Genomic DNA, 72,089 nt, shown 5'->3' with positions numbered 1-72,089 from the left:
TTAGCAAAAATGGGTTTTGGTGATAAATAGAGGGGTTGGATCTGTCAATGTAAGTCTACGGTTTCTTATATACTTTTAGTAAATGGCTTATTCAGAAGGGTCATCCATCTCTCAAGAGGTCTCCACCAAGGAGACCCCTTATCCCCTTTCCTGTTTTTGTTGGTAGCTGAAGCTTTGTCATCCACCTTTACTGTGAAACAAGAACAAAAGAGGACCTTTGGAATTAAAATGAACCATATGTGCCCAGTAGCCTCTCATCTATTGTTTGCATATGATTGTTACATATTCTTTAAGGCTTCTATTATGAGAGTAACCGGATTCTAGACATCCTTGAGCAATTAGAAGTTGAATCTAGACAAAAAGTTCATTTAGAGAAGTTTGAGGTGTACTTCAACCCTAATACTCTAAGGAAATTTCAGAGAATAATCTCTCAAATCCTTAGAGTGAGAAGAGTTGGGAAGCCTAGTGTGTACTTAGGCTTATACTTGTAGAAGTGGAAAAGTCCAAATTAGAAGCCTTTCAGTACATTTGAGACAGAATAAAAAATAAAATTCAAGGTTGGAAGGAACAATACCTCACACCAACTAGGAAGGAAGTTCTCTTCAAATCAGTTAGTTATGCCCTTCTAGCATATTCCATGTCGTGTTTCCTTCTCCCCAAATCTATCTCTAATGTTGTTTCTAGGAAGTAAAGGAGATTCTGGTGGAGCTCTGGGATCAATGATAAGAAAATTAATTGGGTTAAATGGTTCAATCTACGCAGAAGAAAACGGGAGGGAGGTTTGGGTTTCAAAGATTTTAAATGCTTCAACTTGGCCTTGTTGGCAAAAAAATATTGGATGGTCATACAACAACCAAATACCTTATGGTCAGAATCCTTAAAGGTAGATATTTCCCTTGCTATAGTATTATTCATGCAAAGAAGGGAAACTTAACCTCTTGGGGATGGAAAAGCTTATAGGTTGGGAAAGAATTACTAAAAAGAGGTTGTCTTTATGTAATAGGAAATGGGGAGCAAGTCAACATTTGGGCTGATCTCTCGTTAAAAGGGAGACAAGGCAGTTTGATTGGATATAATAAATCCTTTGATTGTCCCTTGCAGACAATAGCTGATCTCCTTGATATCGAAAACCATAGATGGAGAGACGAGACTCAAAGGCAATGGTTCCCAGATGCCCTTTTCCCCATGGAAGACAAGATTGCTTAGGTCCATACCGAATCTGGTATTATGTCAACCAAATTAGCTTACTACTTTGCAAAAAGTCTAGATGATCAAACAACCATGGCCCAAATGCCCCAAAAGTCTGGAAAATGGTGTGGAAGCTTCCCATTATGCCCAAGATAAAGTTCTTCCTATGAGAATTTTAAACAATAGTGTGGCAGTAAGAGCCATTCTGATCAATAGGGGTATAAACATTTCGGCCTCGTGTCCAATTTGTGAGAGCAGTGATGAATCTCTTACCCATTTACTACTCTAGTGCCCTTTAGCTCGAGCAACCTGGTCTAACAGCCCATTGGGCCTATATATGGACAATGATGTAAACCTCACAGTCTCTCAAGTTTTCCTTAATCTAGTGAGTGACAACAATCTGTTAATGGCTAAAAAATTTAGGCTATGCTCATTCTTTGCTTATTGTATGGCTTGGCTTTTGTGGATAGTAATGTTTTGTATGAAGGTACCATACTCACTTTTCTCAAATATTGTCAAGAGTCAACAGGCTTTTGCTAGAAATGGAGGAAGCAAGAATGGAGGTAACAACCTCCCCAATCTACCACACTAAAGCTGATAATAGTCATCTAAGAGTGACCCATGCAAGTTTTGCCAAAGTTTTAGTGGATGGAGCACTCTCAAAATCTTCATATGATGGTTATGGTTGCATCATTTATAAGGAGGATGAAAATTTTTTTGGCAGCCTCCTCCAAATCTGATTCGCCTCGGTCTCCCCTATTCTCTTAAGCCCATGCAACCCTTGAAGGCCTGAAACTGGCGGCGACCCTCCAACTATCTCAAGTGATTATAGAGTCTGACAGTACCCGATTGGTGAATATGATAGAGAATAACGAACCAATCCCAATTGAGGTTTGGACTGTAGTTCATTATATAAAAGAGTTTTTGAGGAAGTTTACATCTGCTTTTTGGTCTCGTGTCTCTTGGAGTAAAGTAGCATATGCCCATTTTCTTACTAGTCAAGCATGTAGGAATGGCCTGTGGTTTTATTTCCTGATGATCATTAGGCTATTTGTAATAGATGGGATTTGTATTGTGACTCTTCAAGGGTTTCCCCTTATCCTCTAATGTAATAACTTTGTTTTTACCAAAAAAAAAAAGGCATTGAAGCGGGAAAATGCCAACCAACAACAAAATGCTTATGTTGGAAGGGAAATATTCAGTTTTTGAAAAGAAATTTAAACCACATTTGAGATCACGTGCAATTGGATATTAACGATTTATTGACAGAAGGGAGGTCTTTGTGTGATGACATCACCTAATAGGGGAAGTCTTAGTTCATTTTGAAAAGATAGGGATGGTATTACAACCCATATTATCCCACCAATTGAGTGGTGGCCAGTTGATATATTGTCTAAGTAGTCTTAGCAGATGTGCATATTTGAATCCTCTATTACCACTTACCTCTGTAAGTTATTAATGTGTTATGTTTAATACCAAAAAAAAAAAAAAGTACAGCCATATTACTGTAATCATCTTTAATTCCTCGTATTATGTGAATTTGCAAATACCCCTATGCTTTCAACCATAGAGAGAGGATTCATGGTTATTACATGTGACCCTACATATACATAGTATATTTTTGGGTCATTTACTAAAACACCCCCTATAGTTTTATGGATTTAGTAAAAACTACCCTATAGTTTGTGTTTTACTAAAGCATCCCCTACAGTTTGCAATCAGTTTAATTAATTGACATTCCATTAGATAAAAGTGGAAAATGACAATTTTAACACTAATTGACCTTCCATTTTTGCCCCTAGTAAAACACAGACAACCACTCTATTTTTCTCTATTTAATCAATTTTGTTTTCTATACAAAAACATGTTAGGGGTACTTTAGGAATAAACAACAATGGATCCATACCCTTGAACATTTTTCACTCAATTTAAGGGTACTTTTGGACTAAACAATCATGGGTACATGCCCTTAAACATTTTCCACTTAATTTAGGTGGTCATGTTACTATTTTCATATGGAAAAACAAATAGTTCTTAATGAAAGGTCGGTTAAGTAAATTGGTGCAAATCATAAGGGAGGTTTTAGTAAAATGCAAACTATAGGGTAAGTTTTAAATCAGTCTATGAAACTATAGGGCATGTATTAGTAAATTACCTTATATTTTGAGTTTCTCGGGCAATGGTATTAAGGGGGCGTTCTTTTTTTTATTCTCATTGACCAAGAAGCCAATGTTCTTTTTTCAGATTTATGTGGGGATTAGAGAAAGTTTATTTTTCTGGGCATCACTTACCTATCTTCTAGGCGGATAAATAACTTTCCCACCTGGGGAAGTTGTCGACACTTGAATGGGACAAAAATGCCCCTTTTAATAATTGAAGTTCATGGATAAAATGGTCATTGCCTTATTTACATGGGAAATAAAATAACATGGATAAATGCATTTACCTAAATAAATCTTTCCAAGACTTGCATGCATTTATCCGGATAAATAATTTACCAAAAAAAAAACTGGGCATAAAAGAAAAGGGAGCTAAGCCTATCTATATTGTAGTGTGAACTCAAATGCGTGTTGTCTTGCATTTTTTTCTTTGCCACCACGCGGGACGCGGCTTTAAACTGAAGAAAGAAGAATTCCATGGCTGCAGAGCTTGGCTATACATAATAAATCCAACGTGTTTTGGGCAATGGTATTAAACTAAAAAAAGAGCTAAACCCTCCATCTTAGTGTGAATTTAATGCCTTGCTTTTTATTCTTTTCCTTTGCCACGCGGCTTTGAACCAAAGAAAGAAGAACTCCTGTCCGTAGCTAAATTGCTACACGCTAACAACCATTCCTTACTTCTCCCTCTCGCTGTTGAGACTCTGTCCTTTCCTCTATATCACCCTTATCTTTGACTTGATAATTTGATAACGAGATAACGATGGTAGAAAAAAGTAGGAATAGTACCACTAGTGGGGTATAGTAAGGAAAGAGAGAGAGAACACGCACTGTGGAAACAAAATTGGAAATAAAAAGGAATGAGAATAAATTTGGCTATTTAAATTCAATATCTGGGCTTCAATCTGTCAACAACGTCCTAGGCTCCTAGCTCCTTTATACTCAATTGTTCATAAACCTTAAATGTAACAGAATCGATGCTGAAAGGGGCCAACTGGCTGGAGGGGGTATCCTCGTTGTGTAGCTTAAGGGTGGATTCGAACTTAGCTTGGCTTGCCAAAAAAAATTGTATTTTACAATGTTTTTAATTCACCATTGATTCGGCCGTTCAAACCGTTTGAATTATTACATGGCCATAATTTCAGGTTTGGTTTAGTCAAGACCCGTTAGATGGTTAAAAACAGTTGATTTGGTCAAGAAATTTTGACTCGGCCCATTTAACTGCTGATCTATTTGACCCGGTCATTGGATCGTGGCCTCGTGGGTTGTCTATTCAATGTATGCAAACTTTCAGAGGCCATAACTTTGCACTCTGATGTCTGATTGGAGTGATTTTTTTTTTATTATTATGGCTAACTTTTTGAGATCTATGCATTCCAAGGAACCGTAGGTGCTTTTCCCTGCTATTTTTGCAAAAAAATTTATATATATATAAATTAAATTTAAAACTGAATTAAAAAGCATAAATTAAATATAAAAATACATATAACATATCTAAAACATATTTATATATTATTTGTTGATAAAATATATAATTATACACACACATATATATATATATATATATATATATATGTGTGTGTGTGTGTGTGTATGTATATATGATTACATGGCATGGTCTGAACCGTTTGACCCCAGCCGATTGAACTAGTGACCTGCGAATTAGAAGCAAAAATGGTTCAGCCTCTGAACCGGTTTTTAAAACATTGGTATTTCAATTTGACATAGCATTTCTGACTCGAATTCAGCTTGGCTAAAAAATTTATATGTTTTGCTTGGCTTGAACTCAATCTCAAATCCATCAATAATATATATATAGGCTCACGCTTAGCTTGAATCTCGAATTGGTTCAAATTAAATCAAACTTTTTTTGAATTGAATTCAAACATCTTGAGAAAAAATCAATTTCATGTCCACCCCACCCCTAGTGTAGCCCTATTGAACAAAATTTGAAAAAAAAAAGAAAGAAAAAAATTAAAAGAAAAAACACAACATCGAGCCTTTGACCCCGGTATTGTAGGGTGTCGCATAGGAAGAGCCTTGATTTTGGAAAAGAGTGTTATATCTGTGAGCTTGGGATGACATGGTTACAATTTGGAGAGCTGCTAACTTTAACTTGATATAAGAAGATGAAAAAAAAAAGCATATTTATATGGATTTAATTTAATTTATTACCATCTTATTCATCTCTGCCTTTGCTTTAAAGACTTTTAAATAGAATTTTGTGCTTGCTATAGAAGAAACATACTTCTCAGATAATAAATTAAACTGATTGTATCTATGGGACTAGAGCTGTAAATTGGATTCGGATCAAGTACAGCCACTTCCGATTTCAATCCAATTAAAATCTGATTCCAATGCAAAATCCTATCGGATCTAGGGTGGACCTAATCCGAGTCCGTTTCATATTTCTTTATAAAAAAAAAACTAAAAATATGGACTACTTTCTGTTTTTCACTTCTATATCTAATGATTATATAAATATGTAATATTGAATTTATTATAATAAACTTTGTTACATCAGGTGGGATGCGGATTGGGTCTCAGACATTTTTTTTAAGCAAAAAGCGTTGCATTAAATTGGTGGTTCACAGATAGGTGCAACTTTGTCAAAATTTCAATAGGCAACAGGAAGTTGGAGTCCGAAACAGTATAAACTGTTAACTCGGATCAACCGATTTGCACTCTTAGGGCCAGTGTCGCAGAGGGGATCAACGCTTTTTTGGATAAATTATAAAGACCTCCCATGTATTATAGGGTCTGTGATAAACTCCCCTGTACTTTAATTTGCAACGAAAGTCCCCTTAAATTTTTACATTGCGATAAATACCTCTTTGACCGTTAAGTTAGATAACAAAAACCATTAAATTACTAAAATACCCTACTAAAGACAAAAATACACCCATGTTTTGACTTTTGTCATAACTGGCGGTGGCTTCTTTGTCTTTTTACCAGGGTTTTGCCTGATTTATAAAAAAGAAAAGGGATATTCCGTAATCATAAACATAGAAATGAATGTGATAGGAATATAAGAGTATCCACAATAGGTTACAAAATAAGGGTAGACTTAGATGGTTTGGACACAGAACAACATTTATTGTATAGGTGAAGTCCGTGAAGAGTAATTTTTGGGGATTTAGAAGATCTAGGAGTAGGCTAAAGCTTGAAAGGAACATGGGTTGAGGAACTGAGAAAGGAGCTGAAGACACAAAACCTAAGAGAGGATATGGCCTTTGGTAAGGTGGAATGATGAAATGGAATCTGTACTATTAGGTTTTGTTATTCAGGCCAAATAATTTGAGAATTCTGGCTGTTGGAAGTTTCTTGGTCATCTTTGGTAGGTATCACCCAAAATGTATCCATATGATTGTCCATGTTCCCCCACTCTTTATTAGAAAATTTAACTAAACATTGTGTCTGAAGAGGAAGACTGAAGTGCCTTGAAGACCGAAAATCATTATCGAGGAATGCTGGAAGTCTAGTGAACTGTTGGACTGCAGAATGACATACCATCATGTTTTCCATGAAGCCAACCAAGCAGCAAACTGAGCAGCACAGGAAGCTCTCTCCTCTCTGGATGCTCCTCCTTCTTTAGTGCTGATCTGCCTTTCTCTTTAGCCTTTATTTGGTAGTTTTATGTTTGGGGTTGAGCTACCCCACCATCTTGTGTAGCTCCTTTTTTTTTACCAAAATAAATTAAATAAATAGATTATTTGCCATGTGGAAAAAGGTCATTTGTCTCATGCTTATTTAAAAAAAAAATCAGTAAATTTGTGAACTATTTTTGGGGAAAGATGCAATACTTGGTGGGTTGGACTGGAAAATAAACAAGAAGCTAGTCTAGAAAGTCCCTCATTAATTGGGCACTATGAAACTTTCTGCCAACCCTCCATGAGGCAGAAATCAGAAATTACCCATTGTTGTGCCTCTATAAGATGCTTACAAATAAAGTGCAACTTGGACCAGGTTAGGTTGGGTTGAGGTCAACCCTAGCCCAATCCAAAGTGTGAAATCCCCTATACTCTCACCTTAACCCAACTTGACCTTCAACTCCATAAGATAAACCTTAAACCAACCCAATCTATTATTCTTCAATCAATCCTTAGTCCAACCCAAAGGTAGACATCAGGTTGGGTTTAGTCAGTCTGGACTCAGGTTGGCTCAGGTTTCTTCACCTCTTTTTGGTTTTAAAAAGAAGTTTCTACCATTCAATTCTTTGAAACTTGCTATAGTTTATCTAAATAGATAACATTACTGCACCACAGATCATAGTCTTTAAAGGGGAAATTTTGGTACATATATTACATACATAATATCTATATCTGCATCTATAACTTTGGGTCTGGTCAAGGTGCTTGAGGCCTCCAACAGATTTTAACTCCAGGTTGCCATTTTTCAACCCTGACACAATGTTCAGCCCAACCTGACTTTTTCTAAGTTGGTTCAGGCTAACCTGGCCTAAGTTTCATTCCCTATGTACAAATATGGATATAGATATGGGAGATGGGGATACAACCCCCTGTTCCTTGAAATCCAAGAGATGGATATGGATACATGCATCTTGATGTGTTGATGCAATTGCTTTCGTAAGTTTTTTGTTAAGTTAGTTTAGGGCATTATTGCAAGGAATAAGATTGGGAAGTTCTCTTAACTACTGTAATGTGTTGGTAAAAGGTGATTCATAGGTAGTTGCAGGGTGTTTAAAAAAAACAAGGGCCTTAGCAGTATAGATACATCATGAGACAAGTAATGCACTTGGCTATAAGGTTGAGAATAAGTTTTTCTTGGATTCAATGATAAGAAAATAGGCTAGCTGAGTAGCTGATGTACTAGCTAAACGAGGAGCACAAAGGGAAGAGCTATATTGGGGGAACATTTCCCTGGGATCTGTTTGTTGAATGTAAAAGAATGTAAAAAGTGGGAAAAATGATCTAGGAAGAAGGGACTGACCTAAGTTTCTAAGAGGTTCGAGGCATTTACCTCTTGTACAACATTCTTCTCCATAATTTATATAGCATTAAACTATTAACAGGTACCAGAAAGATCATTTCTCAAGGGGTGTGATTTGGGCGCAACTCAACTTTGACAAAGTTAGAACAATCCTAGTCATTAGTCAAGTTGTACATGTTTGAAAGATGAAAGTATTCCCATGTATTATTGTTTATCTATTCAATGGGATGTGCCTATTTTATGAAAAATGGGGCAGGCCCAAATCAATCCTCTTCCTCTAATTAAATCTTTTAAAATTTAATTAAGCTTCTAATGTTTACAATTTCGATAGTATTTGATCTCAACCTAAAATTCAGAAAAATAAAGAAGAGAAGAGAAGTTTGAGAGCCAAAAGAAAACCATCTTGCGGCCCTTCTTTTTTATTATTTATAGTGGGGACTAGACAAAATAATAAAAGGAATAAAAAGGCATATACTCCTGCAACATAAATAAAAGAATAAACAGTAAAAGATTAACAGAAACTAACAGCTAGCTAACAACATTCACCCTCAAGTTGGGCTATGTATGTCAATCATGCCCAACTTGTCACATAATTCATTGTGCCACAAACTGTCACAGCACGAGACAAAGCAAGAAAAGAGGAAGAAAAAGGAGGGAGAAAAGTAGAGAGAGGTCTTGTACAGAAGAAAGCAAAAGGAGAGAGAAAGGGGTCTTGAGGAAGACGATACAAACCGGCATCTTCTCCCCCATCGACCTGAACTGATATTCACTGTTTTAGAAATTGTAAAGTTACAAAGATGCCCCTGTTAAGTGATTCTTAACAGGGGAAATATAAGAATACCCCTCATGGGAATATATTTCAACACTCTCCCTCAAGCTGGATCATATATGTTATAAAGCTCTAGCTTGTTACAAATATAATCCATTCTAGTACGACACAAGCTCTTGGTAAGAAAATCTGCTAGTTGATTTTCCGACTTGACATAAGGAGTAACAATCTCACCATTTGTCACATTTTCTCTTACAAAGTGACACTCAACTTCTATATGCTTGGTCCTCTCATGAAATCCCGAATTGGAAGCAATATGAATAGCAGCTTGATTATCACAAAACAACTTGATAGGCTCCCCTACAGGAATGCCTACCTCTTGGAGTAGATGTTTCAGCCACATCAACTCACAAGTGATAGGGCCATTGCTCTGTACTCAACCTCAACACTACTCCTGTTGAATCTACCATACCATGCCCGTGGTGGCTACTTTAGCCCATAAATGGCCTTGTGCAACTTACAAACCTTTCCAGCCTCCCCCTGAGCAGCATACCTTGGAGGTTGCTCCATGTACACCTCCTCCTAAAGGTCACCATTAAGAAAGGCATTCTTGACATCAAGTTGGTACAAGGGCCAGTCAAAGTGGACAACAAGAGAAATAATAACTCGTAAAGATGACAACTTAGCTATTGGGGAGAAAGTCTCAGAGTAATCAACACCATGAATCTAGGTATAGCCTTTGGCTACCAAGTGGGCTTTAAGCCTCTCAATACTTCCATCTTGTTTTTGTTTGATTATATACACCCACCGACATCCAATTGCTTGTTGGGGTAAGAGGGTAAGGTCCCATGTGTGGTTAGACTGGAGAGCGTGAAATCAATCATCCATTGCTTCCCTCCAATCAGTTGAGTTAAGGGCTTCCGGAACAAACCTAGGAATAGAGATAGAACACAAATTTTTGGTGGGCAACAAATAAGTGAGCAAGAGAGCAATAACGAGAAGCAGGGTGGTCAGTACAAGCATGCTTACCCTTAAGTAATGCAATGGGAAGATCAAGTTCTGATGGAGGATGATTTGCTATCGGTTCAGACGATGGTGGAAGATCGGAAGTTAGAGTCTTAGCTGGCATAGAATCTAATGCAAGCTCCCGAGCACGTCTAATGTACACTTTATGAATTGATGATCGAATAGACTCTTTGAGAGTGGGAAGGGGAATAAACACATCACTAGAGGCATATGGAAGAGGAATAGAGGGAGAGGATTCCTGTCCAGAAAAATAAGGAAGACTCTCAAAGAAGGTGACATTAGGAGCAACAAATGACTTATGGAGGATAGGATCATTAACATTTGTACCCCTTTTGGGTGTGAGATTAGCCAAGGAAGACGCACTGGATTGCCTAGGACTCAAGTTTATCATGTCCAGGGCCCAACCTATGGACAAAACAAACACATTTGAAAACATGAGGAGGGAGAGAAAAGGGAGATCATGTAGGGAACATGATAGAAAACGGAGAATCACCAACAAGGACAGATGTAGGCATACTATTAATCAAGAAACATGAAGTGAGAACAACATCACTCCAATAGGTTTTAGGAATAGCCATTTGGAGTAATAATGCATGAGTTGTCTCAATAATGTGTCGATTCATTCGTTCTACTACACCATTTTGTTATGGAGTGTGGGAACAAGATGATTGATGTATAATATCATGAGTGTCAAAATAAGCTTGAAATGAAATATGAATGTACTCTTTTGCATTATCAAAACGAAACACTTTAATACAAACACCAAACTGATTGCGGATTTCAACATGAAAGGAAAGAAAAATAGAGAACAATTTTAAACGTTCTTTTATTAAATATATCCATGTCATTTGTGAATAATCATCAATAAAGTTTACAAAATATTGAAATCCTTTGTATGGTGACATATGACCAGGAGTCCAAACATCTCAGTGAACAAGATCAAAAGGACATGGCTCTATTATCTTCCCTGGAACAAAAGTAACTTTGTGATGCTTGTTGAGTTGACATGATTCAAAACCAATTGAGACGTTGACGGCAAACTAGGAACTAACTTCTTCAAAATATGAAGTAAAGGATGACCCAAACGGCAATACCATTGGTGAGTAGTAAAGGATGAGTGAAGAGCTCATGACAAACCATTGACAACTAGGTAGTGTAGTCTTCCAACTTTACGACCTCCACCAATCATCTTTCTCATTGTAAGATCCTAGAAAACACAATAGGAAGGAAATGAAGTGACTAAACAGTTTAATTACTTCATGAGTTTACTTACAAACAAGAGACTAAAATGAAACTTTGGAATGCAAAAGGCAGAGTTGAGACTAATATCAGATCCAAGGGAAATATTACCAAGACCATTAATAAGAGAAGTGACATCATTAAGGTAATCGTTTGGATAGTGGAAGGAGTAGACAAGGACTCAAAAAGATCTAAAGATCCAGTCATATGATCTGAAGCTCCAGAATCAATCACCCATGGTGAATGGCTAGAACTGGAAACTAAACAAGTTGTGCTTGACTTAAGAGTGGTAGTGGACTTGGAAGGCACAAAAAAAGCTTAACGAAGTCTCTCATATTCCTCACGAGTGATGGAGACCAACCCATTACTCTTACCAACTCCTATGGCAGACAACTCATTAGTAAAGTCATTAATTTCAGAATCATCCTCAACTATGACATGATTGGCCCATGAAGATGGTGGACCATGCAACTCATAACAGAAGGCTACAATGTGTCCCTCACGACCACAATGTGTGTACTTTCTAATTGTACCATGACCACCCCTAAAACCACGGCTGGCACCTTTAATTGCATTTCTTCCCCTAACATCTCTACCACTACCACCTCTAGCCGCTACTAAAGATTACCTCTCTAAAGTAGTAAAATGATCATTATGGGGTTGACATATCCTCTGAATACGAGAAAACACCTCTGGTAGGGAGGGGAGATCACTACTTCCCAGGATTTGAGCCCTCACATGTTCAAATTCAGACTTCAATCCTGACAAGAATATGAACATCTAAATGCTCCCGTTGAGCTTGTTGTATCTTCAAATCAGGGGAAAGAGGTTGGTAAACATTCAACTCATTCGGTAGACTTTTTAAGGTAGCCTAATATTCTTTAACACTTTTATCACCTTGTTGAAAAGAGAAATAATCCTGGTAAGGTTGGTAAATCCTTGTTACATTGTCCTGCCTTGAATACAACTGTTAGGCATGCTCCTAGATTTCCTTAGCGCTGTCCAAAAACATAAGATTAACACTAATATTGTTTTTCATATGGTTCCATAAGGCAGCCATATTTTCTTGTACCTAGTCACTTCACCCTTCAAACTCACTCTTGGGTTGATCTTCCTTAACATATTTCAACTTCCATAGATTTAGCCCTTGGTACATAATTAGTACCAGTTGTAAATCTAGGGTTTGTAGAAGAGGAGAGGTGTGTGTGTTCACTGTTCACACCCTTAAATGTGCTCTTTATATTTTGAAAGAAAAATTATAAGAAAGCCCATACTTGGGTGCCCAAATACAAAATGATGAGGAAAGACTAAAACACCATTGTCTAAACATTCTTGACACTCCCCCTCATGTTGAACATATATATGTAAATCATGTTCAACTTGACAAGGTTCTTACTTTGGATAGTGAACAACTTTAGTGAGACAATCAACTAGTTGGTCTTTCGACCTTACGAAAGGAAGGAAAACCTCTCCGCTAGCAATTTTCTCTAATAAAGTGTTTATCCACCTCAATATGCTTTATACGATCATGTTGAACAGGATTATGAACAATATTTATGGCTGCTTGATTGTCACAATATAATCTCATTGGGGTATCTGCTTGGATGCCCATTTCAGTCAATAAGGTTTTCAACCAAAGTAGTTCAGACACTCCATGAGCCATTGCCCTATACTCTGCCTCGGAACTAAAACAAGAAACTACAGATTGTTTCTTCTCCATGAAACCACATTGCCTCCAACTAAGGCACAATAACCAGATGTAGATCTTCTATCATTAATGGACCCTACCTAGTCAACATCTATATAAACTTCAATCTTTAGATGGCCATGATTGGAATAGAACATCCCTTTACCAGGGCATCCTTTTAGGTAGGCTAAAGTTCTATTAACTAATTGCATATGAGATGTCCTGGGTTCATGCATATATTGGCTAACTACTCCAACAACATAGGACATGTTAGGTCTAGTCAAATAGAGATACAGGAGACAACCCACTAATCTCTGATATATCCTTTTATCTGAAAGAACTTCTCCTTCAGTAGCACTCAACTTGTGGTTGGGATCAATTGGAGTTTTTGTAGGCTTACACTCTAATTTCCCAACTTCATAAAGCAAGTCAATGGCATACTTCCTTTGTGATAGAAAAATTCCCTTCTTGGATCTTGCAACTTCAATGCCAAGAAAGTATCAGAGATCACCAAGATCCTTAATCTCAAATTCGGAAGCAAGGAAAGACTTTAACTAAGCGATACCCATGATATCATTGCCTGTCACAACAATGTTATTAACATATATTATCAACATTGTTACCCTACCATCACCTCTTCTTATAAATAGGGTGTGGTTTGCCTGAGATTGAAAAAATCCAATATTTAAGGTAGCGTTTTTGAACCTCTCAAACTAGGCTCTAGGGGACTGCTTGAGCCCATATAAGAACTTATTCAAGTGGCAAACTTTTCCTTCACTGTTAGGAAAGCTTACCCCAAGTGGTAAGTCCATATACACTTCTTTTTGTAAGTCTCCATTAAGGAAGGCATTCTTTACATCCATTTGATATAAAGGCAAAGAGTAATAGGTAGCAAAAGATATGATCACATGAATAGAGTTCATTTTAGCAACTAGAGCAAAGGTTTCTAGATAATCAATTCCATAAGCTTGAGTATATCCTTTGGCTACAAGTCGAGCTTTGTACCTCTCAATTGAGCCATCTGCCTTGTACTTGATAGTGTAAACCCACTTACACCCAATGAGAATCTTATACTTAGGACAAGGAACAATCTCCCAAGTTTGGTTCTTTATTAGGGCCCCCATCGCTTGGTTCATAGCTTCCTTCTAGTGATGGGATTGCATTGCCTCTATAACACTGCGAGGGGTGGAAACAAAAGAGATAACAATGGAGTCCCTTAGTAAGAACATCTTGGTTACCAAAGAAAAAAAAAGGTTAAGAACATCCAAAAGTTAATCCTTGATGTTGACAATAAGGAGTGCACACATCACCTCTCTCAAGCTTCTCTCTTATAAAATGCTTCTCTCTACTTATGGAGGACAGAGTTAGATGCAATATTTATGGCTGCCTTATTGTTGCATTAGAGTGACATAGGGCTATTAACACTCTCTCCCAACAGATTTTTTATCCAAAGCACTTCAGCAACCCCATGTGCCATGGCTATATTCGGCTCAAACATTAGACTTTGCTACTACATTTTGCTTCTTACTCCTCCATGTTATTAGATTTCCATCCACAAAGGTACAATACCCACCGGTGGGCTTCCTATCATTCATTGGACCTTCCCAATCAGCATTTGTATACATCTCCACCCTTAAGTGATCATGCTTCTTAAAAAATCCTGTTTTAGACTATTTCTCCAAGTATCTGAGAACCCTCTTAGCAGCTTCCATGTATGGCACTTTTGGTGAATGCATATATTGACTCAAAACTCCTACAACATAGGCAATATCAGAGCGGGTCATTGACAAGTACAACAATCTCCCTACTAACAGTATAAAAGTTTAGAAGATCTGTTTTGATATAAAACTTATGTAAGAAAGAGAAAAGAAAGAGAAGAGAAGGTTTATGTAGAGAAGAAAAGAGGAGAGAAATTGAAGAGGATTGGAAAAGCCAAAAATTAGGTCTGACCACCCCTTTCATTAACTTATATACGCACAAATAAAAACTGAATACAAAGACAACCATGCCCTTAGTAAGTCGACTACTTGTAAAATCTAAATAAACACTCTTAACTTAAACATAAACTAATGGGCATCGGGCTCAATAACTCCCTAACTATGCTATGTAAATAAAAACAAGTGATACCAGCCCAAAACTCAACACTCCCCCCTCAAGTTGGGAATAGATGTCACACATTCCCAACTTGTGTGGATCATGCTCAAGCTTGTTTCATCAACACCTTTTGTAAGAACATTAGCAAGCTGCAAGTTAGATGCAACATATGGTAAACACACTTCTTTGCATGTCACCCTTTCCCTTATAAAGTGTCTATCCACTTCTATGTGCTCCATCCTATCATGTTGAACTAGGTTGTGGGCAATGTTAATTGTTGCTTGATTGTCGCAGTATAGTATCATAGGTTCTCCAGCCTCAACTTCAATCTCCCCTAACAAGGAATGGACCCAAAGGAGCTCTGAAACACCATGTGCCATGGCTCTGTATTCAGCTTCTGCACTTGACCTTGCCACAATTATTGGTTTCTTACTCTTCCATGAAACTAGATTACCTCCAATAAGAGTGCAAACTCTTAATGTAGATCTCCTGTCATCTAGGCACTCTTCCCAATCAGCATCTGTGTAAGCCTCTAACTTCAACCATCCATGGTCAGCAAACAATATGCCTCTACCTTGGTGTCCCTTCAAATAGGAAAGTATCTTGTCAATGGCCTCCGAATGTTGAACTCGTGGGGTATGCATGTATTGATTCACCACACTCATCGCATAAGAGATGTCTAATTGTGCCATACATAAGTATAGCAACTGACCCACTAATCTCTGATACATTCCAACATTCTTCACTAGCTCGCTTTCTAAAGCATTTATCCGGTGGTTCTAATCAATAGGTGTATAAGCTGCCATTGCCCCATGTTTTCTTGTCTCCTACAGTAGATCCAAAACATACTTCCTCTGTGAGATGAAGATCCCATGCTTGGACCTTGCCACTTCAATGCCTAGAAAGTACTTTAGCTCTCCAATATCCTTAATCTCAAACACTTTGTGCAAGTTCTTCTTCAAGATATCAATCTCACTTAGATCATTTCCTGTGACTACAATGTCATCCAAGTACACTATCAAAATTGACACTAGTGACCCCCCTCATTTTCACAAAAAGAGTATGATTAGATTGAGTTTGAGTATAGCCAAATACGACCAATGCACTTCTAAACTTGTCAAACCAAGCTTTGGGTGATTGTTTCAAACCATATAGAGACTTCTTCAATCTACATACCTTTCCTTCATCCACATCATTGTAAAAACCAGCTGAAAGATCCATGTACACCTCCTCTTGCAAGTCCCCATTAAGAAAAGCATTATTCACATCAAGTTGGAAGAGTGGCCAAGAGTATGTAGCTACTAGTGATAGAAGAATCCGAATTGAGCTCATCTTTGTCACTATTGCAAAAGTCTCCAAGTAATATATGCCATAAGTCTGAGTGTACCCTTTTGCAACCAGCCTTGCCTTGTACCTTTTATACTTCCATCAGCCTTGTACTTCACTATATAATCCCATCTACATCCAACTGTCTCCTTGCCATTAGGTAAATCCACAATCTCCCATATCCGATTTTTATTCAATGCTTTCATTTCCTCCTGCATAACTGCCTTTCACTCAGGTTTGGAAAGAGCCTCACTAACACTCCCGGGTATAGAGACAGAGTCAAGGGATGAAAGGAAAGCCCAGTAAGAAGGAGATAATCCACTGTAAGAAACATAGTGTGAGATGCAATGAATAGTACACTTCCTCTTCCCTTTTCGGATTGCGATGGGGAAATCTAGGTCATCTGCAATGGTGTTAGGAGCAGGGGTAGTAGTATCAATAGGAACTAAACCATCATAGGAAACAAGAGGCATACCTGGGTCTGTGTCAGTCGAACCTGGAAGCTTCGATAAGTCGATAGGGAGTGATGTGGGTTCCTCTATTGTGGAATCAACCTCCTTGTGTTGTCGTAGGCGTTGTTGTGTAAAACAGTGAGAGGTGGAGGTGGAAAAGTGGGTGGAGTAGGTGGGTTAGACACTGGAGTGGACAAAGGAGCTGGAACAGGAAGTGGTATAGATTGCTCACTTCCTTCCCCAAAACATCCCCTTGAAAAGAATCCCCCCGGAAAAAAGAAAGGTGTGGACTCAAAAAATGTGACACCCATGGTAACATACCAACTTCCGGAGACTGAATCATAACAACAATACTCTTCTGGTTTCCTACATAACCAAGGAAGACACACTTCTTCGCCTTAGGGTCCAGCTTTAAGCAGTGAGGACCAAGAACATGGACAAAGCATACACATCCAAAAACCCTTAGATGAATATGGAACATCTCTCCCTCAGAAAAAAGAAGGCTAAACAGAGTGCTACATCCAAGAACATGAGAAGGCACCTGATTAATCAAAAAAACTACTATAAGAACTATGTCACCCAAAAACGAACTGGAATTGTAGAGCTCAACATCGTGCTTCTTGCTACTTCCACAATATGTTTGTTCTTCCTTTCTACTACACCATTTTGTTGTGGAGTGTATGTATAACAACTCTGATGGACTACATGCTCTAATAGGTATGATGTCAGGTTTCTTTCAAAGTATTTCCTGGCATTATCTAATCTAAATACTTTCACTTGTACCCCAAACTGCATCAACATCATTTGATGGAACTGTTGAACCAAAGACGATACCTCATCAAGGGATCTCATCAAATATACCCAAGAGCGTTGAGAATAATCATCCACATACAGAAAATACCGATAGCCACCCATAAAGGAAATATGGTATGGCCACCACACATTATTATGAACAATATAAGAAACAAAGGAACATCTTTTATTGCTTACTTTAAAAGAATGTCTACAATGCTTTCCAAGTTGGCAACCCTCACACTCCAAGCTGAACAAACTGACAGACAAACAATTTTGGAAACAAAAGTCACAAAGAACCAAAAGACAAATTTCCTAACTAATTATGCCAAGGCATAATTTGACCCACTGACTCTGACTCAATGTTCTTATTGGTATGATCACTCTAATGACTGGGAAGTACATCAAGAAGATAAATTCTATTCACCTCATGACCATTCTCAATTGTCCTCTTTGATTTTAGATCTTGCAAAACACAATGACTAGGAGAAAAAATCACTGAACAGTTCAAATTCTTTGTCAAGCTACTAACAGATAAAAGACTAATGCTCAGTCTAGGGACATGAAGGACAAAAGGTAGGGTAATGGTATCAGTTATCTTGACAGAGTGATGAGGAGGTGGTATGAGGAGAAGATGGTGGAATGTTGGCCATATGTTCTAAGGCTCCTGAGTCTATAATCCAGGGAGGTCCCCCCTTTCCTATAGTGGATGCATAATTTGCGGTGGCATGTGAACTAGTTGTATGTCCAAACGAAGTAGAATGGCTACCTCCTGATCCACCTACACCTTGTTGTCCACCTAATAATGAGCTGGAACTGGTTGTATCCCTCTAATTCAGAAACTGCCCATATCTCCCCAATTCGGCCCTCACTACAGCTGCTGCAACAGACTAGAGAATTTGTAGTAGGTGGTCTTGATAAAGTCACTGTCATATTCACATTTCCCTTCTTGTTTCTGAGTCGGCTCGGTATAAGGTGTGGGTAAAGCTTCCAACAACTATATCTAGTATGTTTAGGTTTCTTACAGTAGTCACATATTAGATCCTTCTTGTCCTCCTTCCTCGGTTCATTTCCACCCTTATCACCACTTAGCTTAGGCTTCATTGTGCTAACAATAGCTGATTGCTCAAGGCTTGGGTTCCTCATCATTACATTCCTCCTACTCTCCTGTCTAGACACAAAGGCAAATGCCTAAGTGAGAGAGAGAGTTACATTGTCTCGGGAGAGAATATGCTACCATGTAATGTCATATTCAGGGTTAAGTACTGCTAGAAACTCAAAAACCCTATTCTTCTCTACCAACTTCTGATAAGTTGTTGCATTTTTGCTACTTTCCCAAACCACAGTCTCCAAATGACCTATATCCTGCCATAAGGTTTTAAGGGCTGAAAAATAAATGGCAATAAACTTATCTCCCTGCATAGTAGCAATCACCTAGTTTCTCAACTAGTAGGCTCTAGCTACATTCTCATTCTGTGAATAAGTTTTTGCTACTCCATCCCAAATCTCCTTAGTTGTGTTAGCCTATAAAAAGTTCTTACTTATATGAAGTAACATGGAATTGTACAGCCAAGTCATCACTATGTAGTTCTCCTGTACCCACCAGGAGTAGTTAGTCTCAGGTTTCTTTTCTTCATTGGTGACATACCCCAATTTCCCACGAGCTCTAATGGTAATCTTTGTAGATTGTGACCATTCTAAGTAGTTTGTATCATCCAGATTGACTGTAGTGATGGTCTCAGCCCTGAAGAGATCATCAGCACCTCCTCTCCCTGGTCCCATTTCACCTACAAATTTGTTTTCACCTCCACAACCCTCCGTAACACCTAGAACAGATTAGGGAATCAATTTGAGATGAAAAGAAAGAGATTTATCTCCTTTAGAAACCTCAAACACCTTCCTAGTACCCTAGAAGCCCCTCCCTCTAAAGACACCGCCACTCCCTCCAGAGGCCTTCAAAAAGGCTGGGACTTGAACCACCCTCTTCAGAAAACCTCAAGAAATCCTAAAAAACCAAAGCACCACTTCCTATGTCAAAATTGAAGAGTCCTACTAATTCAAGACTCTTCCCCTTTCTTCAGTTCTTCTTGATTTTGGTGCTAAACCCTAGACCAACTACAAGGTATTGCAAATCCACCAAAAAAAATCAAAAAACTGGGCTTACCTGAAGTCCTCAATCAGCTCTTTACCTTATCATGCAGTCGGTTGATCTCGGGCTACATAATGGAACAGCTCAAACAATCTCTAAATTAGCTTTGATACCAAGTAGAAAAGTTTAGAAGATCTGTTTTGATATAAAACCTGTGTAAGAAAGAGAAAAGAAGGTTTATGCAGAGAAGAGGAGAGAAATTGAAGAGAATGGGAGAAGCCAAAAATTAGGTCTAGCCACCCTTTCATTAGCTTATATACTCACAAATAAAAATTGAATACAAAGACAAGTATGCCCTTAGTAAGTTGGCTACTTGTAAAATCTAAATAGACACTGTTAACTTAAAACATAAACTAATGTGCCTTGGGCCCAATAACTCCCTAACTGTGTTATGTAAATAAAAACAAGTGATATCAGTCCAAAACTCAACACTAACCTTTGGAGCTATCTCACATCCTTTAATGGTTCACCATCATAGTTACCCAATCTATGATTGACATTGATGGTGGGTATAGGCTGGCTTGTCACCCAACTTATCTATATCTTGTAAGAGGTGTAGGATGCATTTCCTTGGTGAAACAAAGGCCCTTTTGATTGTGAACAACCTCAATTCCAAGGAAATACTGTAAGGGTCCTAGATCCTTCACTTCAAATTGGGTAGCCAAAAGTTCAACTTTTGTATCTTTGAACTCTAGTTTCTTGTGACTATGATGTCTTCCACATATGCTATTGTTTCTACTGTTGCTACAGTAGTCTGAACTAGTAAGGAGAAGAAGAAAGAGAAGGAGAAGAAGAAGAAGAAGATGAAAGAACTGTCGAACCTCATAGCTAAACCCTATCAGTCGACCTCTTAATAGTGATTAGGCTCTAATTAAATGTACAAGGACTAAACTGCCCCTACTTAAGTATGGGACAGAGAACCTCTAATAAGACTGCCACATAAGCTCATAACCTAACCAAGGTGAGTTGACTAATCTACCCTTATTCGGCTAACTCTAACACTCCCCCTCAAGCTGGAGAATATATGTCATATAATCCCAGCTTGTTACATATATAGTTCATCCTCCCTGAGCTTAAGGCTTTTGTAAACAAATCTGCCCACTGATCACCTGAGCCTACATGTTCTGTGCTTATCTCTCCAGTAAGAACCTTCTCCCTCACAAAGTCGCAATCAATCTCTATGTGCTTTGTTCTCTCATGAAAAACAGGGTTGGATGAGATATGGAACGCAACTTGATTGTCATAGTACAACTTCATAGGTTTATCCATGTGGAACCCGATTTCTTGTAGGAGATTCCTCAACCACACTAATTCACATGTAGTGTGTGCCATGGCTCTGTACTCGGCTTCAACACTACTTCTAGTCACAACCGTCTACTTTTTACTCTTCCACGTCACAAGATTTCCTCCAAGAAATGTGCAGTAACCTGTAGTAGATCTTTTATCAGACACAGAGCCCGTCCAATCTGCATCCATGTACCCAACTACTTCAAGTTTTCCTCCTGATTTATACATTAGCCCACGGCCCGGAGCTCCCTTCAGATATCTTACAATTCTAAGAACTGCATCCCAGTGAGATATACAAGGGTTCTGCATAAATTGGCTCACCACACTGACTGCAAAGGAGATGTCTGGTCTTGTGATAGTCAAATAGTTTAGCTTCCCCACTAGTCGTCTATACCTTCCAGGATCATCAAATATTTTCCCTATATCACTGCTCAACTTAACATTTGGTTCCATAGGAGTCTCAGCTAGTTTTGCACCTAACAATCATGTTTCGTCCAATAGATCGAGAACATATTTTCTTTGGCACAGGTTTACACCTTGTCTTGATCTAGCAACTTCTATACCCAAGAAATACTTCAATGTCCCAAGGTCTTTTGTTTGAAAATGATTTTGCAGAAAGACCTTTAGTTTGTCGATCCCCAATTTGTCACTGCTAGTTATGACAATATCATCCACATAGACCACTAATAAAATCTTCCAGCTTCTGAGTCATAGTTGAACATCGAGTGATCAACCTGGCATTGTTTCATTCCAAAATTCTTCACATGTAGTGTGTGCCATGGCTCTGTACTCGGCTTCAACACTACTTCTAGTCACAACTGTCTGCTTTTTACTCTTCCACGTCACAAGATTTCCTCCAAGAAATGTGTAGTAACCTGTGGTAGATCTTCTATCAGACACAGAGCCTGCTCAATCTGCATCCGTGTACCCTACTACTTCAAGTTTTCCTCTTGGTTTATACATTAGCCCACGACCCGGAGCTCCCTTCGGATATCTTACAATTCTAAGAACTGCATCCCAGTGAGATATACGAGGGTTCTGCATAAATTGGCTCACCACACTGACTACAAGGGAGATGTCTGGTCTCGTGATAGTCAAATAGTTCAGCTTCCCCATTAGTCGTCTATACCTTCCAGGATCATCAAATATTTCCCCTATATCACTGCTCAACTTAACATTTGGTTCCATAGGAGTCTCAGCTGGTTTTGCACCTAGCAGTCCTGTTTCGTCCAATAAATCGAGAACATGTTTTCTTTGGCACAAGTTTACACCTAGTCTTGATCTAGCAACTTCTATACCCAAGAAATACTTCAATGTCCCAAGGTCTTTTGTTTGAAAATGATTTTGCAGAAAGACCTTTAGTTTGTCAATCCCCAATTTGTCACTGCCAGTTATGACAATATTATCCACATATACCACTAATAAAATCTTTCAGCTTCTGAGTCATAGCTGAACACTGAGTGATCAACCTGGTTTTCATTCCAAAATTCTTCACTACTTCACTAAACTTCCTGAACCAAGCATGAGGCGATTGTTTCAACTCATAAATTTCCTTTTTCAGTCTGCACACCTTACCAGCCTCCCCTTGAGCAACAAACCCAAGTGGTTGCTCCATATATACCTCCTCTATAAGGTCACCATGAAGGAAGGGATTTTTTATGTCAAGTTGAAATAGGGGCCAATCATACATAATTCCTAGGGAAATTAACACACGGACAGAGCTAATCTTAGCCACTAGAGAGAAGGTCTCCATATAGTCCACCCCATACAACTGTGAATAACCTTTAGCAACAAGTCTGACTTTCAGACGCTCCACACTACCATCTGGCAAGTATTTAACAGTATACACCCATTTACAACCCACAACATGCTTACCAGGAGGAAGAGTAGTGAGCTCCCACGTGTGAGTATGCTAAAGAGCAGAGAGTTCCTCCTCCATTGACTGCCTCCACCCAGGTGAACTAAGAGCCTCTTGGACATTGTTAGGTATGGAAATATATGACAATAGTGAAACAAGCTGGAGATGTGAGGTGGAAAGGCGAGATACTGAAACAAAAATGGAAATGGGATGGAGAGTAGAACTATGTTTGCCTTTCCGTAAGGCAATGGGTAGATCAAGTCCTGAGGGTTCAGCAACAGGAGCAACGACAGGATCCGCGGACAAGGTAGAACTTGGAGGAGGGGCCGGTGTCATTCGACGTGTATACACTTGCCAAATTGGTGGTCGTTCAGTAGGGATCTGCACTGGATGAGGTGACGAGTCAACTCCAACAGGAACACCCGGAACGGGATCACTGACCGGAAGAGGAAGAGGAAGTAAAGGTGGAGATGAAGATGCTTCAGTTCCTGAGAAGAAGGGAGCAGACTCAAAAAATGTGACATCAGGACAGACATAGCACTTCCGAGTAATGGGATTGTAACACTTGTACCCTTAACATCTGGAGTGGGAGGATGATAGACATTGAGTTCATTTCTGAGGTTCTTCATATTGGCATAGTACTCTTCTAGGGTTTTATTTCCTTGTTGTAGACCAAAGTACTCCTGATAGAGTTGATATACCTTTGTAGTATTATCTTGCCCAGAATACAACTTCCTGGCATGTTCCCATATGTCCTTAGTTGTATCTAAGAATATGAAGTTGGCACTTATTTTGGGTTCCATACTGTTCCATGGCCATGTCATGATTTGAGCATCCTCCTGTTCCCAATCATCAAACCCTGGAGAGTCAGCCGATGGTTTATCTTCTTTCACATGCTTCACTTTTCTGTTTGTCTTGAGAAAAGCTTCCACCAAGTTGGCCCATGGAACATAGTTCTCACCATTCAGTTAGAGGAAACCACCACACTAGGTTTATAATCACTATGGCCATCTCCCATTGCTGCCATGATACTCTTTCAATGCCGCCTCTAATCTGACTTCCCAATCACCAACTAAGTGCTGCTGTCAAGAGTTTGATTTTCCAGAACCTACAGCAGTCCCTAAACACAATGATAGATACACACGCCTTTGTTCTTATCCACACCACTACTGATTTCACAAAAAAACACAGACTACACCGACATTAATTCAGCACTTACTAACCACATGCAAGCTCTCTTACAACTACTCAACAGAGTTTGTGCATCACAAGCACCACCACACAGACATAGCTGTTACACACAATACAAACCTGCTTTAACGCTTTTAAGAGGGCACCACAAGACCAACAAGAACTCAACTAGTACCATTGCATTACAACTTGCACCATTCGGCCACCTACAGTAGCCCTTACACCATTCGGCCACCAGCAGCAGCCTTTACACCATTTGGTCACTGTAAACACAGCCTGTTCTTGGAATTTTTCCAAGAACCAGGGGAACAACCAACCTAGTTCTCTAGGTTCTGATCAGTCCTCTCAAGTTCTTGAAGATTTTCAACCCAGAAATACCAACAGCACAAAGAGAAGAGATAACCAACCTTCGTTTGAGAGCTTCAGCCAACCATTCACTACTGAAATTGTTTTCTTAGGAAAGGAGGTTCTGTGCATCAGAAAAAAAAGAAGAGCTGAGATGTTTCAGGCCTGGGACGAACCACTTTTCTCCATTGACAGCCCAGAGAAGAAAAGGAGAGAACTGAAGCATGAACTGAAGTTGTCACGAACTGAAACAGGTCATGAACCTTGCTTTGATACCATGTTTCTACTGTTGCTACAGTAGTCCGAACCAGTAAGGAGAAGAAGAAAGAGGAGAAGATGAAAGAACTGTTGGACCTGATAGCTAAACCCTATTAGTCGACCTCTTAATAGTGATTAGGCTCTAATTAAATGTACAAGGACTAAACTGCCCCTACTTAAGTATGGGACAGAGAACCTCTAATAAGACTGCCACATAAGCTCATAACTGAACCAAGGTGAGCTGACTAATCTACCCTTATTCGGCTAACTCTAACAACTATCAACATTGCCACCTTATCCTAACACTTTTTAACAAGGAGGGTGTAATCAAATTGGCACTACTTGAACCCTACTTGTTGAACTGCCTTATGAAACCTGCTAAATCAGGCTTTGGGAGACTACTTCAACCCATACAAGGACTTCTTTAACTTACACACCTTGTCTTCCTTCCCTTTAGCACAAAAACCTGATGGTTGAACCATGTACACTTCCTCCTCCAGATCACCATTCAAGAATGCATTTTTTATATCAAGTTAGAGTAACACTTAGTCCAAGTTAGCAGCCAATGAAAGAATGACTGAATGGAGTTCATCTTTGATACTAGGGCAAAAGTCTTAGCATAATCAATACCGTATACCTAAGTGTACCCTTTTTCCACCATCCTTGCCTTATACTTTTTTACTGTTCCTTCTTTTCTACTAGATCCTTCCCTTTCGAAGGGTCCACCAACTCCTAAGTATTATTTTTATGGATGGCATTGATCACCTCCTTTATAGCATCTATCAATTTAGGAAATTTTAAAGCCTCTAAAACATTTTTGGATATAGGGATATTGTCAACAGTAGACAAAAAAGAGTGATAAGAGGGAGAAAGATGCTTATAAGATATATAGTGGGTAATGGGGTGTTTCATGGTGCATGACTTGACACCCTTCTTGTGAGCAATAGGAATATCAAGGTCATCCACACAATCAACAAAAAGAGGAATGAACGAGTCAACTGGCACAAGAGTACTTGGTTGAGATAAACTTACCTCCTGCAAGTTTGATGGTGTCGGTTGCATGTGTCTAGAAATTTCACATCCTTAGAACATTGTTGATCTTTACAAAGTTTACGTAAGAAGACATGGAAAGGTTTCGGGTCCAAATTGGTAGGAAGATGGACCTAACGAACTTGCTTCTCCTCCACACCACTCTCCTCCTAAGGAGAAACATGGTAGAAAGGTTTAGACTCAGAAAAAGACATTCATAGAAACAAAGTACTTGCGGGTGACTTAATCAAATCAATGAAAACCTTTCTGAGTAGATGGAGGTTATGGTACCAGTCTGCATAATTGGGTCATTTCAGTTTGTTGTTGTCTAACAATTTAGTGAACTGTCTGTGTGCCATTTCTGATAGAAGGAAAGAATTAATTAGTCCACGGCCTTATTATTGTTTCATGTTATCTTTCATAGAATGGACTTTTATCTATGTTCCATATCCATTTATTCATCTATGAGATTTCCCTCCTATCTCAATGACGAAGGCACAGTTCATGTCCCTGAAAATGTGGGAAATCACATAGGTGCATGGGGCCAACTGTTTCAATTGCATAACCCCACTACTTTCTGTGAATGATCACATATCCACCCATTCAATGAGCTTTTCCTTTGGCCTCCATCAAACAAGGTTCATTGTCATTTTAGGTTAAACCTTTCTGTTTGGTAATCATATCGTGAGCCCTAAGGTACCGTGGAAGAATCTTCCATTTTAAGATAGGCCCCTCCCACTTAGTCTATGACGCCCCTATCATCTCATGAAGCAATCCCCCCAACTATCTTAGCGAAATGGATAGCCAATTTTCATGGTGCATCTCCACCCACCAATTCAGCCCGTTTTCATGCTAATGACGGGAGGCCTTTAGAGAAATCATCTTATGATATTCCCTATCTTATTGCACTTATATTAATCCGAAGGAACGTGTATATCAGTCCCTAGGTCAGATTTAGGTCATACCACAGTGGCTCTCACTGACTTTCATAAAGTCAGATTCAAATGGGCCCATAAAGGGCTAGGATTCCGCGAAGTTCCTCTTGGGGAGGAAATTAATCAGGGGGCCCATTGAAAAGGGAGATCATGCAATGATCTATGGGCATCATGGCAATAATGCGCGTTCAGCCATGATGTACGCAGAGAGCCACATAAGTCAATACATGAGCCAAGCACTTATGGCCCACGAATGAATCACATCCATTCAGCACATCACATACACACACAAAATTGATCAAAATCAATTCAAGACTTGTACAACCCATATTCATTTAGATTAACACATGATCAGCCCATCGATGGACCAAATTATCTAATAATTTTATCTTGGTATATGGGCTAAACTGCGAAAGGCAGTTTATCCCATATAGCAGTCCATGCTGAAATGGGTTGGTCTTGCTTTAATCTAACACAAAAGGGGTTTTTCAAGTGAGGGCCGAATTGGTCCATGCAATGGGCCATCAAGCCCTTGGCCTAAAACCGATTTTGAGTCACTCAAACCATGATCCAATGGGCTGTGGTCAGACCCCAAGGAACCATAGGTTCGGCCCAACTAGATTGGACCAAAACTAGGTCAAATCGGCCTAGGGTTTGGTGTCCAAAATATGCAACAACTCTTATGATTAATGATTTGAAAATTCTCAGCTAAGATTCACAATCAAAACAGCAATCAAACAACAAATAATAAAGCTAGGGCTGATAGTGTGATGGTCCGAATCCGATCCAAACAAAACTGTAACCTTGCAAAAACTACAATTTGCAGATTATGTCTTCTCCGCGCGCTCTAGTGATTTTTCTGATGTAAAAAAAATAGAAAAAACCCTAATTTTTATTACTTACATAAGGAAAAACCTAATACGATTTTTCTGAAAAGAAAAAAATTATTATAGACCAGATAATCGGAATAATGAATATCAAATATACAGAATTTGGCGCCACAAAGATTTCGATCTCCATCACACATTCAGCACAAGAATTCAAGAATTCACAATAGAACAATTCTAAAATATATCAGAATATAATCACGAAAATTTCAGATAATTTTCCCAATTTCTGAGAACCGATTTCTTAGAAAAAGCTGCTAGTTGCTCAAATCGGCTAGACTAGTCCTTGCTAATTTGAGTTTTGGTTTCAAATCTGATTTGGTTTGGTTCAAGGTTGAACCTGAGGCTCTGTTACCACTAAAGGAAGGTTTAGAATCCATCATATCGATGGCCGAACCATGCTAGATGGTTGGGCAAAATTTCAAAAATTTCCAGACCTTCTGGGAATCGTATTTCCTAAATTTTGAAAAATTGCATTTTTCTAAGATTGGTCTTGCATAGAACCGGACCAGATTTAAAACCAAACAAAGAGGGAGATGTATACCTGATACGGATACTACAAGTGTAGATCCCAAGGTGGAAGTTCATGCCCAAATCAGTTCCTAAAACCAGCTTCTAATGAAGATGGCGCAGCTTGATCTTGAAGCCGGTTCAGCAATGTAGTTTTCAATAAAATTGCAATCCAGCTGTTTGGATCGAACTGGGGAGGTGAGCACGAAATTTCTCTGATTTTTTCTTGCAAAAATCAGAGAAAGAACTAATCTTTATCAGTCCCAAAAAGTTGTAGTCAAACTAGGGTTTCTTGGAAGACAAAAGAATAAGAGAGGGCAGAATTGAGAGGTTATCTAGATCAGTTTACCCTCTTCTTCTTTTATCTCTTTATGGAGCACTTATCATAATCAAATTAGGAGATTATCCAAATCTTTATATGGATTTGTACTCTATTAAGAGATAAAACTCATCCTCTTAAGAGGATGGGTGCTCCATACCCATTTCCGAACCCAGATTCACCCCATGTCACATGACAACTTAAGCTGTCATGTGACATCTTAGTTAATCATATTAATTATGAGCCTTAAGCCCATTAACTATATGGCTTACGACCTAAGAGTGTTGTTTGGCCAATTTAGGTTTGATTTGTATGGTGTGGGACCCCACAATGACCTCACATAAGCCCACATGGGTTCGGCCCAACCTCTGTGAAAACGCCTGGTCGAATTCACTGCTAAACACAGTGAACCCTTGAACTCATCACTATGGGCTCAAAATGGGCTCAACATTTACAATTAAATGATCATTGAATCTAGCCATCCTATGAAGATCCAAAGATAATGGACTTAAGTAAGATAAAGCCCATCAGGTAATTAGCCCTTAATGGTCTATTACACTTAACCTCTCAGCCCATAATGATCAAACATTGCCCAACAGGGAAAGACCTCTCCCCTGGCTGCAAGGTGTAGTGTCACACTTTGCTCAGATGGACCCCAGGAATTAAAACCATTTTGCAAACACTTTATATATATATATATATATATATTGCAAAACCAAATCTCAAACGCAATTGAAATCCACTTCCAGCAGTTTAAGTTTCCATTAGAGAGAGTACAAACCTGATCATTCACTTTGTTCGACAAAGGGGTTGATCCTATTACTATGATCACCCACTTAAGTGAATTCTCAGACTGCTCCAACATACCGAGGTTTTGACCCACAAAGGATTTCACTGATTGGCATAACAAAGACAACCCAATCTGGCACCTAATGTAGTACCATAATCAAGTTTAGGTATTATGTTTTACTTTCTGGTTTTGCCCATCAATCCCTAAAGTCCAGGGCATAAAAAGAAAATGGTCAAGGTTCAGTGTTTCAACAAAACACACACTACATATACTTTGGGTCTCACCCTAGCAGCTGAGATAAGCTGCCCCAACTTCTTTGTCAGGATATCAGTGTCAGCCTTGGCAAGATAAATTCCCAAAGTCTATCCAACGGCTGAGAACATTTTAAACTAACAAGAGTCTCATAAATGTCCAGTTTAAGGGGTAATTTCATAGATACATACCAATATCAACATGAAACAATAATGTACTTTTATTTATTTACGATAAATGTATTTGTACATCAATCTGATTGGATCTAAGGGCGTACACTCTCTAACATTGTTATCACTTTTCTTCATCATATTACTCCCTTTTGTAGCTAAAGCACTTTGTTGCTGCTCCCCTTTAGCAATAACCAGCAAACTCTGCCTACTTTCCTCATATTGAACCAGGGAATACACCTCTTGAATTGAAGGCAGCTCACTACTCCCCAAATCTGAACCCTAAGAGGCTTGTATATAGGATTTAGTCCCAACAAAAAGGCAAAGATCCACTGCTGTGAGACCAATTCCTTATAAGCCTTGGCATCAACATCATCATCATGTTTCTAGTCAACTGCTTGGTAGTGATCCAACTCCTTCCAAACTAATGCGAGGGCTGAGTAGTAAGCTAACAAACTATGATCTCCCTGCTTACAAGTGGAGGGCTTGGCTTGTTACTGATAGATCTTGGCATAATGCCTTTGATTAGAGTAAGTGGATTTCGCTTGTTCCCATATCTCACTAGCATGTCAGCCCACATAAAATTTTTCCTCACCTCAGGTTCCATAGGTACCAAATGCCAAGACATGACGATACCATTTTCTTGATCCCACCAGTCATGTTCTGCAGTACCACTCTTAGGCTCTTTCACCTTTCCATTGATGTATCCAGCTTTACCCCTAGCTCTAACATAGAATTCGATACCTGTGGACCAATCCATGTAATTTTGTTCATTCAACGGAGTGACTGGCATAGGAAAATTCATACTATCTTCACCCACACTAGTTGTTCCTAGGGTAGATATCCGGAAGAGACAAACTCATCAGTCACCATTGGGGAAAATCATCGAACACCTAAACCACAACAACACTTCTGTGACTGATCACACCTCAATAAGAGGAACTGTCGAACTGCTGAAACTCCAAGAAAAAGGTTGAAAAGACCACCTACAGCAACTGTACTTGCCTCAGAAAATCAGTATCACCTACAGCAACTGTACTGTCCCAGAAAATCAGTCTCCAATCACCTACAGCAACTATACTACCCAGAAAATCAATCTCCAATCACCCTCAACACACACTACATGCAGCACTAGAGAACCTCCTCTACTTACTCAAGAAGGGATCGCACAACCCCTTCACAGCACATACATGAAGGTGCAAGCCCCAAAAGGAAATTGTCACAGTTCAAAACCAAGAATTCTGGGTACAGAAAAGAGAGAAAACTGCGGTCTAAGTGCTTCTATCTCCCACAGATTTGCTCTGATACCTGATCTCAACCCAGAAATTAGAAAACTAAAGAAGAGAAGAAGAGATAAGAGAGAAAGGGAGAATAGAAAAAGAAGAGACAAAAGAAAACCATCTTGGCTGTCCTTTTTTATTATTTATTCTAGGGACAAGACAAAATAATAAAAGAATAAAAAGACAAATATACCCCTGAGGCATAAATCAAAGAATAAACAGTAAAAAATTAACAAAAACTAACAGCTAGCTAACAACAGTATTGATTTGTTAAAATATAAAATTACATATTTTAGAAGTGCTTCAAGCTATGCGAACTATGTAAGTGTACATGCAATTTGTTGTGTTGTATTGATTACAAACATTGGAATGCCAAGCATGCACAGGTATCTGTACATTTAAACATACACATTTTAACTCATCAAACATGTTAAAATCCGTGTTTCTATACATGGATAGTGAAACAAAAGTGAACTTCATTTGGATAAATAACCTTAACTTGAGTGCATAAATATATTGTTAAGTTTTAACTGCATGTGCTTGTGTTCTAGTTTTTATTAGAACAATATGAAGATGTTCATTGCCATCAGTAACAGAAATTTTTGGTTTTCACATTTCAGTTTATAAAAATGATGCTTCCACGAATTAGCTCATGTTCCTTTGACATGTAAAATAGTTCTTCCAGAGAAAGCACATATTGTCCCTCTTGTTCCTCTTCATTGTTTTAATCTTGGTGATGTCCAGTGATCCGCTTTGTGCTCAAGGCTTTGACTCTGCTACTCTGTTCTTCCCTAACAATCCTACCCTCACCAAATCTCACAAGAGATGGCGCTTGGCTTATGCAACCATCTACTTTTGCCGAGTTTTCATTACTCTTGCTGGAGATATTTTAGCAATGAAGAATCAACTCTTTCCCAGCATATTACGTATGCAATCTTACATTGCCATTGATGTATCTCCTCTTGATGGTGGTGGTGGAAATGACAACATTGAACCTTTTGCCAATGTTGACCAGACAAGACTTATTGATTTGGTAAAGGAGAAAAAACTGGAGTATCTTCATCAGTTTGGTGGGGTTGAAGGACTTGCTAAGCTTCTTCAAACTGATGTGAATAATGGAATTCATGGTAACACCAAGGATCTTAGGAACAGGCAAAATGTGTTTGGTTTGAATACATACAAGAGGCTTCCTGCAAAAGGCTTCTTCCATTTTGTGGTGGAAGGTTTCAAGGAGACTACTGTCCTCGTCATTTTAATCTGCAGCCCTTTCTATCTTGGGGTTTTTACTACTTACGGGCTGAGAAAAGGTTTATACAGTTTTGCAAGTATAATTCTTTTTATTTTAGTCATTGTCAGTCTCTCTGCAGTGAGCACATTTTGGCAATCAAGATTATTTGACAGTATTTCAGATGAGAGCGAAATCATCAGGGTGGATGTTGTCAGAGGAGGAAAGCAGAAACAGGTCTCCATCTTTGACATAGTAGTTGGAGATGTTGTCCGTCTGAAGATTGGAGATCAGGTTCCAGCAGATGGATTGCTGTTAGAAGTCCCCTTCTCACACGTACAAGTGAATGGATCCAGTTTTTTGAAAGGGGAGAGTGATCATGTTGACATCAACAGTAGTGAGAGTCTGCTTCTATTCTCTGGGAACAAGGTGGCAGATAGAGATGGTCGAATGCTTGTCACTGCTGTGGGCATGAACACAGCATGGGGTGAGATGATGAGCTCAAAAGGCCATGGTTCAGCAAAGCACACACCACTACAAGCTCGGCTGAATAGGTTGGCCTCTAATTTAGCAATTATTGGTTTTATTGTTGCATTCCCTTTTTTTGTGGTCATGCTGGTGCACTTCTTCAGGTGGCCAGGATACTATATTAAAGATGCAACAAATGCATTGTTGGGCATCCGTGGGTTTTTGCCAGTAAATACCATGTCTACAGTTACCATTGTAGTAGCAGCAATCCCTGAAGGCTTGCCATTAATTTTCACTCTCACTTTATTTTATTGTATTAAGAGAATGAAGGCTGATCAAGTGATTGTTCGTGAACCTGCTGCCTGTGAGATTATGAGCTCAGTTACTGTCATCTGTGCAGACAAAACAGGCACACTTACACTGAACCAAATGAAGGTTGCTGAGTTTTGGCTTGGTGAAGAAGCAATGAAGGATGGCACTTCAGAAATAGCCCCTGAAGTTACTGAATTGCTACGACAAGGAGTCTGTCTGAACACAACTGATGGTGTTCGAAATTGTCCTTCGGTATTGATGTCAGAGTTTTCTAGTAGTCCCACTGAGAAAGCCATTCTATCTTGGGCTATGGAGTTAAAGATGGATATGGATGAAGTAAGGCAGTGTTGCACAGTCCTCCATGTTGAAGCCTTTGATACAACGAAGAAACGAAGTGGAATTTTGATAAGGAAGGGGGATGAAAAGATGATTAACATTCATTGGAAGGGAGATGCTGAGGTGATACTGGAAATGTGTTCTAGTTATTATTTGAGATCTGGTAGTGTAAAAGCCATTGATGAAGACAAACGGAATAAATTTGAGCAAACTATTGAAGACATGGTAGCTAAAGGCCTTCGATGTGTTGCATTATCCCACAAAAAATATCTGGAAACAGAAGACAATGATAACACCAAGGTCCACCTCAAGCATGAAGAAGAGAACCAAACCTTACTAGGCCTGTTGGGTTTGAAGGACCCATGCCAAACTGGGGTTAGCAAGGCTGTTGAGGTTTGCAGAAATGCTGGAATCAACATCAAGATGATCACTGGAGACCATGTAGTTGCTGCAAAAGCTTCAGCCATTGAATGTGGGATACTTCAATCTGATGTGGAATTGAATAATGAAGCAGTAGTTGAAGGTGCAGAGTTCCGAAATTACTCAGAGGAAGAAAAAATGGATAAGATTGATAGAATTCAGGTGATGGCAAGGTCATCCCCCACTGATAAGCTTCTAATGGTACAATGCTTGAAACGAAAAGGCCATGTTGTTGCAGTAACCGGCAATGGAATAAATGATGTTCAAGCACTCAAAGAAGCAGAAATTGGTTTTGCTGTTGGGATTCAAGGGGCTGAGGTGGTGAAAGAGAGTTCAGACATCATCGTCTTAAATAATAGCTTCACCTCTGTAGCAGCAGCTTTGGGGTGGGGGAGGTGCTTATACAATAACATTCAAATGTTTATCCAATTTCAGTTCACGGTCAATATCTCTTCCCTTTCTATCAACCTCATAGTGGCAGTTTTTTCTAGTGAAGCACCACTAACGGCAGTACAACTGTTATGGGTGAACTTAATCATGGATGCATTGGGGGCCATAGCCCTGGCTGCTGAACAGCCAACCGGGGAGCTCATGGAGAGGTTTCCTGTGGTTCAAAACCAGCCACTTATAACTCATGCCATGTGGGGAAATCTCATCTTTGAAGCCTTGTATCAAGTGACTATCTTTCTCATCCTACAATTCAAGGGAAGGTCTGTCTTTGGTGTCAATGAAAAAATTAAGGACACCCTTATCTTCAATATTTTTGTCCTATGCCAAGTATTTAATCTTTTCAATGTAAGGAAGCATGGGAAGAAGAATATATTTAAGGGGATATTTAAGAACCGGTTGTTTTCAGTGATCATTGGGATTACAGTTGTTCTTCAAGTGGTAATGGTGGAGTTTGCAAAGAGGATTGCCAACACTGAGAGGCTGAATTGGATTCAATGGGTTGCAAGTATAGGATTTGCATCCGTATCTTGGGTGATCGCTTGGTTGGTAAACTGTTTCTCAGCCTTCCCAATCAATAAGGTGTACATGTACCTCATCACAGTCTTAAATTAGACTAGGATCTGTATCTTACTTTAGTGTGATTGTAATGCGATCTCGCATACATCTTGTCGTTTGCTTAAGCATTTGATAAGATGTTCTTACAATCTCTTGGACATAGCAGATACTACTTATTTATAGAGCTTTTGTCTTAGTTTCTTTTCTTGTACTTGTAATTTGAAAATATTTCCTTTTATTGGTGGAACTGTTCCTGTAAGATGCAATTAGAGCACTGTGTCTGTTAGCCTAGTATAATAACTCAAACCACTTGAAAGGATATTTTTCCTTACCTCAAGTAAATTCCAATAACCAAAAGTGGCACGTCACTTAGCTGGGAGGTCTCTCCCCAGGCATGCAGTGTGCTATGGTAGGAGCCAGGACATTGTTAGGCTGCATTTGGCATTCCTTATTTTAAGGACTTATTTCCTTTTTGCAGTTAAAAACTCGATATTCATAATGACATTTTAACCGCAAAAAGAAGATAAATCCTGAAAATAAGAAATGCCAAATGCAGCCTTAAGTCTGCTTACGTTGGAAATATCTATGTGGGCTAGGAAAATGAATAAGATAATATATGTGAGCAGAAAGGAGCTTGGCATCTCCACTGGCCATCCACCTGCTTACTGCTTGTTCAGGGTCCCAGAATAGATAAGTTGCCCGATTCCCATTCTAATTTCCGCTTACCGCTAAAGAAATAATTAAAACATATTCATTGCTCTAACCACTGTGCAGAGCTCCAGACAGTGGTTTCCTTTGGTTTGATAAATGTTTTTACATATTGCAATTTTGCTCATTCATATTGTCGTCGTCGTCATCATCATCATTATCATCATCTTGTTATATGGATTCTGTTTCGCCATTCTTCTTTCAACTATATAGAATTAGTTATATGGATTCTGTTTCGCCATTCCCTTTTGTTTAATGCACTTCAAGATCCATGACCATAAGAGTTTGGCAACGGCTTTAATACCAACGGCTAACCTCCAAATCTCTCGATCTCTCGATGGAGGTGAAGCTCCATCCACCAACCAGCCAGACGTTCTTCTCCGCACCGAAGAATGCTTAGAATGCTTGCAGCAATGGCTCCGGCCTCGCTCATCGAATATCCAAATCCGAATCATCCCCGAACAAAAAACAAATAAGAAAAACATTCCACCTCCGAACGGAATTCTCCTCATCTCTCATCTTGTTTACTGATTGAAGCGCCACCATCACAGATTACAGAGAGACCGGAGAAATGATGATGATTGAAGAGGTACAATACTTGGAAACGTATTGTTTTTACTTACATATCATAAAAAAGGTGGACTGGTTTACAATTACAAGTGCGACGAGAACCCAAAAACAAATCTCCCAATGATCTGAAAACTTGAGAAACTCCGATGCAGTTCGAAGTTGTAACCGACTCCTCATTCTTCAAATTCCAGTCGAGAAGAACGAAGTCGAGGGAAGCAAAAGGAAAGATAACAAATAGGTTCGATAAAGAAGAAGAGAACGACACGACACGACCCGTTTCGTTCGGTAGCTGTGAACCTGTGATCAGTTTTCAGGATTGACGGAAGAAAGCAGAAGAGATGTTTTTCTTCTTTGTGGACGCTGCACCAACTGCGGCTCGGCGGCGGGTTTGGTGGAGTACGAGAAGGTCCTGAAGGTGTTCTTCGTTCCGGTGTGGCGTTGGCCCGGCAAAGAGCCAGCCATGTACTACAACAGCTGCTCCCTCTTCTTCCCTCAATCCTTCTCCCTCCCTCCCCATCCGTCCTCGACTTCTCTCCGTCCCTCTCCGATATTCTTGGCTGTCATTCTTGCTCTCACGTTGTTGAACCCGAGTTCAGCTTCTGTCCGTTCTGCAGTTCAGCTCTGTAATCTTTTATCACAAGTGGGGTTTTCAATTTGATTAGAAAAACAAGAAATTTTCTTTCTTAACTTGCTCTGCCCTCTACTTTGTTTTACTTATAGTTGGAGTTTCTTTTCCATCGTTTGCCTTTTGCAGGGAGGAAAGAAATCTTTGGATTATAAGTCTTTCGTGGGTTGTTTCAGATTCATGTAAACTGCCACATGTTCAAGCAGATGCAGCTATTTTATCTTCACGTGGTTGGAACTAATACTCACCGTCGAAACTGCGCTACTAGACAAATCAGACGGTCCACAAGGACCCAACGTCACGTGATTTACTGCTCAACTTTTGCAGGGAGGAAAGAAATCTTTGGATTATAAGTCTTTCGTGGGTTGTTTCAGATTCATGTAAACTGCCACATGTTCAAGCAGATGCAGCTATTTTATCTTCACGTGGTTGGAGCTAATACTCACTGTCGAAACTGCGCTACTAGACAAATCAGACGGTCCACAAGGACCCAACGTCACGTGATTTACTGCTCAACGTGGAATCACCTCAAAGGACGTCGTCGTCCACTCGTCCTCTTGTATAGACGCCATTTCTGAATTATAAGGCACATGCGTAGCTCCCATATCTCCTCCGTCCACTTCCTTACTCGAATCAACGGTCTAGATTCTGTCCTGCTTATAAATCCTCTCTCACTCACACTCTCTCTCTCCACTCACCCACTCGGTCTCTCTGTATATATATATGTATATAAAGCGACTGGCGAGCTCTCTCTGCTAATCGACGAGGTCTTCTTGCCTCTTCGCCCACTCACTTGAATCTCTCTCTCGTCGAAGATTTCTTTTTTTTTTTTTTTCTCATTTTATTTTGGGAAAGAACAAAAAAGATGCTTCTTCGAAGCGCTTCAACGCCGATCTTGAATTCATGGATTCCGCAGTCGAAGGAGTCGTCGCCGGAATCTAACCTGTTTCTTCATATACCGAAAACTCGACCGATCACATTGACTGCCTCATCGGCTTCGGTGCCTCTTGGCGATGATTCCATGAAGAAGATGAGCAGAGCTCTGTCGGAGACTGATCTCCGGGAGCATGCGGTGTTGAAAAAGAAGACATCAGGGAGGAACCTTACTAGGCTGCCTTCAATTTCGGTGGAAGAAGAGGAGAGGAACAAGAGGTGGGAATCAAGTCAAGGGCTTCGTTTTGGAGCGGCTGCTTTCGAGCTCTGGTTTGGTGAAAGCTGTGGAAGCGATGGACGAGGGGTGTGCTGTTGGGTGAATTATAACAGGTTGTGACGAGGGCGGAATTGGCTCTATGACATCACATACGGCATCTTGTAACATCTAGTTGATACATACACACCACCTAAAGCAATGACTTGGAGTACTATATGGTTTCTCTTCGCCCAAACCTAACCTGGCGGCTTCAACCACAATTCAAGTTGGTTGGTTAAAAGACCTACAATACCTTGTCAGTGGCCGAAGTGACTTCAACGCAAGAAGTGACCTCTTTCGAGCGCGTGCTGACTTGACTGAGGTTTAGAAGTTGGCTCATGTACCGAATGTTCCGGAGGGTGGTCAACGTGCATGATGTTTACCTCTAAGGATTTTGGATCGGTTAGGCACGATCTCCTAGAAATCTTGGGTGCGGTGTGTGAGGCCCACATTGAACAATGCCTATATAAAGTCACCAACCTCAAAGACCCAGAGATGAGAAAAAAGAGAGGTACGTGCGATTATTTGCTCACTAACACTTTAGCATTCAAGTATTCAGCTTGCATCCATAATATAGTACTGACTTAAGTATCGGAGCAACATTGCCGGGTTAACCACTCCAAGTTCTCTAATCTATTATCTTGTAGCTTGGTCCAGCTCGTCACGCAATTGGTGTTCATATCATCTTCCAGTTAGGAGTATCTAGATCGCGCACTATCAATTAGCGTCGTCTGTGGGAAACGCTACAAGAAGATAAGTTATCACCTTCTAAAAGGCTAAGTCATTTTCTTCCAAAAAGCTAAGATCTCACATTTTAGAAACTAAATTTCTCACTTTCTAATTTTCATTTTTTATGAACTCAAAGGCAGTTTTGAGCAGCATCAACACCCAGAACAAATACCGATTACTAGGAGACAAAAACACCTATGATGAACCTGGAGAACTCCCCTGTGACAAGCAGACAAGTTCAGGCCAAACTCAGCATCCCTAGTGCCCAAGATAAATACACTGCTACTGTATGTGAATGCCCCTCTCTTCGCGGTAGAGCCATCAGTGATTCCTATCGGGATTGAAGCGTAGCAGTTCTATGAGATGAAGTATGAATTTCCAGATCTGAGCATGGGAGAAGTCCGATGTAGACAACAACAAAACATCCTTAACTCATCCTCAATAGCAGTCAGTCAGGATGAGGCCTCATCAGCCCAGTTTCGTGAGGTCACCTCTACAAGACGAGTTCTTCGTGGCTTCTACGGGAGTTGGCGGCCAACGGACTGCATGGACGCCCTTGCAGGTCGAGCCTTCCAAGGATCCTGTGCGAGCTGGTGACCTAAAGTCAATAGTGCTGCCCCCGTAGGTCAAGCTCCCAATGGCTTCTTGTAGGAGTGGATGACCGGTGTCACTAACGAGGCTGATGTAGTGCAGTCGTGGCCATAAACTGCCAAATCACACTGACAACAACATTATGCCCTCGCAAGGGGGGCATAACATGTACGTTGTGGTCTCACAAGCACTCACCCAAGAAGATAATCCCACGAGATGATGTAGAAGCAGCTATATGAGAAGTTACTATAGAATGACCACCCGCTTAGGCAGAAATGTCAAGTCGCACGTCGGCTAAATAAGGATAAGAAGAGTGGACCGCGAGTCGCTCCTAGAGCCCAAGCGCTAAGGTGTCGAGTTGATAAAAGATCTCAGCACCACATGAGACCTAGTCACCTCTTCGGCATGGGCAAATAAAAAAGTAGCTTGTGCGTAGGTAGGACGGGCACATACCCTACAATGTCTATTCACTTCGGCATACATTGAGCCTAGTGTTAGATAGTGTATGCCCTTAGCTTTAATCATAATGATGTACATTATGACATTTAATGTAAAAGAATGAATTACATATTTGATTCATGTTATTATGGTGTGTTTTTGTGTAATACCCTTAAATTTGACACTTATGAGGCTCGTGTTAGTTTCTTCACAGCCATTGGATAGATCTAGGGAGATTTATCCTACTAAGGCTGACACTGATGTGCCACCAAGTTGGTTGGGGTGGCTTGTCTCAGTTGCCAGGGTGAGACCTGAGTTACATGCAATGTACGTTTTCTTGAAACCCTGAACCGGACAAGAATTCTAGTATTGCCCTGGACCTTGGAGATAGATGGGCAAAACTGAAATGTTACACCTGACCCCTAGACTCGATTATGATATTGCACTAGGTGTCGGATTGGGCTGTCTTTGATATGTCAATCAGTGACATCCTTAGAGGGGGTCAAAACCTAGGTATGTTGGGACTGTTCGAGAATTCATCTGAGTGGGTGATCATAGTGACAGAATCATCCCCTTTGTCGAACAAAGTAAATGATCGAGAATGCACTCTCTTTGATGGAAACCAAAATTGTCAATAGTTAATTTCAATCATTGAAATTTGTTTTGCAAAATATATTTATATAGATACACACACACACACACACACACACACACACACACACATATTCTTGGGATCCATGTGAGTAGAGTGTGCAGCATTGTACCTTGCAGCCGAGGGAGAGGTCATCTCTTATCAGACAGTGTTTGATCATTATGGGCTGAAAACTTAAGTGTAAGACCATTGAAGGTAATACCTGATGGGTTAATCTTGCATCTACCCACAGTCCTTGGATTTTTATAAGCTGGCTTAACCCAATGACCATTTAGTATAAATGTTGGGCCCATTAAGAACTCATGGTGATGGAATCAGGGGTTCAGTGTTTCTTACAGTGAATTCAGCCAAGCCTTGTAACAGAGGCTGGGTTGAACCCATGTGACTGATGTGTAGATCAATGTTTGGGTCCCATGCCATTCAAGGATAGCCAACTGGGCAGCAGTTAGGAGGTTGAGTGAGCACATAGACTTAATAGGCCTAAAGCCCAATTTAAACTAGCTTAATAAGATTAATTAATTAGGGGCGGTTCTGGGATTTAGATCAGTAGATAGGATAAGGGATTATCCTTATCTACTCAGAGAGTCTAGGAAACTCCTAATTTGATTAGGAAGGTTGATCTTTATCTGCAGATAAGATAAGGGATTATCATTATCTCTTAAAGAGATTCAGATCCAAATACAAGATTTGGATTATGAAACTCCTAATGGGATTAGGAGATGCTCTCTTTAAAGGCTATAAATAGAGGAGTAGGGTGAACCTCCAAGATACAACACTCAGTTTGCAGATTACACAGAGAGAAGAATCTGCAGTTTGAATGCTCCTGTCTTCTACTCTTTCCTGCTCTTGCTGCCCTTGTCAGTTCGATCTCCAGTTATGGGAATGATCAAGAAAGGTTTTTGATATTGCCTTTTGGTAGAAAAGGTAATCTGAAGTCATGCTCATTAGCCCTCCATCACATTCTTGTTGAAGAATTCGGTTCTTGCTGAAGAGCCATCCTGCTGATTATGCTTCATCCTGCACCGTGCCATTTTCGGTGGAAGCATTCTTTGGTTTTCTCCTTGGGCGTGAACACCTTCATTGGGAGTTACTGTTACTTCGTATCAGATATATCCCTCTACTCCCTTTTGGTTTCAGATCTGGTCCGGTTTGTTTTCAAGATTGATCATTGAAAATGCAGTTTTCTAAAATAGGGAATGTGATTCCCACATGGGAGAGAGAAACTTTTGAAATTTTGCCCAACCTTCCTGTAGGGTTCGGCCATCCGTATGATAGATCTCTCATCCCTTCAATGGTATCAAAGCCAGGTTCAAATCTTGAACCAAAATTAACCAGATCTGGATTTATGCAAATTAGTGTTTTCTGGGAAAACGGTTCCTAGTTTTTAGGTGATTGATCTGAAATTAAATCTTTTTAAGTATAATTTATATTTAAAATTATTCTATATATTTTTCTTGATTTTTGGGTTGTTCGTATGGTGGAGATCGAATTCTTTAATGGCATAAGAAAACTGAGCACCTATTGTTCTATTCATTCTAGGTCTGTAATTAATTTTTTTAAAATTTTAGATAGAATGTATAGGAATTCAATTTTGATGTATTAATAATAGAAAATAGATTTTTCTATTTTATTCCATTCGAAGTTGAAGCAGAAAGCGTAGAGGAGAGATTTTCGCAGATATGGGTTCAGCCATCTGCGGTTTGCAGTTTTGGAAACTGCATGCTGCGATCTAATTTTTGTTTTGTAGGGTAGAAGTCCTACGAACAACCCTCCCACTGATTCTTGATCGTCTTGTTTCAGCTATTTAATTTCAGATCAATTTTTTTAATTAAATCTTGAGACCCATTCGACCCAGATTGGATCAAACTGCTTGGACCGAATCTGTGGTTCGATGGGGGCTGTTCTCAGCCCTAATTTTTCACTCATGGGTCCAGGAGTTGATGGTTAATTGCAAGATGCAATTCAGCCCACATCTGTAAAACCCAGTTTTAATATGTTAAAACTGCTTTAGCCCATTTCAACATAAAAGCTATATGGGCCGAACTGCTCTTTGCAATTCGGCCCATATACCTAGATAATATTAATAAGTAATATTATGAAAATTTATGGGCTTTAATTATGGGTTTTATAGTTATTTAATTGATTAGATCAATTATGTTTTTCATGTATGTGATGAATGGATGTGTGATGTGCAACATTCATGGGCCATAAGTACTTGGCCCGTGCTGATTCGATAGTGGCTCTTGTGCACATCATGGCTGAATGCACATCATTGCTATGGTGTCCTTAAGATCATTGGATGATCTCCCTTAATGGTGGGTCTCACTCCAGCTTTCTCCCCAAGAGGAACCGTGCAAAACCCTAGCCGTCTAGGGCCCATCTAAATCTAGCTTTATGAAATTTAGTGGAAGCCACTTTGGTTTGACCTAAATTAAATTAGGGCATAATATTTTGTTCCATCCACTAAAATATGAGTGTATGTGATAGGGAGATTCATATGATGAACTCTCTAAAGGATTACAGACCGGAATATGTAGAATTTCTTCTAGAAAAGCATCGTGTGCCATTTTAGACTGCCCAAAGTCTTGTTTTCGGATAACGGGAAGCAATTTGAAGACACCAAATTTTAGAAATGGTGCGCTGAGATGGATTCAGCAAAACTTCACTTTAGTAGCACATCCACAAGCAAATGGTCAATCCAAAGTGACGAATAGAACTATCCTTTGTGGATTGAAAACTCGCTTCGTGCGAGCTAAAGGCTTTGTGGGTGGATGAACTGCCCAGTGTCCTTGGGGCCTACCAGACTACCATCAAGACCACGACCTACGAGACACCCTTCAACCTCACATATGGGATAGAAACTATGATTCTAGTAGAGATTAAAGTACCAATGTTGTGGCTCAAAACCTATGATGAAGAGACAAACGATGATGAGCTCAGGACTAACTTAGACATCACCGAGGAGGTATGCGATCTGACACACATTCAAACTACAGCTTACCAGCAGTGAGTAGCTCGGTATTATAATGTCCGGGTCAGGAAGTGACTATTCCGAGTCGGCAACCTGGTCCTTTGCAAGGTAATGGTACATGAGCCCGGCGTGGGTAAGCTCGGTCTAAATTGGGAAGGTCCTTACCGGGTGAGACGGGTGTTCGAAGAAGGAACCTATGAGCTCGAGACCATGGAAGGGAAGCTGGTACCTCGCGCTTGGAATATCAACAACCTAAGGAGATACTACCTGTAAACCTCAATGCAAGCAAAAAATGACTAAGTCCATAAGACCACCGAGTTGATCCTATGGACGACGAATTGGAGAGAAGACCTTAAGTCACTCCCAGAAGCCTAAGGGCTATAGTGCCAGGCTGACAAAAGATCTCGACACGTTATAAGACACAGTCACCTCTTTGGCATGGGTAGAGAAGTCCTAGTCGCCTCTTCGACATAGGTTGCATAAGACCCGGTCGCCTCTTTGGCACGGGTTCATTAAAACCCAGTCGCTTTGGCATGGTAAGGCAAAGTAGCCCAGTGTAAACAGGTCAGGCAAGTACACCCTACAATATTTGCTCACCTCGGCGTACGATAACGATTGTTCCATTTTGAGTTTGGGAGTAATCTCGAGTTTGAGAGTAATCTATACTTGGAAAAATTTTGCTCCTATATGGTCTAGCTCGCGAGCTCGGGAGAAATCTACACTTAGAAAAATTTTGTACACAAGGAGTTTTGCAAAATACCTGTATTCTATTGATAAAATGCTTCGAGTACATAGTAAAAAAAAGAGAGAAAAAAGAAAGATTACAACTATTTAACCGAGCTCGAAGGCTCGAGACATCAAGTATTTACAAAGGGGGTCCAAGAAAAGAGGCATCAGTCAGTTCGGGGCTCCTCATCCTCAACAGAGGCTTAAGCAGGCGGATCTGTCTCCATGCTGTCTCGTCATCGTCACTCTCCACCTCAGAGTCCGGGTCCTTAGTGGCTTCAACGGCCATCTCCTTAGTAATCTTGGACGTGGTGATGATGTTGAGGTCGAGGTGGGGAAATTCACGTCGGGTCAACCACCTACTGAGCTAAAACTCCTTGCGGTAGCCCACTGTCCCAACCTCGACCAACCTCTCTTGAAGCTCTGCTGAAGACTTATACACTTCGATCACCTTGACCTTGGCCTACTCCATCGCTTGAAACAGGATTTCAATCTACTCCTTCACAAGAGCCTCGAGGTTCTCATTCTCTCTCTTCAGTTCCACCTCACACTCCTCGAGCTACTTCTTCTCTACTTTGACCTCCTTCTCCGCCATCAGCATAGTCAATAGTTCCTTCTTAGCTCATGCATCATTTTTTAGCTGGTTGACCTCGTTGTGAGCTAAGTTGAGCTCGGAGTGGGCACTTCGGGAGGACTCAGCTTCGAGAGCTCGCTTCAGGTTCAACTCGGACTGGTAGGCCAAGGCATGAACAGAGGAGTTCACTTTCCAAAAGAAGAAAACAAGTATCAGTATGAAGAAAACTCTAAGTATAAAGCAACCTGAAGGCTAAGTACGTACCACCATACAGTGCATGGCTGCTCAGGCCCGGAGCTGAGCAACTGGCAAGTTAGCCCAATGAGCGACCTCTTTAGAAAACACCACATCCTTACTCTTGAGAAGGCCAAACTTCGGAGTCAAAATGCTTTGGATAGAAGTATTGCTACCTGAAGAAGTAGTGGTTGCCTGTATGGGTTAAGGCTCTAAAGAGGTGGTCTCCTCAGGCGTGCGAGGCATGTTGGCCTTTCCTTGGTCCTCCTCAACCAAGTCGATCATGGGAGGTTGTTTGGTAATTGGTGGTAGTCTTGGCATGGAGGCGAGCTTTCTTGGAGGCCCTCTTCTTATTTTTTCCCTTTTGCATGCTCCCGAAGAGCTTGTCGGTGGGGACATTGTCAATGGCAACTACAACAAGTGATGAATTAAGTCAGATACAACACCAAAGTAAAACAAACAGGAAAAAAGGGACAATAGTTAGTGACCTACTAGGAGGGCTTAGACCAGCTTGCACGAGCTTCTCCTCGGTCACAAAATTTTCAAACTTCAAGCCGAGCTTCGCTCAAGATCGAACCTCCTCCCTTGTCTTTGGGTCTAGTCTGACGCTGGGGTCTTGGATGGCTACCCTCCAGTGAGTCGGGAAGGAGACATATAGTAACTTTGCTTGTGCTCAGGTAGAACACAAGACGAGTTCTTTTTCATGGAAAGGATCGAAGAGAAGATGTCGAGGTCTAGAGGTTGGTTGTAATCATGGAAAAGGGCAATGGTACCTACAATGTTATGGATGGAGTTCGGATGTAGCTGGCCTATGATGATGTCAAAAAATTTAATGACTTCAATTATGAAAGGATGGAGTGGAAGGCGTAGCCCGGCTATGAGCTGATCCTCGAAGACCACGATCTCGTCATAACCATGATCCCAAGGAAAGTTGCGTAAGGGAATACTGTGTACAAGATCATTGGGAAGTCTATACCGAGCTACTAGAGATAGGAGCCTTCCCACTGTCATTATAGACGGATCGAAGCTATCCGGTAGGCAACCTCGGTGTGTGGTGGAGGCCGACTTTCCAGAGGCTTCTCGCTCTCGCCGAGGTGAGTCCACCTCAAATGGATTAGAGTCGACATCTTGTGCCGAAGTGCCCACCTCGGTAGGATGAGGCTTTGCGGTCTGGGCTGAAGTTCCCACCTCGGCCCCAACGGACTCGCCGCTCCCATCTAGAAGGCTATCTACGCTAAGACTAGACATACTAATGGAAAGGACAATGGAATCGAAAGCAAAGGAAGACGAACTCACAAAAAAGAAGACCGAAGAGAGCTAGATGACCTCGGACCCAGGAATAGCTGACACCGAGTTGGGATACTTGAGCGCAACCTCAAGGACTTCGGATTCGCGGTTTTGTAGTGAAGAAAATGGGCCTTTCGGTTCCTATTTATAACCACTAATCCGGAAGTTAATGGTTGAGATCTACACATTCCAATAGCTCCTAGGAAAATCGGCTTGCATGCTTCCCGAAGTTAAAATCAGTTTAGCGCACATTTTGACGTCCGCGAAGACTATAATCAACTTGACATCCGCACATACCTGATATGCGATATAGGTCACTTCCTGGTTGAGCCAAACAATTGAACAAGTCCAACCAAAGGTCCACCCTCCATATCACCTAGACTTCATGCCAAATCCACCTGGGCTCCTCATGAACTCCCCGTGTTGGGTCAAGACCCCTGGCATGAGAAGTGGGGGGCAATTGATGAGGGGTGATTTGGCACCACCTAGTAAGTAAAGGTCATGTGGATGCGATCTGCCCGAAGGATGACAACTCAACAAAAGGAGCCTAGTTATTAGTTTTCAGAGCACGGGTGTTCAGTCACCTCGGTACAAAGCCACATCGGCATAAAGTCACCTCAACATTGAGTCACCTCGGCGTAAAGGCACCTTGGCACCTAATCCTGTTCGGGGACCAAGAACCGGAGTGACACGTAATCGGTTCCAGAAACTTCCCAGTGGACTCCTTATTTCATGGGATCACGCAGTGTAACAGCAAGCTTTATCCTCTCCCCACTCGGATTGGGCAGAGACGATAGGCTTCATTAACTAATACATTACTCCTCGACTAAAGTGAAAACAAATCTCATATACTCAGGCCGAAGATCCCATAACCGTTTCGTGAGACCCATGGCAGCTGGTGTGTCCGGAAGCGCGTCGTTAAACACTCCAGAACACTAGTTTAAACATTTATAATTTTTATCATTTCTCAAACAACTATTAACGTAGTAAATGGGTGAGAATGGGTCGTATCCACAGGGAAGCAAGTGAAAAATTAAAATATACTTAGATCCGGACAAGAGAATGCGATCGGGAATGGCAAAAAATACAAAATTAAAATCTAATATTGCTGAAATTAAATGCTTCAAATTTAAACAAGACAATAAATAAATATCAGTATTTAATAAAGTATGGAAATCAACAGAGGAAATAAAAGAAATAAATAAGAAAAAAAATGATCCAGAATCCAGATCCAGTGGTAGTAGTTGCAGATCGGCCAAACAGTTTGCAGAAACCCTCCTGATAAGAACTGGGCGTCCATCCTTTCTACAACCCTCGAACCCTCGAGACACCTAGCCTTGAACCGAACGAATTTAGATATGCAAAATAGAGAAACAAACAAGAATTAAATCTAAAAGATTGCAGAAATAAAAGTAACAAAAAAGAAAATAAAGAAAAGAAAAGAATGGTTGATCAGATCCAGTGGCGGTAGTTGCAGATTGGTTGAACAACTTGCAAGAACCCCTTCTGACAAGATCTGGGTGTCATCTCCTTCTACAACCCTTGAACTCCTCAAGAAACCTTAGCTTTGTTAATTGGGTGAATTGACCAACCCCTTCTACAGGGCCCTTATGGTCCTTTTTATAGAGAATGATGGACACAACTAGGAATAGAGAGAAGGAGGGGGGTGGCAACTGGGTTTTAGCAAAAATATGTGTGCCTTAAGGTTTAAAATGAAGGGTTAGGATGGTTCTAAGGTGATCCTAAAGCTAAGAAGAAAGGAGAAGGCACCCAATATTATGTAAGGCTGAGATTTAATGGCTAAAGGTCGAATGGTGAATATTAGAAATTAGGTGGCTCCTGGGGTTAGAATGCTAAAAAGAGAGTGCCCTAGAATGGATGGTGGAGATTATAAGGGATGGAAGGTGAGGATTTGGCAGTTAGGGGTGGCTGGAGTTTGTTAAGAGTGAAAAGAATGGGATAAAAGGCGCCCTAGGGTTTGCTAAGGCGTGGGGAGCATGCTAATATAGTAGGAGGGCGCCAAACTGGGTTGAGCAGCTAGGAGGTGCCCTCTTGCTTTTAATTTTCACAAAAACACCCCCTCTCTCAGCTGGACTTCACACCAGCTTCCCAAAATTTGCACGGAGATCCTTAGAGGCCACAACATTGAATTTAATTGGGTTGACAATTCTAAGGCCAAAAATACCCTTGAATTGATGCCCTTAAGGCATAAAAATGCAAAGTTATCAGCAGCTCAACTATATAAGGGCATTAACCCCTCCAGAACACAGGTACACACGATTACTTACATTCAAGCTTTCTAGTACTCAAATTTCAGCTTGCAACCACAACAAGAATATTGACTTAAGCATCAGAGCGACCTCACCGGGTCATCCACCCTAGTCTCTCTAATCTTTGTTTTGCAGTCTCATCCAACTCGCCACGTGAGCACACCCTGGCAACTTTCCAGCTAGGAGCTTCCGGATCGTGCATCATCAATTCCCATTTGTAACATCACCATTATCATGGAAAAGGTAGTTATGCATGGAAACAACTAATTCCTTTGTTGTAGAAGAACATTCCTTGTGGTAGAAGAACATGATGAGAACATAGTGAAAATTTTCATCAAAGCCATTTCTAGTCGTCTATTTCTTTGCTCATATGTTTCATTTTCGGCCTAAGTGGATTTTTCAAATCTGGAATTTTTGCCTCCAGGAGTTCTTTCTTTTTCCTCTCTTCTGTTTTATTTTTTGATAAATTATAGATAAGTACTCTTTACTTTGGGGGTAGTAACACTTACTACCTTAAACTTTCAAATGCAATACTTAGGTACTCCGAACTTTCAGAAATAAACACTTGGGTCCGTTTCTGTTAACTCACAATACAAATTATTGTAAAGTTATTAAAATGCCCATATTTTTTTAAATTGTTTAAATCATAAAATTTAAAAAGACTGAAATAACCCTGATTAAAAGTTGGGTTCTATTCGATTTGGGCACCGCTATTGCTCATTGTGGGGAGAACAAATATTGCCGCTACGGGTAAAAGAAAGGGTTTCTAGCAGAAAAGGGCAACTTTTTGGCGTGTATATCAATAAAAGATCATATTTTTATAAAATAAACAAAGTAAAGTAATTTTTTTTGAAAAATATCAAGAAAGGCAATGACACTATTTATTGTCTTCCTCTTCCTGTGATTATTTTGAAAAATATCACCGAAGCTTCAAAAGTTTCAGGCCTCTTATCTCTCTAATGAAGCTTCAAAAGTTTCATAAACATCTAGGAAGCTTCGAGTTCTCAAAAGTCCCACATCGGGTTTGAGGTCATCTCGAGCGGGTCTCCATCTCTCATGGTGTCGCGTGCTGAAGCTTCCTGATTCATAAAGATCTCGCATGTTGAAGCTTCTTAATTCAGAAATTGGAAAACTCGAAGCTTCCTGGATCTGGAAACCAACTTGCATTCTTTACACCACGCGTGCTGTAAGATCTATTTTTCCTCTTCAGTCTTCCCCTCTGCAACAACATAGAATCCAGGGAGAAATGAAAAGAAAGAGAGAGATAGCCTTGAACCCGATGCGATGCTCAAGCTTCAAGAGAACGGTGTCACCGCGATTCCAGAATAGTAACCGTGAAGAAGAACGTGCCTGTACCCTACTCCGCCTCTCGCATGAATAGTGTATTCGGATGAATAAGAAGCAGAACAAGACAATGAACAATGCTATTGCCCTTTCTTGATATTTAAAAAAAAAAATATTCTATTTTAATTATTTTATAAAAACATTACTTTTTATTGATATTCAAGGCAAAAAGTTGCCCTTATATGCAAGAAACCCTAAAAGAAATCGTTGCCGCCACCTGAGAAGAAACCGTTGTCGTCGCTTGAGCAAAAATAACTTTATTAAAGCCATTTTTATCCATGTCGTTTTCATGGATCCTTTTTATCCCCCGACACTTATACCAGCTTGATTCAACATTTGGGCTCCTTAATCATTGCCGGTCCCCTGTTCTCTATGTCGGGGTAGTGCGTTCCCAAAAATCAGTAAGAAGAATAGGAGGGAGGGAAGAAAAATTAAAATCTAAAAAGTTCAAAGGAGAGATCTGCGCTTTGAACAATAATCCATTGGAAAGTCAGTTATCTCGTTAGTCTCCCGGTTGCAAGCTTGTTTCACCCTTGGAATCTAAACGGGAAAAAAATTCTTGGTTCCCCTGTTGTAGTAATCAATCTTAAGGCCGAAACACAACCAAGTAAACTTTATTATCATTCCCTGCATTCCATTTTTCTTTCTTTCTTCTTTCATTTTCATCTTTTTCCGATTTGATTCCCATGCATTTTGACATGGAATAGCCAGGACCCGAATGGGGGTAGTAAGCGGAACTGGTGATGAGGCTCCCGCTGCACTAGTTTTGTCGAAACTTTTGACGCTAACCTAATCTTGACATCATTTTTTTTCTAGGTTGGGATTGCAATACTGATATATTCTAGATTCGTTAGTTGCTCAGAGAATCAACCATTTTTTGTTGTTGTTTTCTTTTATCTATGAATCAGTTTCTTCCGCACTGATTTCATCAGTAGTTTGCCACTCATTTTATCTAGCTTTTTCTTCTATGAGGAGTAAGCTTCATTGAATATTGTGAGGATTGGTTAGTTTTGAAGCTTAGTCTAGGATTGTTTCTTTAGTGATAATTGATCTACTTGTTTGTGATATTCAAAACGGATGTATAATATTTGCCTCATTGAATGCCGATCTGTTTCGTATTTTTATTTTCAATCTCAGGTCTGTTTGTGATTCATCCACTTTTGTTGTAGTTGAGGCCCAAGAATGGAAAAAAGGAGAAAGGGTTTGTACATTAGAATGGCAAAATTGTCCAAAAATACACAAGAAGGATAATTTTGATATTATAAAATGTTTAATTGACAGAATACTAGCAATGGACCCAAGTGTCTATTTCTAAAAGTTCGGGGTACCTACCTAAGTGTTGCATTCGGAAGTTTGAGGTACTGAAGTGTTACTACCCGAAAGTACATAATTTACCCTTTATTTTATTCTTTTATTGAGTATGAACTATGAACAGTGCAAATGAAATAAACTATACGCTTACCATGCTTATCAAAAACAAAAAAAAAAAAACAAAAAAAACAAAAAACAAAAAACAGAGCAATACGCGTACCATTATTTCATACTTGGCATAATATTCTTGCTTTTCTCTTAAATGAAAATGGCAAATTCTCTAGCCTACTTGTGATGAGCAGTTTTTTTTTTTTCTAACTATCTACTCTACTATGCTTTTTGATAGTGAATTTCCACCCTCGCTTTCATATGAACCTTTGCATTTCATTTGGATTTGGGAAAATCTATGATGTTGGAAAGATATGATACTAGAAAGACTTTGACCAATCACAACCCCTAAGAACTTTGATGAAAGCCTGTCTGATTGATTACTACTTTTATGATGCTTGTTGATTGTTTACTATTTTTATGATGCAGCTTTTCGTTTCTCCTTCGCCCCTTGCCCATTTATCAACTTGGTGTCTGGTATCCTTGTTTTGCATGGGTGTTGTTTTTGTATTTGATCTCAACATTGCAAATCCAAAGAGTTGAGTGGCAATGTATAATTGTTTATTGTTATCTATAACACAAGCACTACTACACACCATTACCATTAGGCACCTTATAGGATAGGAAATATAGGATTCTACCCAGTTGGAGGTTGGAGGTTGGAGGTTGGAGGACATGCCACCAAAGAAATGCATTTACACTTAAATTTTAGGGTTTAGGGGTTTATAATTTAAGTTTTAGGGTTTAGGGTTAGACTTTAAAGATTTAAGTTTAAGGTTTAAGATTTAGAATTTAGATATAAAAACTAAGAGGTAGGAGAAAACTAAAGCCCCATAGAGTAATCGAAGTGGAAGCACACCTTAGGGGAAGAACATCCAATTTCATGGTTTTATTGATTGATTTCACAGCTTGGCATTTGCACTTTTGGTTTTGTAAAAGTAATTTTCTAAAATTTGAAAATTTCCACCAAAACTCTTGTTTTGTCTTTTTTACCTTGTCCCATATGGGAAAATCATAAGACTTTTCTTAAAATTATTGACACGAGTTTGCTTAGTAGGCATGCTTGCCTAGTCTCTAGGAGCAATACTTAAGGCATGTACCTGGTGGGCATTGTACATCATCCTAGTTGCACGCCTTCTAAAAGATTGTATCATTTTTATTATCCTTTTGAAAGTTTGTCAAGCCTTTTGAAATTCTGAAAATCTCATATTTGTTAATTTTTCTCATTCATTTTTTTTAATAAAAGATATTTTTAAAAGATAAAATTATAAAATTCTTTTTATAGGAATTAATAATTTAAGATCATGATATGGACTTATTTGAGCTTGCCTTGAGGACTTGGTACAAAGATGATTCATATAATTAGAAATGCATAATGTTTAACATTACATTAGATATTTGAAGTAATACAATTGGGAAAAGAAAAAAATATTAAGAGTTTTACATGCTTGAATATGTTTTATATGTTATACTTGTTTTTAATTAATATTATTCTTAATTTTAGATTTTTTTTACAGTTTTGCACCATACTTTAAAAATGCTTGTGCCTCGGTGCAAAATGCCCTTGCACTTTTTTTTTTTACACTTTTCATCCTCCTAAGGCGTGCACACGCACGCACACGTGTGCGATGCAGCCAGACTTTGCTTGCACCTACACTAATGGAGAAAATTCTTTGCTCCTTCCATTGCATCCTAAAATTGTTTAGGATGGTCCATGTCCATTTTAATACCATGTCATATTAACGAGGGACAGACGTATCGTCGCAAAAGGAACAATTCTACAAATGTTGTTAAGTAACTTTTTCCCCTTCTAATGCCGCAAGGGAGAGAACAAGACGACCACTAGTGAACCTTTCTATTTTGAGCCAAATTTCATTGTCTGCTTTGTGAAGCTTGAGCTCCATTAGCTCATATGGTTTCATCAATACTAATATTAAAATATTTATTTGGGTTGTGGATTTTGGTAATGGGTATAGTTTGTTCATCTTAAATACAATTTTATTCTTATAGTTGTTTCAATCAAGGTTCAAAATTTTGCAACGTATTGATTTGTATTGGCCGATGCGTATCATATCTTTAAGGGGTTAACATGGGAAATGCTACAAACTCATTTGTATCGTGTCTTTTTGTCGTGCCAACCCTGTATTGGACCTGTATTGGAGCGTATCGGGACTGTATCATAGCCATATCAAGATGTATCGACTGACACAGTACGATTTCCTGTAGGCAAAAAATGAATTAAAAATGCTTGAGAAAAGAAGATTTCTAACTCTTTCCAAAAGCCTTTTTTTCTCCCCCCAGACTCATCAAATCATCCCTACAGATTCTTGGATTGTAAAATATTTAAAAACCCCCAAAACAACTTCCAAAACTCAAGATTTTTGTAGTTTTTTCAACTTTTTACAATAGCTGCACAATTAAATATATATGTTTTTTAATTTATTTGATAGTATGTTACAAAATTTGTGTTTTTTAAAGCTCAGATATATCTATATATATATACATAGAGAGAGAGAGAGATAGATAGATAGATAGATATTGATATATATTGATATACTCTCCTTATGTTGAAAATCCTATATTTTTTGTGCTTTTGAAGAAAATTTAGGAAAAATATGAAATAACAACACAAAAAAAATATATATATTTTTGGTGTAATATGCCGATGAAGAATAATTGTGTCATATATCTATGGGTGATCTATCATGTCCATAGCTCTATTTAAATTTCTAAAATATTCATTTTTTATTTTTGTAATTTTTGGAATAAAAATATATATTTTTTCGTTACTAAAAATTAAAAAAGATTTATTTTTTTTGTAAAATGAAAAATATTTATTTTTAAAACTTTTTGTAATTTTAAAATACAATTTTCTTAATTTTAATTCATAGATCTATTGAAATGTATTGTAAAATATTTATTTTTTGTAATATTTATTTTTTTCTAATTTTTTGTGTGATCTAATCATAATATTTACCATTTTGTAAATCTATGGATGATCTATCACATCCATAAAATTATTTTTCTATTACATTTTATTTTTTAATTTTGTTAAAATTTTTGTTATAAAAAAGAAAATAATTCCTTGAATAAGAAATAAATAATTGTTTAAAAAAATATAGAAAATGTTTCATTAAATAATTATTAAGCTTATATTGTGCACTTATAACCTTATTAGAGAATACTCTTATGTTTCCATATGTTATTTGTGATATACTTTTACATAAAAATAACTTATAGGATGTGATTTTTATTTATATATAGCTCATTTAGGCCCCTATATTTAATGTTATTGATGTATATTTATGATTTATTGGAATATTTATACTGTTTCCATGCATATCTTCATTTTTGGTCTATATGCATGTGTATCCAAGGCATATCCCAATGCGCCTCTTAAATTTGTCTTTTTGATACACTTAATGTTTATGATACTTTAACCTTTGTTTCAACTTTAAACCAGAGTGTAGTAGAGAAAAGGAAAATATTGAAGAAAAATATTTTTCTTTGTAAATAAGGTATTTTAGGGAACTTTGTTCTATGGTTTTACTTACTTGGATTTGTAGGTGTTTGAGAAGATTTTGACTTTTGCCATTGGATCTTTTCTTTTCTTTTCTTTTCTTTGTAGGTGGGTGGGTGTGTGTGTGTGGGGGGGGGGGGGGGGGGAGGGGGTATACCCAAAATCTCTAATGTTGGTGGCAATAGGATTTGATCCCGAGTTTCCACGACAAATAACCAAATTCATTGGATCCATTGGATCTATTTGGCAAAGATAAACAAGAAAACAAAGAATAAAAATAGAGAAAGCAACTTAGCAGCGTTTGCAAAGTTATGCCTACTCATTAATTTTACATGGCACTAAATGGATGTGGACCAACTCTAAACATTTTTAAGTTGAAGTGTTTTTTGTTTAAGAAGTGAAGAAAGACTCTACTAAGAGAGAACAATCACTTAATTCAAATTTGTAAGTTGTAACTATACAAGGAGCCTCTTCGTAGAGACTTAAAATCTTTTAAAACGACTCTCTAGAATCTATAGAAAAGGTGTAAGACACGATGTTTTTGCTCATAGAATTTCCTTTGTTCTTGTCTCTCTCAATCCGAATTATTGCTCTCATATAGAAAGGCTTTTGCTCATAGAATTTCCTCTATACTCGTCTCTCTCAATCCGAATTATTACTCTTATGTAGAAGGCTTCCTTGGAGGATCTTTAATTTTGCTTGTTGTAGTTTCTAACTAGAGGCTCTGTTGTATCCTAAGAATTAGGGCACCCTTGGCTGATTGTCTCACCCAAACGCCTTGACTTATATCAATTAGCCACCTATCTAGGCCACTAAGGGCTCCTAGCAACAAAAATGACAAGGCGAGCACCTTATTATAATATCATTTATATTATTGTAGCTTACTAATACGTGTGTAAATACATTTTATTATATATTATATATCATTTATACTTTGTTTTAATGTCTTACTATCGAAATTTAAAAGATCAAAAGGGTTTGAAGATAGAAAAAGAAAGAAATAAATAATAGAAGTATGGGGATTATTTTTCTTTTTGTTTGCTCTCTATCTCTCTCTATTTTCAATTAAATAAAACAATAACTACATCCTTTTTTTTTTCTATTATACTTTCCATCTTGAATTTTTTTCATATGAAGTTAATAACCCTCTTTAGTTGTTAATTGATATGAAATTGCTTTATTAAATAAATAGTAGTATTTATTTTTGAAAATAATGAAATTAATATATTTAAAAGATTTTTATCTTTAAGATATAATAATTTGACACATTTTAGAGGAAATTCAATATTTTTAATAAAGATAATTTTTATTTTATATTTTATGCATGTTGAATGGTATATATAACTGGGGACTAACCAAAAGATAGTTCCTTATATTATAAAATTCTTATCGCCTAGGCGCCCTTATGTTGCTTAAAATCCTCTTGGATTTACTTACAATTCAACAATAAACTAAGCTTATCAAATAATGTTCTAAAGATTGTGTATTTAAATACACCTGTGAGATTCAACCTCTCTTCTTATAAGGCTGTATTTAGATAAGCCTTTATTTTGGGAGTTTCAAATTTCAACGAAAGTCCAAGAGCAATAAAGTCGGCTTTTAGAGAGAGGTTGGTTCATTGGTTGAACAGTTGAGCTTACTTTTGGACGCCAAAGCACCCAAAGCAAAATTTCATTAAGGGCTAATTTCAGGAAGCCCAGAAATTTGACTTTGTACTTTTGGAGTTGCTTTCTCCCACATTTACTTCCCCATTCACTCGAACGAATCCATCCAGCCACTCATGGTGAATTCCCTACCATCTCTCTTCTTCTTCATTGCCATTCTTTTCTTCTTTGTCCTTCTTCACATGGTTGAATTCTCTTACGGCAGGTTCAATCGGTCTTCACAAGTTTTCAGGTATGCCGTCTTAGTCCATTTCATTACCCTCTTCATTGTGTATTGTGTCTAGATTTGGTGGTTTGTGTGATTCTTTAGCTATATGTGATATAGGGTTTATTGTTCCTTTGTGATTGTTTATTTGATTTTAATGTGATGGCTTTGATTCATTGTTCATTTATGATGTTTTGTGCGATTTCATTATTTGGATTTGGTGGTTTGTGCAACCTCATTGTACATATTCTCAGGGTGTGTTTCTGTGATATTTTAGCTATATGTGATATAGGGTTTATTGTTCCTTTGTGATTGTTTATTTGATTTTTCTAATTTCCATGTGATGCGTTTAATTCATTGTTCATTTATGATGTTTTGTGCGATTTCATTATTTGTTTGTTGCTTGGATTTGGTGGTTTGTGCAGTCTCATTGTATATGTGCACAGGGTGTGTTGACACTATGCATTCTATTTGTTCGATATTTGATCTACAAGAAACTTGTTCATTACTGATGCTATTAGCTTATTCATTCCCTATTTTTTTTTTTCAGAAATCAGAAAGTAGGTTGGTGTTACCAAACACCTCTTGTTACGTTTACTTCAGAAATCATGCTTTGGAAGCCATATTAACCAAACAGTTTATGTAGCCAAAAGTCCAAACTAGAAAGTTCAAAATTGGTTTTCGACTTTGGACTTTGAAAAGTCCAAAAGCCTTATCCGGACACTAGCTCATTCAAACATTTCCTCCAAAAGTCACTTTCACATAAGAAAAATAATAGCATAAAACATTTGTACCTGATCAATCCAACCAAACAGGATTTTGGTTTGGTAAAAATCAAAATGCCTATTTGGTGCATGGCTGTGAACTGAAATGTCTCCACAGCACCATGATACAAAACACTGCCTAAGTTGTTGCTATGAATTCAACATGACAACTTCCCTAATAAACAGCCCAGTTATCTTTTATGTGACAAATTAATAGGATCATTGGAAACTCTACTCGTTTATCATGACAAAAAATGAAAACACCGTAAAATGATAAATCTCTACCAAATTTTTAGTTGGGGTCTTTTGGAGTTTTCGAAATATTTTAACCAACAGCACTATTTATGGATTCATAATAGGAAAGAGGCCAGTGATACGAGGACATGTATACCAGGGGAGTTCAAAACATTTTTGAAAACTAGCGACTTTGGCGAAGTTTTCTGAAAACGTGAGGAGATTAATGAAATTGCCCTTTATCAAATTGATAAAGGTCCGCTGGTGGTTTTTAGGTGATTTATTGTTCCAAGGTAATTGTAGTTCTATGCAGAAGATTTTGATTAGAGTGAAGTGGTAAAATAATTTCATAATCAATTGAAGATTTTGATTAGTTCTGTGCAGAAGTCTGACTCTGTCGTAGAATTTTTAGAATTCATGTCTAGGGTGATTCCCATATATGTGATAGGCATCCAAGGAAGGCTTAACCACTGTTTTATGTTTTATGCTGCCAATAATATTGTCTACATTAAAAGATGGCATAAATTTTTGTGGGCGAGAGATAAGTGATGCAATCTGGAACCTGTATTCTGACCTTGCACAATATACCTTCATTTTGAGTAATTGGTATTGGAACTTAGTGGAAATAATTACATAATTAATTGAAGATTTTGATTAGTTCTATGCAGAAGTCTGACTCTGTCAGAATTCATGTCTAGGGTGATTGCCATATATGTGATGGGCATCCAAGGAAGGCTTAACCAAGGTTCAAAGTATCGGAAATGCCAATTGTATCAGAAAAACAAGTTTAAGATGCGTATCGGGATATGCCTTGGATACGTATGCGTATCGGAGAAAGACTAAGATATGCTTGGAAACACTATAAATACTTTAATAAATCATAAAAATACATCAACAACACTAAATATAAGACCTCAATGTATATACAATAAATTAATATATTTTAATGGTTTTATGAAGAAATATATTATAGCTAATTATAATTTCATTAAAAATCCTATGCTTAACTATAATTTATAAATTTTAATTCTTAAGTTCTAATGTTTTATGGGATGAGAAAAACCCAACTGTCCTATCCAACCATAAAACATGCATTGGCACAACTTCTATGTGAAAATATAATTAATAATTATTTAAACAAAAATAATTACTAATTATATTTTCACATAGAAGTTGTGCCAATGCATGTTTTATGGTTGGATATTCATTTCCAAAAATTATAAAAAATAAATAAACATTATATAATATATTTAAAAATAGTTATTAAAGAAGAAATTTCAATTGTGGATATGATAGATCATCCATAGAATTATAATATGATCATTGTGATCAAATGATAAAATATAATTAATTAATTAATTAATTTTAAATTCTACAAAATAAAAAAATAATTATTAAAAAGGAAATTTTAATTGGTCTATGGATATGATAGATCATCCATAGAATTATAATATATTCAATTGTTATGATCAAATGGTAAAATATAATTAATTATTATTTGTTTTTTTAATTCTAAAAATATCAAAAATAAAAAAATATTAAAGAAGTAATTTCAATTGCTCTATGGATATGATAGATAAACCCATAGATCTAAAACATATTTAGTCTTTATAGCCAGAGAGAAAAGTTACATTTTCAAATTGTTTGTTAATTTATATTTTCCCCAAATATTTTTATGAAATTTCCATAAATCTATTGATAGCACAAAAAAATTGTGATTTTGAATGTAAGAAATGTAGATCAACATAAATTTAAACATTCAAGAAAAAAAAAAGAAATCACAAGATATTATAAAAGATTGAAAAAATTTACCTATTTTTGCCATATTTTTTCAAAATTCGAAAAATCTTTAAAAAAAATTAACGATTCACACTTGTTTCTTGCAAAATTTTGCAAATCTAACAATCTAGGAATGAAGTTTGGAGTTTTAGAGTCATTTGGGGGGTGAAAGAAGGTTTATTTCGGGGAAAAGAAGCTTGCTTTCCCCTTAAATTTTTTTTTTTTTTAGTTTTTGGCCATATCTTTTTCGCCGATACGCTACTGACACGCCCTGATATGCCCCCGATACGGGTCCGATACACATGCAAAAAGATGAAACGTTCGATTTTCATGCGTATTCTGTATCAGTTTTTAAAAGATATGATACGATACACCCCGTATTGGGCGTATCATATCAAAATTTTAAACCTTGGGCTTAACCACTGTTTCATGCTGCGTATAATACCGTCTACATTAAATGATGGCACAGATTTTTGAGGGTGAGAGATAAGTGATGAAATCTGGAAACTGTACTCTGACCTTGCAAAATATACCTTCATCTTGAGTAATTGGTATTGGAACTTGGTGGAAATTTCCCTGTTGAGCTCAGGCAGTAATCACAAAGGAACTCGGCCATTATTTACAAGTGGAAACTGAGAAAAAGCACTGAGCACTATTTACCAGTTCTTTTAGGCAGTCTTTTTACAGGAAGCAAAATGGTGGTTATGATAAAGTGGCTTAGCAGAAACTGGTATGCACTTGACAACCCAACCAATTGGCCAAGATAAAGCTGCAAGTCCAATACATTCACTCCATTGCTTCAAATTCAACCTCTCAGTGTTGGAGAATCTATTCAGAAATACCACCATCATCATTTGAAGAACTACAGCTATCACCACAATGCCTAGGAATAATTGGTTCTTATGTATCCCCTTAAGTATGTTATTCTTTTCTAGCGTCCTTGAATTGAAAAGGTTAAAGATTTGGCAGAAGACGAAAGTGTTGAAAATGAGTGTATCATTAGTCTTCTTGCTCACCTGAAAGATATGAACTCCCTTGAATTGTAGGGTCAGCACGATGGTCACTTGAAATAGAGCCTGACCTATGAGGTTCCTGCACATGACCCTGGTGATGAGGGGCTCTGTTCTAGCCACTGGTGGCTTTTCAATGAGCTCATCACTGGGTTGCTCGGTTGCTAGTGCCAAGGCTCCCAATACGTCCATGATCAGGTTTACCCACAACAACTGGGATGCTGTTAGAGGGACTTCACCTGAAGAAATAGTTACAATGGAGTTGATCACTAGGGCAGAGACATTAACTGTGAGCTGGAACTGGATGAATTTTTGGATGTTGTTGTAGATACATCTTCCCCACTTCAAAACTGCAGCTACAGAAATGATGTTACCACCTAAAATGATGATGTCTGAACTCTCCTTTATTTGAATGTATTGTGTCCCTGTGGCAATCACAACATCAGCATTAGCTTCTTTGACTGCTTGCAAATCATTTGGGCCATCACAAGTGACTGCAATTACCTGGCCTTTTTCCTTTATGCACTGTACCATGAGCAGCTTGTGATAGGAGGAAGACCTTGCCATTACCCTGATTTTATCAACCTTCTCTTTTCTTTCTTCAAGCGAGTAGTTTTTGAATTGCTCACCTTCCACCACTGCTTCATTTTTTGGGTCCTCATGATTAGGTCCAAGTATTCCACTTGTGATGGCTAGAGCTCTTGCATCAAGGACATCACCTTCAGTTATCAACTTGACATTCACCCCAGCATCTCTACAAGCCTTCACCTCCATGCTCATAGCTGGTGGACATGGATGCTTCAGACCTACCAGGCCTAATAAGGTCAGGCAATCTTCTTGGAGCATCTGAACCATTACTTCCTCACTCTCCTCTACATCTTGGATTTGTTTGTAGGCGAAGGCAATGCATCCAAGGCTTTTACTTGCTATATGTTTAATTATTTGCTTGAACTCCATCCTTTTGCCTTCATCCATGCTTTTTATGGTCCTATTTCTCCCATGATAATGTGAACACATTCCCAATATCATGTCAGCATCTCCCTTCCAATGTATATTGATTGTCTTGTCACCCTTCTTCCTTGTGGAAACACCACTTCGTTTCTTCTCTGGATTCGAGGCTTCAACATGAAGGATTGTGCAACTATCCTTCACCATATTCACATCTATTTGCAACTTTGACACAACCCATGAGAGAAGGCATTTTTCCGTTAGGCTACTGCAAAAGAGGGGCAACATTTCTGAAGCATGTTTACGGTCATAAACTTCAACTGTGTTCAGAATAACTGCCTGTTGTAGCATTTCTAAAAGATGGGAGGCTATTGCTGAGCCTGAAGAGAACGCATCGTCATTCATTATTTCTTCACCAAGCCAAAACTCTGTGACTTCCATCTGGTTCAAAGTCAACATGTTGGTTTTATTTATGCAGATGGTGGTGGCTATGCCCAAAGTCTCAATGGCAGAAAGTTTCTGAACCATAACTGCATGAGTATCCATCATTTTCTTCATGGAGTAAGTTAGAGTGTTAATAATAACCAATGGCAGGCCTTCAGGAATTGCCACCACCACAATTGCAACTGCAGCATTTACAGACACAAATCCCCGCATACCTGACAAAGCGTTCATCAGATTGTTTATATTGGGGTCGCTTCCATCTAATTCATGGTTTCTCATCAAGTCATGCACCCCCATTCCCAATAGAGCAAGGAATGGAATTGCCAGAAAAACCTTACATAAGAAAGAAGATAGATAATCAAGCTGAGCTTGCAGTGGGGTTTGCTGATCCACATTATGGTTGATCGAACTCATCACATGGCCCCACTTCGTGTTCATGCCTACAGATGTGACGAGCATGTGGCCATGGCCATTCACTACCATAGCACCTGAGAGGAGAAAGGGATTCTTGCTGCCATCAATGGCCACATGCTTATTCTCCTCAGTCAATCTTGATTCATTCACCTCTAACGAGTGGCAATCCAAGAACAAGCCGTCAGCTGGAATTTGATCACCAACATTTATGCATACAACATCTCCCACTACAATTTCAGAAAAGGCAATCTGTAGATGATGCCCGCCTCTGATGACCTCAACTTGGATGATGTTACACAAATTCGATGTCTTTTCAAATTGTCTTGAAAGCCTGAATTTGCTTATAGCAGACATAGCAACAACCAGAAAGACAGTGAACAGCACGCTTCCACCATCATACCAACCATCTTTCGGCCCGTTTGCTTTGATTCCGAAGAACAGAGAAAGGATGGCAGCGCCCAAGGCAATGAGAGTGGAAGTATCTTTAAAAGCTTCCCAAATAAAATGGAAGGAGCCTTTTTGCTTCCTGTATGTGTTGAAACCAAACAAGTCACGGCGGCGGCCTAGTTCTTCGGCACTATCAGAAATCCCATTAACTGTATCAGCTAGAAGAAAGCGGGCAACTCCAGCAACCCCACTGTATGACACTTTCAGATGGTGCAGATTCTTCTCCTTGATAGTTTGGTTAAGCCCTTTGTACCTATATAAGCCTGTATCAGTTGAAACCGGTATCCACTTGACAATCCAACCAATTGGCCAAGATATAGCAGCTATTCCAATACATGCAACCCATTGCCCCCAATCTAGCCTTTCTGTATCTGCAAACTTTTTAAAAATTTCCACCATCATCACCTGCAAAATGAGAGTTATTCCAATAATCCCCCAAAACAACCAACTCTTTTGTATACCTTCAAAGACGTTTTTCTTCTCAAGCTTCCGTGCATTGAACTCATTAAAGATTTGGCAAAGCACGAAAGTATTGAAAATTAGGGTGTCCTTAACTTTCTCATTTACCTTAAAGATATATGTGCCTTTGAACTGTAATATCAAAAGTATAGTTATCTGGTACAGAGCTTGAGCAATGATATTCCTCCACATGACATTGGTTATAAGTGGTTCAGTCCGACCTACTGGTGGTTTCTCCATGAGCTCGTTGGTAGGTTGGTCAGTTGCTAGAGCCAGAGTGCCTAGTGTGCCCAGGATTGAGTTAACCCACAACAACTGGACTGCAGTTAACAGGACTTCGCCAGCAGAGACTGCTGCAACAAAGTTAATCACAAGAGCAGTAACGTTCACAGTGAGTTGTATTTGGGTGAATTTTTGAATGTTGTTGTGAAAATATCTCCCCCATCTCACTAACTTGGCCATAGAAGCGAAGTTTTTATCCAGTATGACAATATCAGAACCTTCCTTAGCTACTTCAGTGCCTTGGATCCCCATTGCAACCCCAATATCAGCTTCCTTGAAAGCGGGCGCATTATTTGTCCCATCACCGGTTACAGCTACCACGTGGCCTTTTCGTTTCAAGCATCGTACCATTAGAAGCTTATCAAAGGGGGAAGACCTGGCCATTACCCGGATTTTATCAACTTTAGACATTCTCTCTTCCTCTGTGTAGTTTCGAAATTCCATACCTTGAACAATTTCTCCATTACTCATATCTTGATTTGCCTTAAGAATCCCGCATTCAATGGCTATTGCCCTTGCAGTGAAAATATTCTCTCCAGTTATCATTTTGATGCTCACTCCTGCATCTTCACAAACTTTCACAGCTGTTTTCACCCCTGGTCTACATGGGTCCTTCAAACCCATTAGACCTAACAACGTCAGACCATCTTCTCCCCAGTTTTTATGGGCCTTCTTGTTTTCATTGTATCTGAACTCTTCATCTAAGATATTCTTGTAGGCAAAAGCAATGCAACGGAGGCTGTTGGCTGCCATATCCTGAATTATTTGATTGATCTTCATCCTACAGTCATCATCCATGGATTTCATGGTTCCTGTACTCTCATGGTAACTTGAACACATAGCTAGTATCATCTCTGCAGCCCCCTTCCAATGCACATGGATAATCTTCTCACCCTTCTTCTTCACTGAAATGCCACTTATTTTCTTCTCTGAGTTGAACGATTCAACATGGAGAATGGTACAATTTTTGTTCAATTCTTCCATATCCATGTTCAGTTCCGATATAACCCATGAAAGAATGGCTTTCTCAGTTGGACTCCGAGAGAACTCGGGTATTGCTCGTGAAGTAGGTTGATAGACATTACCAGTCGTGTTCAGACCAACTCCTTGGTTAAGCAATTCAATAACACTCGTAGCAATTGTTGATAAGGCATCATTTCTCATCTTTTGTAGGCCAATCCAAAATTCAGCCACTTTCATTTGGTTCATGGTCAATGTGCCCGTTTTATCGGTGCAGATAGTAGTGACCGAGCCCATTGTTTCACAAGCAGAGAGTTTTCGAACCATCGCTTGATCAGCCATCATTTGTTTTATGGAATAAGCAAGAATCAGCGTGACAGCCAATGGCAAGCCTTCCGGAATAGCAGCAACAACAATGGTAACAGAATCAGCGACAATTCGCACAATTGCAGTAAAAGTTTTATTGATATTTGTCTTGCTGCTAACAAACTCTTCAGTGCCATTATTGTCTTCTCTATTTCCTGTGAAGTAACGAGCCAACAACACTACAAGTACAAGGAAGGCCACTGTTATACCAATTTTGCCAATAGACGAAAGTAGTTTGTAGAGGCGAGCTTGTAATGGTGTCCGCTCACCAATATCACGGTTTATTGAGCTCATCAACTTGCCCCATTCTGTTCGCATGCCAACTGAAGTGACAAGCATGCGACCAAACCCGTCCACCACCTTGGCGCCCGATAACAGGAAAGGATTCTCAGTGGCATCAATATCCACATAGTTACTCTTCCCAGTTATGCTTGACTCATCCACCTGTAAGGAATAGCCATCCAAGAACAAGCCATCTGCAGGAATTTGATCACCTATCTTCAAATATGCAACATCTCCTACCACGATGTCGAAGATGGAAATCTGTTGCCGACACCTGTCTCTGACGACGTCAGCTTGAATGTTGTTGCGGATGCTCGATATCTTTTCCAACTGTCTAGATTGCCTGAAGTTATGCACTGCAAAAACAACCACCGCCAGAAGTACTGCAATGGTGATACTTCCATTATCATACCATCCATGTTTGAAGCCGTTTTCCTTTATGCCAAATCCGAGAGACAGTATAGAACAAGCCAAGAGGACGGAAATGGCATTATATTTGAAAGCTTTCAACACAAAAAAGAGGAGACCTTTGGGAGGTGGCTTTTGGTAGGTATTGGAACCAAACATATCACGTCGACACTCTACATCGTTGATTCCACACCCAACATCGACTTTAAGGGCTTTTGCAACTCCTTGCACTCCTCCATGCCGTCTCAAATCTTCGAGGTTCTTATCCCTTACGATTTGATTCAGCTTTTGTTGGTCAATGCGTTGTAATGCACTCCCGTGAATTTCGTCAGCATCAGGTAATATATCAAGGATGTAAGAATCAGTGCGTGGGAACCTGGAATGGAGCTCCTCGTTGTTCACAGCTGTAAGCTGCTTGGGAAAACCAGAAGAGATCAGTGACTTGCAAGCAAAGATAATCAGGGAAGTAAGGCGCCATCTCTGGTGGGAGTTCCTATGTTCCATGCCCCGCTGAATGTAAGCATAACCTCTTTGTTTAGGTTGAGATTTATAAGATGTACCTGGTGAGCAGCAAGGCAAACATAATTCACACTAAGCAAAGTAGCGTGTAGGGAGAGGGGTAAATGGGGTCATGGCACAGCCTATGGGCGCCCCGTGCTTTTGCTGGGTGGTGCTGAGTCGGGCCATGCTTCCTAATTCGGGGGGTCGCCCTGGCATGGTCCATGGCTCGAGCCCACGTTGGCCCATGCCGTGCTATAGGCCGGGCTGGTCCACAGGCCAATCCTTGGGCCAGGCCGGGCCACGGATCGGGCCAAGCTATGAAAGGTATTTTTTTTTTTAAATTGAAAAAATAATAAAAAATTTAAAGTAAATAAACAAAATAGATAAAAAATAAAAAAAGTCTTAAAATTTTATTTTATATGAATTTTGATGTATACAATTGTTTATATATGCAATAATAAAATGAAATAATATAATAAAATTGAGAATAAAATTACATATATATATATATATATATATATAGAGTGAGAGAGAGAGAGAGAGATGTGTGTGTGTGTACATACATATACATAATCGGCACGGTCCTGGGTTGTGTGCTAGGTTGTGTCAGTATGCGGGTCGCATGTAGCACAGCCTGCTCAGTCGTGCCATGCCATACCATTCCATGGGCTTGAAAACCCAAGCCCAGTATGACCCAACCCATCGTGCCGTGCCCAGCATGGTTTGCATGCCGTTGTGTTGAGCTGGTCCAATTTCGTGTTAGGCCATGTCGGATCGTGTGCGGTATGGCCTGATTTACACCTCTAAGTAGGACAATCATGACTTCTATATTTAAACTAAGAAAAATAAATAAATAATAAATTTTTTATTGAAACATTTTACTAAAACATTTTATTGAGACTAGGGGGTGCAAGTTAGGCGAGTTGGGCTGGGTTTATGGTCAACCTAGGCCCAACTCTAAGATTTGGGCTTAAGGCCCAAGCCCGGATTAAGCCCAAGGTCAGGCCTGATTTTCCCAATCTAAGCCCAACCCAAATTGTAATTTGATGCATTCGGGTTAGGCTCGGGTTGGTTAATGAATCTGCTCTAAAATTATACATGTATTTATGCATTTATGAAAATATGTATACATATATGCATGTATATATGCAAATATGTATGTATATATGTAAATACATATATGTATGTGTATAATCAGGTTGGGCTTAAGCCGGGTTCAGGCTACCTAAGGGCTAGGCTTGGGTTCAGCCCAAAAAATAAAAAAGCTTGAACTCTTGGGCCTGAGTCCAATCCAAGGACAAAAAAACCAGGCCTAACTCATGTAAAATTTTGGGTTGGGTCATTTTGGGCTCGGGTTGGGCTGCCCAAGTTGCACCCCTAAATGAAACACCCCTTGTTTCACAAATTTACTAAAACCAACCCTATAGTTCATGCATATTTTACTACAATACCTCCTTTAATTTGCAACCAATTTACTTAATAGATCTTCTGTTAAGAATCCTTTTGTATTAAATGTTTAAAGGCATGAGCCCATGCTTTTATATATATATATATATTATATCAAACTTCTTGAAAGAAATAAGAATCGATTTCAGATCTATCAAAACATGTTTGGCTTCAGTAGAATGAAAAAAAGAGAACAATGGCATCCAAGGTTCTTTGTCAACAATGGTTTGTCTTTATTCAAATAGACAACAAATTTTGCCAAGTAGAGTTGTTGTCCGTGTTTTAATAGGAAAGAGAACAACATTTCCATTTTCGTTTTCTATAGATTAAATTTGTTTGAAGGAATGTTAAGGTCAAAATTGCCATTTTCCACTTTCATCTAATGAAAGTTTGATTAAGTAAATTATTGCAAACTATAGGGTTGTTTTAGTAAAATGCAAATTATAGGACAGATTTTAGTAAATCCATAAAACTACAAGGGGTATTATAGTTTTATAATAATCAATATTTTGAAATTTTGTTTATTGTACATTTCTTTTAAAAAGATAAAAGAAATTTGGATTTTGAAATTATTGTATTATATTTATTTAAATGTTTATCCGTGATTTACAAGATTAAAATATTTGCCTATGACTTATAATCCCAGATTAAAATATTTGCCTATGACTTAATGCAAGTTAGATCAAGGGCATGTACTTCAAATATATTTTATGAGATTTAAAATTTAAAACATTTGAATAGCTAAACATTATGCAAAAATCAGAAATTTATATTTTGAAATTTTGTTTATTGTACATTTCTTTTAAAAAATAAGAAAAGATACTTGTATTTTGAAAATTTTGTATTGTATCTCATTATATATTTAAATCCGTGATATACAATATTAAATTATTTAAATTGCCATTATAAAAAATTAACATCATATAGATAAAGGCAAAATTAGTTAAACCTCGAGACAATTACTTCAACCTCCTTTGTGCCTTAACACTTGTAGAAACCTCTTTTCACCTTTTAAATAAATGTACAAACACATTCCATATGTTAAAAGGTTGTTAACTTGGTCTGTGGTAGACCATTGACCCGGGTCATGGCTTAAAAATTACAATTAACATGCAACTTATAAGGGCCATAACTTCATGTTCGGTTATGGGGTTATCTTTTTTTTTTCTTTTTTTAATTTGGGTTTTTTTCACAATCTATGCATCCCAAGGTTAAAAAGTGCCTTGCCCCTCTATTTTCGTCAAGAAAAAAAAAACCTTTTTTAGTCTCAAATCTCAATTTTTGGCTTTTTATTTATAAAAATAAAAAAGTATTAATTAGGCATAAAATATAAAACACACAAACATATACATATATTACATGCATAGTGCAATTATATATTATTTATTCTATATAACATACATTTATGCAGAGAATGAGAATGTGGAAACTTTTGTTTGACTAAAGCACTCATTTTTAAATTTGGTTCATCTCTAATTGTGAGGGCAAAAATATAATTTGAACTACTATACATTTAAGGTATTAACTCCTATTCTCTTTTATCGAATCCCATATTTAAGTTTTTTTTTTTGCACCAAATTTATCAATCAAATCTATATCCAATATTTTTAACAATATAAATTCTATGTTTTTAAAACCAAACCCAAAAAACAAAACTACTCTTTCATCTTGGTGGTGGTCAAGTAGTTCAACCATTTGGATCAAGATGGGTCAATCCAAGATGTTAGAATTAAATAATAAAACTTTAAAAATAGAAATAAATACAAAAAAATTTTACAAGGATAGAAAAAAGAATAGAAAAATTAGGCACATCTCTAATATTATATATTAATCATCTTAAAGAAAAATAATTATGATAATTAATAATTGTTTTTATTGAAGGTGGAAATGAAATACAAAATTTAAAATCGATCTAAGATGAAATTGTTTTCCTATTTAGTGGCAGGTCAATAGTTCAACATTTTGGATCAAATGTGTCAGTCATTGATTTCAAAATTAAATAATAAAATTTTAATAAAGATAAAACACAGATAATAAAATCTAGAACTTTACTAATATTTTATATTAATAATATTAAAGAAATAAATGTGATGAATAATGATTGTTATTATTGATGATGAAAATGAAATACAATTTAAAACTAGTCAAAAAGTGAAATTGTTATCCTATTTGGTGGTAGGTCAATAGTTCAACCTTTAGGTCAAATGTGTCAAACCTTGATGTCATAATTAAATAATAAAAATTAAAAAAACAAAAATACGAAGTTACAAAAGATACATAAGATTTTTAGAAAACATTTGGACACATCTCTAATATTTCATATTAATTATATTAAAGAAAAATAAGTGTGGCGAGTCAATAATTCAACTTTCAGGATCAAATGTGTCAACCATTGATGTCTTAAATAAGTAATAATAATTAAAAAGATAATACACATTTATAAACATCTCTAATATCATGTATTCATCATATTAAACAAAAATAAGTATGATACATAAGAATTATATATATATATATATAATATATATATATATAATTGTACAAAATTTTGGAAGCATCTAAAAATGTCATGTGCAAAGCATTATGTGCATATATATATGATGACATGTTACTGTTTATCCCGTCCAACCCAGATGGTTGAGGGGAAAATGGTTTAGCCTCCTAGTTGGTTTTTAAAATGCTAGACAAAAGAGGGTGAACAAAATGCAATGCATTTTTTGAAAATTTTTAGAATAATGAAGAGTTCCATGACAGAAGCCTAAGATGGTTCTGGAATGTTCTCTAGCTTATTTTTGGAGGATTACATGGGAATTCATATTGGTTGATGATTTTTTGTTGTTCTGTGTTTGTTTGTTTGTAATGCTTATTTCTTTGTTGGGCAGGGTTGAGTATGTGTGGGAGAACTTTATTCTCTTTGGATTTGGGGCAATGCGGGCTATGTCCTCTATATCTATTTTTTTTGTCTTTTGACAATGTTAGGTGACCACCTGGAGTAAAGTTTGGGGCTAAAAAAAATTGCCCCTATGAACATTGAGTTTTTAACAGCAAAAAAAAGATAAGTCTTTAAAATAAAGAATGCCAAATGCAACCTTAAATCCATATATTTTGTGACATGTGAATAAATGCCTAGCCAAACCCTTAACTGGCCAAAGTTTTTTTTTTTTGCTTTTTATTTTTTCTAAAAATCAATATCAGTCTTCCACTTCCACTAACCCAACCTCAACACCCATGGCTTTCTGTTGCCAAGTGGGTTGCCCGAGATTTTCCATCCATGGCTTCCGGTAGATGGTCTGGTAGAGGGTAGTGACAAGCTTTCTGGCAAAGGGGACTTTAGCAGAGCTCTGGCCACAAGAGGCACCGGAGGTAGACAAGAAAACGTATACATCTATTATCAACGTGGAAATATCCAATATCACGTTTTATGAGTACCAACAATTATCACCAATAATGAGATAAGTGACCGACAAATAAAAGGGGTTCTCTACCAATCATAGCCAATTAGCCACCCACACCAATCTTGAACAAGCAGAACATAATGCTTCAAGGAAACCTAATGATTATTCCCTTCAATTTGCAATTGTTCTTCCTGGGTTTATAAAAACATTAATACACAATTTCTCGTTTCTCAAATTGAAGCACATTTCGGTATCAATTTAGTATATGTTTAGCATTGATGTTACAGATGCAGCAAATAAAATCGTGTTGCTGATGTGTGGGTTGGAAGTACCATTTTTTGAAAAAATGGTGTTTTTTTTGTTTAGAATCATTGTTGTCAGGTAAGACATTTCTTGGATCAATAACAACTTTTTCTGTTTGGTATCAATGCTACAAGAAACATTTTCAGCACTGGTACCCATTATCCAATACCACATCACTTCCCTATTGGCATCAACGAGCTGTAACTCTAGGAAACGCCAAATTTGGCGTTGCTCCAAGCCATGCCTTCCCGATTTTCGAGACATGGCTTGGAGCACTAATGCAAATATGTAGAGTGCAAAACCTCATATTTTGTATTATTTTGTATGTATCTGTATTTTACATATTTGTATTTGTACTCCTTCCAAACTAAACCTTATATATACAGGGTTTACAACTTTGGTATAATAGAAGTAAAATGGCAATTCTGTGTTCTGTGTTATATTATTTATAATATATTTTATGTATTTATATTATATATTTATAATATGTATTATAAAAAGTAAATAAAAAAACAAAAATCCAAACCTGTTAACCAGCTAACTGATTGATTTGCTTTGGTTTCTGTTTGAACTTTTAAGAAATTGATAGGATTGATTTGGTTAAATGTAATTGAACCATGAGCACCTAGGCTCACACTCATTGTAGTTATTTGTTATACAGTATGATTTTATGATATGGTGAAAGCTCCCACTTAATAATAGTACATGCGACAGTCCTACATCTTAACTTCCAGCTGGTTGACTACATAATGCTTAATTAAGGTTGCTATATTTGACTCTTTTGAGTCTCATTTTAGACTGACTTTAATCCCAAACACACCTTATTCACATCCTTATGCATAAAGGTTAACATGTGCTCACTAACCACAATGCCAACATGACTATTCTAGTTTCGACAATCACCCATATGATGAAAAGGCTGATCTAAGTTTGGAGAAATTGCAGTTATGTGCCTCGAAAAACAACAATGAAAGAAACAATTAATTCATTAATGAAAAAAAGATACAATAAATATTTAAAAGTCCAATACATCAATAGCTAAATCAAATCTTATGTAGTCACAAACTCCTAACATGAGACAAGAATACATCTCTAGTAATGGGCTTAGCTAGAGGGTCAACCTCAACCACCATTCTACTAGTGGAGATATGTTTCACATCCACCTTTCCCTGGTTGATTACATCTTGAATATAGTGATGGTAAGTTTTTATATGCTTTCTAAA

The 72,089-nt window shown here is 38.3% G+C and overlaps 2 long non-coding RNA genes and 2 pseudogenes across 3 annotated transcripts; 3 read left to right on the top strand and 1 right to left on the bottom strand.

Moving 5' to 3' along the window:
• The first annotated feature begins 31,663 nt into the window (after positions 1 to 31,663).
• LOC148879093 (putative calcium-transporting ATPase 13, plasma membrane-type pseudogene) lies at positions 31,664 to 34,765 on the top strand (annotated as a pseudogene).
• A 2,301-nt stretch (positions 34,766 to 37,066) lies between these two features.
• On the top strand, positions 37,067 to 49,779 carry LOC148879092 (uncharacterized). Its single transcript, XR_016104113.1, has 3 exons — positions 37,067 to 38,311; positions 38,448 to 48,272; positions 48,408 to 49,779. It is a non-coding gene; the product is annotated as an uncharacterized LOC148879092 (long non-coding RNA).
• A 6,201-nt stretch (positions 49,780 to 55,980) lies between these two features.
• LOC148879091 (uncharacterized) lies at positions 55,981 to 57,808 on the top strand. Its single transcript, XR_016104112.1, has 3 exons — positions 55,981 to 56,338; positions 56,425 to 56,451; positions 57,548 to 57,808. It is a non-coding gene; the product is annotated as an uncharacterized LOC148879091 (long non-coding RNA).
• A 1,539-nt stretch (positions 57,809 to 59,347) lies between these two features.
• On the bottom strand, positions 59,348 to 65,816 carry LOC148879090 (calcium-transporting ATPase 12, plasma membrane-type pseudogene; annotated as a pseudogene). Its single transcript, XR_016104111.1, has one exon. The product of XR_016104111.1 is annotated as a calcium-transporting ATPase 12, plasma membrane-type pseudogene (transcript).
• Between the last annotated feature and the right edge of the window lie 6,273 nt (positions 65,817 to 72,089).

The sequence above is a fragment of the Nelumbo lutea genome, chromosome 1 (assembly GCF_056320005.1).
Source record: "Nelumbo lutea isolate HS-2025 chromosome 1, American lotus-T2T, whole genome shotgun sequence".
Classification (NCBI taxonomy): Eukaryota; Viridiplantae; Streptophyta; class Magnoliopsida; order Proteales; family Nelumbonaceae; genus Nelumbo; species Nelumbo lutea.
Note: the sequence above shows the minus strand (reverse complement) of the source record. Positions and strands in the feature narration are given on the sequence as shown.